This window comes from Lepus europaeus, chromosome 2 (assembly GCF_033115175.1).
Source record: "Lepus europaeus isolate LE1 chromosome 2, mLepTim1.pri, whole genome shotgun sequence".
NCBI lineage: Eukaryota > Metazoa > Chordata > Mammalia > Lagomorpha > Leporidae > Lepus > Lepus europaeus.
The window spans coordinates 27,200,546-27,272,634 of NC_084828.1; the positions used below are offsets into that span (position 1 = coordinate 27,200,546).

General features: G+C 37.7%; 1 pseudogene; it reads right to left on the bottom strand.

Annotated features, from left to right (window-relative positions):
- Nucleotides 1–22,348: 22,348 nt before the first annotated feature.
- On the bottom strand, nucleotides 22,349–57,819 carry LOC133750602 (protein MIX23-like; annotated as a pseudogene).
- Nucleotides 57,820–72,089: the final 14,270 nt, after the last annotated feature.

The window sequence follows — 72,089 nt, forward strand, 5'->3', positions numbered from 1 at the left end:
CTTAAATCTACGACCCAAAACCATCAAATTATTAGAGAACACTGGAGAAACCATGCAAGATATAGGTACTGGCAATGACTTCTTGGAAAAGACTCCAGCAGCACAGGCAGTCAAAACCAAAATTAACATTTGGGATTGCATCAAATTGAGAAGTTTCTGTACTTCAAAAGAAACAGTCAGGAAAGTGAAGAGGCAACTGACAGAATGGGAAAAAAATATTTGCAAACTATACTACAGATAAAGGGTTGATAACCAGAATCTACAAAGAAATCAAGAAACTCCACAACAACAAAACAAACAACCCACTTAAGAGATGGGCCAAGGACCTCAAGAGACATTTTTCAAAAGAGGAAATCCACATGGCCAACAGACACATGAAAAAATGTTCAAGATCACTAGCAATCAGAGAAATGCAAATCAAAACCACAATGAGGTTTCACCTCACCCCGGTGAGAATGGCTCACATTCAGAAATCTACCAACAGCAGATGCTGGAGAGGATGTGGGGAAAAAGGGACACTATCCCACTGTTGGTGGGAATGCAAACTGGTTAAGCCACTATGGAAGTCTGTCTGGAGATTCCTCAGAAACCTGAACATAACCCTACCATACATCCCAGCCATCCCACTCCTTGGAATTTACCCAAAGGAAATTAATTTGGCAAATAAAAAAGCCATCTGCACCTCAATGTTTATTGCAGCTCAATTCACAATAGCTAAGACCTGGAACCAACCCAAATGCCCATCAACAGTAAACTGGATAAAGAAATTATGGGACATGTACTCCATAGAATACTACACAGCAGTAAGAAACAACGAAACCCGGTCATTTGCAACAAGATGGAGGAATCTGGAAAACATCATGCTGAGTGAATTAAGCCAGTCCCAAAGAGACAAATATCATTTGTTTTCCCTGATCGGTGACAACTGAGCACCAAAGGGGAAACCTGTTAAGTGAAATGGACACTATAAGAAACAATGACCTGATCAGCTGTTGTCCTGACTCTAGATGTACAGTGTAATACTTTATCCTTTTTAGTATTTGTTGTTGTTGTTGTTGTTGTTTTTGTTCTAGTACTAGTGGTTGAACTCTGTAATTAACACGCAATTATTCTTAGGTGTTTAAATTTTAACTGAAAAGTGATCCCTGTTAAATTTAAGAGTGGAAAAAGAGAGGGAGGAGATGTACAATTTGGGACATGCTCAATCGGACTTGCTCCAAATGGTGGAGTTAGAAATGTGCCAGGGGATTCCAATACAATCCCATCAAGGTGGCATGTACCAATGCCATCTCACTAGTCCAAGTGATCAATTTCAGTTCACAATTGATGGCTCTGATAGGTTGCATTCATTTGAGAGGTATAAATACATATTCCATGCTGAGACTATTTGTAGCACTTGTAATATAAACAAAGCAGCATTAGACTACTGTAGGTCACATTTAAGAAATACAGATTTAAGCCTTATGCTACAAATTGCCAATCTAACATTATAGCAAACACAATGACAATTAGTCATTTTATATTTTTTATTCTGAAACTCAATAAGCAAATTATCGTTTAAACACATGGAATAACGCTGTCTTATTCCTTATAATTGTAAACTTTAAAATCCAAATATTTTGTATCATGGAAACTACTTAACCATACAAAGGCTCCCAAGTACAGTATAGTCATAGAGTTTCTTCTTTGTAGACTCTATTAATTTGCTTATTTTAGTACAGAAAAATGCAGGACACTACTCCAGATTATTGGGCAACAAAAATGTCAGTGTGTCTCTAACTGTATTTAAGTATGAGCATACCGCAACCACAACCATAGCAAGTAAATGCTCTCACATGTCTTCCCGTGCTTCTGGGGTTCCTGTCCACATCACAGGGGGTAGTTTAATGGATACCATAGGGTCTCAACCTATCTCTGAGAGTTCCTTTATTAAAAAATTAAAATTTAACTAACAGAATATGTACAGTCTCAAAAAGCTAGGTTTTTTTCTTACTCTTCACTAACTAGATGAAATACAATATGTAATGTTTTAAAGTTTTGTAGACACCATGTTAAAATGATTAAAGGTACCTAACATGCCATTAATGGGTAAAATATTAAACAACAACAACAAAAAGGCAATAAGAGCATTTTTGAGACTATTTTTTTTCTGAACTAGAAATGCTATGGGATTCATAATGAGCACAGATAAAATGAACTTTAACCCTGCTGTTTTACAACACCAATAATAAGAGCAAATCTATGAAGCACAGAAAAGAAGAGCAGAATTTCAGGAGAAAAATCTGGTAAACACTTGAATTTTGGATGCCTCCAACACAAAAGGTCCACAGTCTTATAAACACTATCATTATTTTCATCTTTTAAGTAGTTCAAATCTTCGTTTATTTTCTAATTTTATCCAGAAATTAAAAAATTAATTAATTACATTATATGTCTTAGCAATTTCAGTTTTCAAGTATTCAAGTAATGCAAACCCAAATATTTTCTTTTATGGCAACAACACATTTACTGACTCAGCTTCAAAGACAGGGAAAAATTCATTTAAAATAACTGATACATTCTTCTGCCCAAAGAAATAAGGACTAAGATTTAACACTGTAATCACACCAATGATACCTAATGAGAGAAGAGAGAAAAAAAGGTGGTCCAATAAAATCAATGTCTTCTTTTTAAAAAGATTAAAAAAACAGATTGCCTTAATATGTGGCTAGATTCCCTGTAACAGGATATTCTGAAGTCTAATGAATTACAGAAAAAAAAAATCATAGTAAGTTCAATTTCTCTGCTGTTTTTCCATAAACATTTCCTATTGTTTACACTGGATTTCCATCATACTTTCACTGGGAGATTTTCTGCTTTCATCGTCTTTCATACTGGTGACCATGTTTCTGTGTGTAGCACATCCTTAAGCATCTTTTGTAACACTGGACAAGTGGTGACAAATTCTTTCAATTTCTGTGTGTTATGGAAGGTCTTTATTTCACCTTCATTCATAAATGAGAGCTTTGCAGGACACAGTATTCTGAATTGACAGTTTTTTCTCTTAAGACTTGGACTATATCTTGCCATTCTCTCCTAGCCTGTAGGGTTTCTGAGTAGGCAGCTGTGAATCCAACTGAAGATCCTCTGAAAGTAATCTGGCATTTCTCATGCACAGTTTAGAATCTTTTCTGCATGTTTTACTGTATGTTTTATAGTTTATACTAGAGAGTTTGACTACAGTGTGTCACGGTGAGGGTCTTTTCTGGTCATGTCTGTTAGGAGTTCTATGTGCTTCCTTTACCTGGACATCCCTTTCTCCAAATTAGGGAAGTTTTCTGTAATTATTTCACTAAAAAGACCTTCTAATCCATGCTCTCTTTTCACACCTTCAGGAACTTCTAAGACCCGTTTGTTCTGTCATTTGACGGTATCCTATAAATTTCCAACACTGTTTTTCAGTTTTCTAATTTCTTTTTTTTTTTTTTTTTTGGTCTGATGCTGAAATATCCAGAGATTTTTCTTCTAACTCAGATATTCTATCTTCTGCTTCACTGAGTCTGTTAAGGCTTTTGACCATTTTTTATTTGATCAATTGAATTCTTCATTTCCAATATTTCATTGTTATTTCTCTTTAAAATCTCAATTTCATGGGAAAAATTTCCATTCATGTCATGTACGGATTTCTTTAATTCATGGATTTGTTTCTGCTTACTTTTTTTTTTTTTTTTTTGACAGAATAGACAGTGAGAGAGACAGAGAAAAAGGTCGTCCCTCCATTGGTTCACTCCCCAAATGGCTGCCATGGCCAGCACTGTGCTGATCCAAAGCCAGGAGCCAGGAGCCAGGTGCTTTCTCCTGGTCTCCCGTGCAGGTGCAGGGACCCAAGCACTTAAGCCATCCTCCACTGCCCTCCTGAGCCACAGCAGAGAGCTGGACTGGAAGAGAAACAGCCGGGACTAGAACGCGGTGCCCATATGGCATGCCGGCACCACAGGTGGAGGATTAACCAAGTGAGCCACGGTGCTAGCCCCTCTGCTTACTTCTAAGTAATCCTATGATTGGGTCCAGCGCTGTGGTGCAACACGTTAATGCCCTGGCCTGAAGTGCCAGCATCCCATATGGGCGCTGGTTCCAGACCTGACTGCTCCATTTCAGATCCAGCTCTCCACTATGGCCTGGGAAAGCAGTGGAGGATGGCCCAAGTCCTTGGGCCCCTACATGGGAGACCTGGAAGAAGCTCCTGGCTTCTGGCTCCTGGCTCCTGGCTTTGGATCAGCATAGCTCCAGCTTTGTGGCCAAATGGGGAGTGAACCATATGGAAGACCTCTCTCTCTTTTCATCTCCTCTCTCTGTTACTTTGACTTTCAAATAAATAAATAAATCTTTAAAAAAAACCTGTGATCAATTTTTTGAATTCCGCTTCTGACATTTCTTCATTATCTTTATTTTCACATTCTAATATTGAAGTATTGTTGTGTTCCTTTGGATGCATCATGTCATCTTCCTTATTCTTGTTTCTTGAGTTGCTGCATTTATTTTTGGGCAGATGTGGAGATACTTGTTGGCTTTTTTTTCCCCACGTGATGGTTTTTATCTTTGGACTATGCCTCTGTGGATTAGTGGAGTGTCTTCTCTTTCAATAAATACCCTGAGGGATGTACTGAATGTGGCCAAGGAGCTCTGTTCAGTGCTCCAGGGTTAGGGCAGTGTCCAAGGTGACTCCCAGATTGGGCGTGGTAAACCTCTTTTTTTATTTATTAGAAGGGAGGTTTGTTCAAATTTGTTGACACAGTATCATGCTCACCACTTCTCCAAAAAGACAATGCCTGGAAGACTAGCCCCAGTGGGTACTATATTTATCAATATTCATCCAGAGTGCTACAAGAAACACAGAAAGGATCTGTGAACATAGATTCCACAGCAATGACCCTCACCAGGGAATCAGGGAACCCCGAGTATGTGGAGCCACCCACATGACTGCCCAAAGATCCAGCCACTCCCTGTGCCTTCCCACACAGCCACAGTGTTTTCACAGTCCCAGCACACAGAGCTCCCACAGTCACAAGTACCCAGCCCCTTCAATTCTCCCAGCCAGACTCTGGCATTTCTACTCAGCTGGTTGCTGGACATGCAGACGTGAGCAGGCACAACTGTTTCTTATCCCCAAAATGGTACCTGCCCTCTCCTGTCTAGTTACAGGACACTCGTGCCAGGTAAGAGAGAGGAAGATGCTCCCTTTTTTTTTTCCTCTAGGTTGGCAGGTATATTGTCCCACAAAGGGCTCCAAGTTGTACTCATGACAGGCTCCCCCAGCTTTGGGCTACTGCAGTCTGGTCTCACCTCACTCTCCAAAGCTGGTGCTGAGGCTCTCTGCTGCTGGGGTCCTGAGTTGTGCACGTCAACACCCTCCACATTGTCCCTCTAATTTGTGTGGAGTTTTCTCTGCCATTTTCTTCCTAACTCTTCCCTGAGATTGGACCCCTTTCACATTTTTAAAAAATATTTTCCCCTAGCGTAGAGAAGTAAGCTCCCTCCCTCCCTATTTGGTCATCTTGGTGCCTCTTCGATTTTGTTTGAATTCTTAATCCAAACAGGTTGGAACACTGTCGAACATATTTATTATTTTTTTTTAAGATTTACTTATTTGTTTGATAGGTCGAGTTAAAGAGAGCGAGAGGCAGAGGCAGAGAGAGCTAAATCTTCCATTCAGGAGTTCACTCCCTAAATGGCAGCAATGACGGGGGGGGGGGGGGGGGGCCAGGAGCCAGGAGCTTCTTTCAGTTATTTAATGTGGGTGCAGGGGCCCAAGTACTTGGATTATCTTCTGCTGCTTTCCCAGATGCATTATCAAGGAGTTGGATTGCAAGTGGAGAACCCAGAACTCGAACCAGTGCCTACATGTTATGCCACCTCAGCTGATGGCTGCTTAACCTGCTGTGTCACAGCACTGGCCTTTGGCTATAATTTTATATTCCACTATCTTTCAAAGAAGAGCCAAGGATGCACAGCAGTGTAAGAGGATTCTGCAAATAGAGCAGTGTTCCACATAGAGAACTCCTCTAGAGAAAGCAGTTGCTCAGATTCAGTGCAAGGACAACCATTCCTTGCAGACTACACTTTGTAATACTACTCATTTATTAAAGCATTATTGCTATAGCTGGATGGCTCCATTTTTGGAGCTGGATAGATTGAATTCTAGTTTAATCTTTTTAGTCATTGACAGTGGCTGAACTACTAGCAAACTTAGAAGCTGTCTTCATCAGAACCAAGGTATATTTGGGATCATTGAAGGATATTTCTATCTAAAATAAAATAAATTGACCGATGCCACGGCTCAATAGGCTAATCCTCCGCCTGCGGCACTGGCACCCCAGGTTCTAGTCCTGGTTGGGAAGCCGGATTCTGTCCTAGTTGCTCCTCTTCCAGTCCAGTTCTCTGCTGTGGTCCGGGAGTGCAGTGGAGGATGGCCCAGGTCCTTGGGCACTGCACCCACATGGAAGACCAGGAGGAAGCACCTGGCTCCTGGGTTCGGATCAGTGCAGCGCACTGGCCATAGCGGCCATTTGGGAGGTGAATCAATGGAAAAAGGAAGACCTTTCTCTCTGTCTCTCTCTCACTGTCTAACTCTGCCTATCAATCAATCAATAAATAAATAAAATGTTTTCAAAGCGTGTGTTGGCCGGCGCCGTGGCTCAACAGGCTAATCCTCCGCCTTGAGGCGCCGGCACACCGGGTTCTAGTCCTGGTCGGGGCACCGATTCTGTCCCGGTTGCCCCTCTTCCAGGCCAGCTCTCTGCTGTGGCCAGGGAATGCAGTGGAGGATGGTCCAAGTGCTTGGGCCCTGCACCCCATGGGAGACCAGGAGAAGCACCTGGCTCCTGCCATCGGATCAGCGTGGTGCGCCGGCCACAGCGCGCCTTCCGCCGCAGCCATTGGAGGGTGAACCAACAGCAAAGGAAGACCTTTCTCTCTGTCTCTCTCTCTCACTGTCCACTCTGCCTGTCTAAAAAAAAAAAAAAAAAAAAAAAAAGCAAAGCGTGTGTCTTGTTCTTTAATTTTAAATATGCATTATATAGTATAATAGTATTTGAATATTTTATAATAGCCTAGTAGAGTTTTTAATATTTTCATAGAAAAAGTTATTAATTGATTAATCCTATCTGAAATGCATGAACACACATTGTGAGGACTTTGGTTTCATGCTTTTTAAAGAATATTCCTAGAAAGCTTTTAGGTCAATCTAGGGATCACATAGAATTCAGTTAAAACTGTAAAAAACTCTACGGTGTGCTAACAAATATATATCTGTACCCACAGAGATACTGGTAATGGTTTTAAGACTGTGGAAAAAGGAACTGAGGTTTATGGGATAGGTATAGATAGGACAAAAAGTATAATTATGCTTTGTTCCTACTTAATTTTTTTTCTAAGATTTATTTACTTGAAAATCAGAGTTACACAGAGAGAGGAGAGACAGAGAGAGAGAGAGAGTTATCTTCCATCTGATGTTGCACTCTCCAAATGGCCGCAACAACCAGAGCTGTGCGGATTTGAAGCCAAGAGGCAGGAGACTCCTCCGGTGTAGGGGACCAAGGACTTGGACCATCTTCCACTGCCCTCCCAGGCCATAGCAGAGAGTTGGATCAGAAGTGGAGCATCCAGATCTCAAACTGGTGCCCATATGGGATGCCGGAGCTTCATGCCAGGTCATTAACTCGCTACGCCACAGCACCAGCCGCTGTTCCTATTTAATTCTGACTTAGAGGGCTGTGCTGGAAACATATATCTGAAATTGTTTGAATGAAAATATAACATATAAAGAGTATGAAGAATGCAGTAGGAGGAAGTGCTGAGGGATCTTTGGAAAACACTGCTTTACTGGTCAAGGCTACGTGATCACTGGAAAACGAAGCCCTTGATGACAGTCTGTAGTTATCAACAGGGATACCACCAGTGTCCAGGCTATTCTGAAGAATATAATTATGTTACATTGGTGATAAAGAATGAAATCATCAACATTTTTTAAGGATAGGGAGCCTTTTTTCTGCCAAGGGTTATTAGGATATTTATAACAAAATTCACAGGCCATACAAAATTATCACCTTAAAATTATCCTGCTATAGATTTACTGAATTTCAAGTCCTGCCTGTGATTGCCTTGGCAAGGCCAGACCAAATGATGTCATAGGCCTAAGAAGTTTTGAGTGCTTGGTTTCTTTGAAGATTTTGATTATTGATGTAAAAGTTGATATATCAATTCTTCATAAAAGAAAGCAAAAAAGTTATTGACTAACATCTTCAGTATCAGGAAACAAAGACCTGGAACAGTGGAGAAGCTCAGCATACCAGAGTGTCTGCAGAAACTAGGTCATGTCTTCTGTGTTTGACTGTAAATGAACATTTTGGGGTACTTCTACATAGATTTGGAGGAGATGCAGATATGCAGGGGGAGAGTTTGTCACTGTTGGTATTTTAAAAACACATTTGTTTATTTGAGGGACAGAGAGAGAAAGATAGCCAGAGAGCTTTAATCCAAGCTTCAAACACCCACAACAGCCCAAACTAGGTCAGGCCAATGTTAGGAGGTGGGATCTTAATTCAGGTCTCCCACATGGTTAGCAGAGACCCAATTATTTGTGTAATCTCTTGGTGCCTCCCAGGGTACACATTAGCAGGAAGCTAGAATTGGGACACAGCCAGTATTCAAAGGTAGGCACTCTGATAAAGGATGTTGGATTCCGCGGCATTACCTTAACCACTAGGTCAACTATTTACCCTGTACTGTTTACATTTTTTTAAAAAAAATCATGTACAGTCATTTAAATAGCAAAAGTCTAAGAAAGAAGGGTAAAATATAACAGATAATTATTTTAAATATAAAATAAAATAGATTCATGAGGTAAATCTTTGACTACCACCTGTCTCTTAGCAATTGAAATGATCATTTATTCTCTTATGAGAAGAACGGATTAATTTTCATTCGGGCATAACAAAGAGAAGGGTGTTTCCTATGATGAACACAATGATAACAACCAGGTGACAAAGAGAAGTTTTGTGTGATGTGTGGTATGCGGGATTGTGAGTTCTCTAGGAAACTCTGCTAAAGTCCACATGGTGTCAACAAAATAAGTTTGACACTTTTGTGTTTTAATTTCAGGCAGTCTCTGTATTCCATTTCTTTCACTCTTTCTCCCTGTTTCCTTGTCCTTTTCTCTCTCCCTCTCCTTCTCTCAGAAAGATTCTGGAGATAAATGATAGATAAATATAGATAGATAGATTGATCGATCGATCGATCTGCATTTTGTGCTTGTTGTAAATACAACGCATGGAAGAGAAGGAGGTATGGACCATGAAAACATAATGAAAAATGTATATAAAGAGAATTGAAAATGAATCTTGATGCGAATGGAAGGGGAGAGGGAACAGGAAAGGGGAGGGTTTCGGGTAGGAGGGAAGTTATGGGGGGGGAGCCATTGTAATCCTTAAGCTGTACTTTGGAAATCTATATTCATTAGATAAAAGTTAAAAAAAAAAGAAAAATGTATAAAAACTTTGTAAGGAAAGTAAGGGGAAAATGGAAACCGACATCCTTTACATGATTCTAAAATTTCACTTAACTCATCTCCAACCAAACAACCCCAGAGAGATTCTCTCTACCTAGCAACATTTGAACATCATTAAATACAAGTACTATATTACTTGTAGAAAGCCATGCTGTACACTCCATGTGGTACAGGAAATTCAGTAGGATGAAGTGTGCTAAGATTTGTGTGGTTTTCAGGGAAAATTACCCTTCCCAGAAACACAGGTGTAGTATACAAATGTAAAGTACATGTGAAGACGTAATGCACTACCCCCCACCAAGCAATAGAATTTCTCTTTGGTAGATGGCCTATTCCATTACATAGAGATACAGGCTGTAATGAAGCAGTTTATTGTAGACTTCTACAATCTCTTCATATAGACAACTTATGGGTACATAACACTAGATTGCCAATAAAAATCAAATAGATTTTTTTTAAATACAGGTATTACTAATGAAGAAAGTAGTAGCACATACCCCACCCACCAAATCGCCCACATTTTATCCACAGGGAGCATTAGTCACCATTTGTTCTTACTTCTTGTGGTGCTAATGTGAAGCATAATGGATAATGTGAAGCATCTGCAGTTGGCAAGTCTTAAACGTTTCTCTTAGAACATGATTTGGATGTTCACCAGTTTCCATTTTCAGGTAGACATTCCTTAATAGATGGTTAAACATCTCTCAAATGTACAGCAGCAATTCAAATCCATGAACAAGTTAACACCTTTTTGTAGTGTTTCTACATTGTCCATCAACCTCAGGGTTATGCAATTAGATGTAATAAGCCACATTTGACCTAACATATTTCTTAATTAAAATGTGAGATTAATTATTTTATTTGAATTGCTTTAGCTTTCAGAATGACAAAGAACATAATAGCATCAGCAATGAAGCAAACTTATTTGCTAGTCAATTGAAACATTGTACATTCCCTTCCATAAAAAATTAAATTCACAAACCGGTTGTCTATTTTCCATTCCTAATAACCCAAGGTAGAGTTTTTACAGTCCTACAATCTTAGAAATTACCACTTAGTAGAAAACATGGAAACTCACTAGACTCTAATATTAGATCCATACAGGATTGCAAAGCAGGCAAGAAAGTATCATTAAAAATGGGAGAAATTATTTGTAAACTATGCAACTGATAAACAATTAATATGCAGGGCCTATAAGGAGCTCAAGAAACTCAACAACCACAAAAAATCAGGTTAAAATATTGGCAAAAATATGAACAGGCATTTTTCAAAGGATGAAATCCAAACGCTCAACACACAAGAAAAAGGGCTCAGGATCACTGGCCATTGGGAAAATATAAGCAAAAATCACAATGAGGTTTTACCTCACTCGGATTAGAATAGCAGTCATCCAAAATCAAAAACAATAATTGCTGGTGAGGATGTGGGAACAAATGCACATTAACAAACTTTGCAACCATTATGAAAGATAATATGGAGATTCCTTAGAAATCTGAAACTAGATAAACCATATGACCCAGCCATCCCACTCCTGGAAATTTGCTCAAATGAAATGAAATCAGCATATGAAAGAGTTATATGTATTCCCATGTTTATTGCAGCTCAATTCACAATAGCTAAGATATGGAATCAACCCAGATATCCATCAACTGATGAATGGATAAAGAAAATGTGGTATATGTACTCTATGGAATACTACTCAGCCACAAAAAAGAATGAATTCCTGTCTTTGGCAACAAAATGGATGCAACTAGAAACCATTCTGCTTAGTGAAGTTAGCCAGTCTCAAACAGAGCTATACAATATGTTTTCTCTGATAGGTACCTCTTAACATAGAATATAAAAAACTGTATAGGAATGAAACGGACATTTTGGAATATGATTGTTATTTTTAGCCCTTGTTTATACTCCTGTGGAACTGTGGTATACCCTTTTTACTTATTGAATATTATAGTTAGTAGTGAATTAAGCATAAGTGATTATAGAGTGGATTAAAATGATGTCTTTGCAAAAATTAATTGGAAAGAAGAAAAGGGAGGGAAGAAGAAGAGTTAGAGGAGGGAGGGAGAAGGAAGGGAGGTATGGTTATATTCTTAAAAAAAAAAACTGTATCTATGAAATACATGAAATCTGTTCTCCTTATATTAATAAAAATAAAAAAAAACTTCATGTGTAATTTAGTTAATTCAGTCAATCTACTCAGTTACCATTATTATTTAATAATTTAGGAGTTTCCTTAACAGCTTTAAATTTCTTTTTAATGAAAAATATTGCATAGTAAAAACTTGCATGACTTTGAGCTTGGCAACTTCATTTTAGATGTGAGACCAAAGGCATAATCCATGAGGGAAGGAACTGATAAACTGGATTGCATTAAAATGAAACAATTCCTGCTCTGAAAAATACCATGATGAGAGATAGAATAGGAAACCCAAAGACAGGGAGAAAATATTCACAAAAGACAAATCTGATAAAACACTGCTATTCAAAGTTTTTTTTTTTTTAAATCCTTACTACTCAATAGTAAGAAAACAACTCAACTAAAGATTTACCAGAAAATTTAATAAACACCTTATCAAAGAAGATATAAAAATGTCACATAAGCATATGAAAAACACAAAATACTATATATCCTTTAAGAATTACAAATTGAAACAGAAATCAGAATATATCTATTAAATGTCCAAAATCCGAAATACTAACACAAAATGTTGTCAAGGATGTAGACAAAGAGGTGTCATTTGAGCCTAGTGGAAGTAAAATGATACGGTCAATTTGTAGGACAATTTGACAGATTCTTACAACATTAAATGTACACTTACCATACAATCCTGCAATCACACTTCATGGGATTTACCCAAATGTGTTGAAAGCACATGTACTCTCCCAACACACACAAATATGCAAATGGGTGTGTTTTAGCAGCTTTATTTATAACTGCCCAAACTTGGAAGCAAGCAAGATGTCCTGCAGTAGGTGAACAGAAAAACAAACTGTAGCACATCCAGATAATGGAATGTCATTCAATACTAAAAGGAACTGAACTGTCAAGGTATGAAAAGAGATACATAAGACTAAACGAAAGAAGTCAATATGAAATAGCTATCTACTCTATGTTTCTAACTAACTGACGTTCTAGAAATGACAAAACAAAACTATGGGCACAATAAAAGTATTACTGGTTTCTAGGAGTTAGTAAAGAGGGAGATATGAATTAGCAGAACACGGGGGTTTTTAGGGCAATAGAACCTCTGTGCCTGGTACTACAATGATGGGTCCATGTCATCATACATTTTTTTTCAGAAAAATAGAATATTCAACTGGACAAGTGAATTCTAACATAAACTATGCACTTTAGGGGATAAAACTATGTCAATGTAGGTTGGTTGATTGTAACAAATGTACCATTCTGGGAGGCGATATTGATATGGGGGAGGTTGTAAAGGTGCAGGGTCAGGGATGACTTGGGAAATCACAGTATTTTTTCTCCTTTTCTGTGACCCCAACTCTGCTGTAAAAAAAAAATCTACTTTAAAAACAATGTACACAATACCAACTACAAGTGACTTGTTTCACTTTTTTCAGGAACTCTGAAAATATTGAGAGAAGGGTATTGGAAAACATTTTAATAAATAAACCAACAAAATAAAAAAGCATACTTTTCAAGATGAATTTTGTTGTTAATTACTTTTTTTTCATTTGCTTGTATTGCTGGAGAATACCAGTTGCTAAGTCTTTTACACTCTATTTGTGATGATGACAGAGAAAACCCAGGACAACAAATACCAGAGGGCAACTGAAGGGCTTTTAGTAACTTTTAATTTTTTCATATTTTTCCTTAGTCAAACCTCAGTTACATAGAGTATAACTAATCATAATTCTTGTTATGGCACACTCTCATCATTGGTCCAAGCATAGCATCTTCTATTTATTTTTTGGTTAGTTTACTTTTAATTCTGGGATGACTCTCACATAAGCCTAGTACTCAACAAGCAAACTGGAACATTCATAAAAAATTTGCTTAGGACAGAAGGTGTGTGTCTTCACTAGGTTTTTCATTTACAGCTACTCATGTGCAGCAAGGCAGTGCTGGGTTTATGTTTGTTAGTATGGAAACATGAAGAGCAAGCAAGATTATTTAGATGCAGAGAGATGTCTGGTAGATAATTTGCAGGCAGCCCAGGCACTCTTCTTGTTGTAATAGATAATTCACATTCTGGGTAGGAGCACAAAGCTTCCTGAGGAATCTTGCTGCAGAACAATGGACCATGCTCACAGCCTGTGACCGCCATCTGTGGTTTGTCTCACACAACAACCATAACAAAAGCAAAACCAATTATTTGAGAAGTGTTCAGGAGTCTTTAAGATCATAGGAAAAATGTAGCAAGTTCCCCTGGATATCTTCCCTTTTCCGGAAGCAGATTGGAATTGCATCTCTTCCTTTAACTTCTCCGCACCTGGCTCTAAGTTATCATCACCAACAGTCACCAGTAGGTGATGTTTACACTGGCATTTTCTAAGCTTAGGTAACATTTGCTTGACCCCCACCAAATACTTTATTTTTATGTTTTAGTCATGTAGCATGCTATCTTTGAATGCCAATGTTTGACCGTGGCCAGGCTTTTTTTGTCAGAATCCCAGGAGATTCTCTTTTTTTCTAGTTCCTAGTGTTTGCATTAAGAAAGAGAGGAAAGAAAGTTTTATTATGAATATAACAAAAATATATAAACATTGCAGAAAACTGTGAAAAATATTCACCTGCTACAGCAGCTGAAAACATATTGTTGAAAGAGAAGTCATAGCATCTCACTCTTCTGGCGACACTTTGTATTTTCCCATTTCTCAAACAATAAAGTTTCAGTCCTGTGTTCTCAAATGACCTTTATGTTCTTGTGTGTCTAACCATGTTGCCCACTCTGTAATGCTCTGTCCACTCCAGCCCCCACTGATCTTTTAGCTATTCCAGAATGTACCAAGTGGAATGTCAGGGCATGGCCTCTGCACCTGCTCTTCCTACTCCTTCCCCAGTCTTACCTCAGGACCTGAGCAAGTGCTGCTTTCATTCCCCTTTACCGCTCTGCTTGCAGATAGCTAGCTGCGTTATTGAACCCATTTTCTTCTGTATCACTGCACTTAAATGTGGACTTCTCAAGGAAGCCACTCCAGCTGCCATGTTTAAAATTATAACCCCAACCCCCTGCCCTACAAATGCAAATTCCCTGGCTATTATTCTTATCTACTATACTTTTCTTCCTTTTCTAACATACAGCATAATTTTATTATTTGTTTGCTTATGACATCTCCTGTGAGTATGTGAAGTCAGAACTTCATGCGTCCTCAGTGAGTAGAAGACCCCGTCACATAATTTCTAATCAGTAAACATACAACAAGCAATGATTTCAAATTATTTCTTAGTATTATCTTCTATTCCACTTTTTTTTCTTTTCTGTGTGCATCTGTTCTTTGTCAATAAGTTGTATGATATTCTGTTCTCTGGAAGCTAGCCCCAGCCATTTGATAGAAGCAGAAGTCAGGATTGCCAAGTCAGTATCCTTTATCCATTTAGTAGGAAGCATTTGGAAATAGTCTGATGTTTCTCTGTACCTGACAGCTCTTTATCCGACCCAACTTTTCACAGCATTTGGCAGGATGACAAAACAATTCTTTCACTATCCTTCATGGAGCTCCCCTACTCACCACATCCTAATGTAGCAAGATCATACCACCAGCCTAATCCTTGGGCCTTAGCATTTACATTGCACAAGATTCTCTCTCCTCTCAGGTTTTTGGCCTAAAAGGGACACTTCAGCAGTGTTTTTCTGTTTGAAGAGGCACACATCCTATGAAGTTTCTTTCACTCTTTGATTAGTGCTTGATAGAGTATAAGCAGATCAGTCTGATTCCTGCCCAGCTACCCTGTCCCAAAATCTCACAGCTTCTACTATTCTTTCCAAAGCGTCTACCTGCTTCACTTTTGTTTTCCTCTGTCATGGGTGCTTTGGGTATTTTGGAATATGCCATGTTGTTAAGACGATAAAAAATATAAAAGCCAAAAAAAATGGGATTTTGATAGAATTTAATTTGGCATCTATTATAGATAAAATCCTGTGACAAATCTTGACTGTGATTTGGAAAGACAGAACTGCCTGAGACCAAGAACAGGGCTGTAATATAGATTGTGGATATCTCCAAAAAACCAGAGTGTGGAGGTGCCATCAAAGGAACAACAGTGTGTTCTCCAGGGGGAGGCAGGCACCTGCCAGAAAGAAGGATCACCACAGCTGTCCTAATCAGCCGCCTTCTCTCTTATCCCTTGTGGAACATGGGATTGTGCTGTGGCAGCATGTGCTGGCAGCGCATCTAACGAGCCGGGAGAGAAACCTCCTTTGGTTATGCTCTTGGATATAATGAAGAAATTTTAGGGATAGGATTCTATAATTCTCTAGCTTATCTGTAAATGTAGAGTAAATTCTCCTTTAGACAGAAAAGCTTTGAATCATTTAGGATAAATGCTCCTTCCAGAACTATGAATTTAACAAAAAAATGGGATGATTTTTAAAAAATTCCATATCATGTACAAACATCTCATTTTAAGTCTTTATTTAAAGATGATGTGGGTTGAGAGATTTCTGTCTTTCTCTCTTCCTTTCAAGCAAAAAAAATGATTTTAAACTATGTAAATAAGATAAATGGAAATATTCAGGTTTTTAAACCCAGTCTTTTGGGGGTAGATTCTTAGAATGAAGAGCACTGGATAGTAAATTCAAAAGTAGTCTCAAATTCATTCTGACATTAAAATATGGAAGAGTCACCTGGGCATATAATGTTAAGTGAACCAAATTACTTAATGATCCCCTTGGCGCATGCTTATGTAATTCAGATTTGTTTCTGTGACTCCTCATGTTTTTGATGGCATACAGATTCTTAATCTCCTCATTACATCATCAGCATTCAAGCTAATGAGGTTTTGACATATCTAAAAGGAAATAAACCTAATGAAGAAACCATATACACAAGTCAAATTACATTTAGATGTTTTTCCTACTTATCACCAGAATTAAAGGTGTAATTTAATATGGATTTTTGATTAAAAACAGATGGCTCACATCTGTTCTCAAAATGGTGGAGAAAAGAAGTTCAATTTAAAAGTGCAAGCCACTGAAATAATATCTGAGAAGGGAGAAAGCAGCAGGGCTGAATATTTTTTTATTATGCCTCTATAGATATTTTCTGATGTCTATATATTAAGAGTAACAAGAATAATAAGACAAAATGTTTTTAGAGGGATATCCTTATAGGGATCATATCACATTGCAAGGGAATTCAAAAGTCATTTGTAGGTACTCTCAGGAAATGTAGTCTGGTCCAGGCACATAGACGTTCCTTGAATGAAGCTAGCTGGGGCTCAAAGAACAAGTGATTGGGGAACTTGAGAAGAGGGTGACATGACTAAATCACAGAATATTTCAGGCAATTTGGGGAAAACAAGGTCCTTTGATGGACACAGATTCTAAAGTAGATTATATGATTCCTGCCTGCTGGTGTTCACATCTTTGTGTTATCACCTCTCCTTGAGTGTGGCAGGACCTGTGACATTGCTTCTAACCAACAAAACATGAAAAAGGTGACAGGCTTAATATTTTTGGCATGTGGTGTATGATTACATGATTATGCTGCATGAAACTACAATAGCATGTTCACTCACAGAGATAGATACTGGCATAGAAGCAACAAGTTGCTGTGCTGTGTACATGCAGAGGCAAAGATTTCAGGACATTCTCTGGCCAAAAATTAGCAAGAAGCTCAGACTCTTAGTCCATAGCCTGCAAACAGTTAAATTCTTCTAATCATCAGTTGAGACAAAGTGTATTTCTTTTTTTTTATTTATTAAACTTTTATTTAATGAATATAAATTCAAAAAGTACAGTTTATGGGTTACAATGGCTTCCCCCCTCCCATAACTTCCCTCCCACCCGCAACCCTCCCCTTTCCCGCTCCTTCTTCCCTTCCATTCACATCAAGATTCATTTTCAATTCTCTTTGTATACAGAAGATCAGTTTAGTATATATTAGGTAAAGATTTCAACAGTTTGCCCCATATAGCTACACAAAGTGAAAAAACTACCGTTGGAGTACTAGTTATAGCATTAAATAACAGTGTACAGCACATTAAAGACAGAGATCCTACATAATATTTTTCAAAAATAATTAATTTTCTATGCCATTTCCAATTTAACACCAGGTTGTTTTTTTTCATTTCCAATTATCTTTATATACAGAAGATCGATTCAGTATATAATTAGTAAAGACCTCATCAGTTTGTACCCACGCAGAAACACAAAGTGTAAAAATACTGTTTCAGTACTAGTTATAGCATCACTTCACATTAGACAACACATTAAGGACAGATCCCACATGGAGTGTAAGTACACAGTGACTCCTGTTGCTGACTTAACAATTTGACACTCCTGTTCATGGTGTCAGTAATCTCCCTAGGCTCTAGTCATGAGTTGCCAGGGCTATGGAAGCCTTTAGGGTTCGCTGACTTTGATCTTATTCTGATAGGGTCATAGTCTAAGTGGAAGTTCTCTCCTCCCTTCAGAGAAAGGTACCTCCTTCTTTGATGGCCCCGTTCTTTCCACTGGGATCTCACTCACAGAGATCTTTCATTTAGGTCTTTTTTTTTTTTTTTTTTTTCCCATGGTGTCTTGGCTTTCCATGCCTACAATACTCTCATGGGCTCTTCAGCCAGATCCAAATTCCCTAAGGGCTGATTCTGAGGCCAGAGTGTTGTTTAGGACATCTGCCATTCTATGAGTCTGCTGTGTATCCCGCTTCCCATGTTGGATCCTTCTCTCCCTTTTTGATTCTATAAGTTAGCATTAGCAGACACTTGTCTTGTTTGTGTGATCCCTTTGACTCTTAGACCTATCAGAGCCATCAATTGTGAGCTGAAATTGATCACTTGGACTAGTGAGATGGCATTGGTACATGCCACCTTGATGGGATTGTGTTGGAATCCCCTGGCACATTTCTAACTCCACCATTTGCGGCAAGTCCGATTGAGCGTGTCCCAAATTGTACATCTCCTCCCTCTCTTTTTCCACTCTTAAATTTAACAGGGATCACTTTTCAGTCTTCAGTATATTCAATAAATGGTGCTGGGAAAATTGGATTTCCACGTGCAGAAGCTTGAAGCAAGACCCCTACCTTTCACCTTACACAAAAATTCACTCAACATGGATTAAAGACTTAAATCTACGACCCGAAACCATCAAATTATTAGAGAGCATTGGAGAAACCCTGCAAGATATAGGCACAGGCAAAGACTTCTTGGAAAATACTCCAGCAGCACAGGCAGTCAAAACCAAAATTAACATTTGGGATTGCATCAAATTGAGAAGTTTCTGTACTTCAAAAGAACAGTCAGGAAAGTGAAGAGGCAACCAACAGAATGGGAAAAAATATTTGCAAACTATACTACAGATAAAGGGTTGATAACCAGAATCTACAAAGAAATCAAGAAACTCCACAACAACAAAACAAACAACCCACTTAAGAGATGGGCCAAGGATCTCAATAGACATTTTTCGAAAGAGGAAATCCAAATGGCCAACAGGCACATGATAAAATGTTCAAGATCACTAGCAATCAGAGAAATGCAAATCAAAACCACAATGAGGTTTCACCTCACCCCGGTGAGAATGGCTCACATTCAGAGATCTACCAACAACAGATGCTGGAGAGGATGTGGGGAAAAAAGGACACTATCCCACTGTTGGTGGGAATGCAAACTGGTTAAGCCACTATGCAAGTCTGTCTGGAGATTCCTCAGAAACCTGAACATAACCCTACCATACAACCCAGCCATCCCACTCCTTGGAATTTACCCAAAGGAACTTAATTTGGCAAATAAAAAAGCCATCTGCACATTAATGTTTATTGCAGCTCAATTCACAATAGCTAAGACCTGGAACCAACCCAAATGCCCATCAACAGTAAACTGGATAAAGAAATTATGGGACATGTACTCCATAGAATACTATATAGCAGTAAGAAACAACGAAACCCGGTCATTTGCAACAAGATGGAGGAATCTGGAAAACATCATGCTGAGTGAATTAAGCCAGTCCCAAAGAGACAAATATCATTTGTTTTCCCTGATTGGTGACAACTGAGCACCAAAGGGGAAACCTGTTAAGTGAAATGGACACTGTAAGAAACAATGACCTGATCAGCTCTTGTCCTGACTCTAGATGTACAATGTAATACTTTATCCTTTTTAGTATTTTTGTTGTTGTTGTTCTAGTACTAGTGGTTGAACTCTGTAATTAACACACAATTATTCTTAGGTGTTTAAATTTTAACTGAAAAGTGATCCCTGTTAAATTTAAGAGTGGAAAAAGAGAGACAAAGTGTATTTCTATTCAGTTAGACCAAAGGTGAGATCTTGACAACAGTAAGGTTGAAGTCCTAAATCGGATCTAGCTAAACAAAGTCCGAACTCACAACTTGCAACAGTGTGAAGTAATAAATAAATAAATTGGGCCGGCGACGTGGCTTACTTGGCTAATCCTCTGCCTACGGCGCTGGCACCCCAGATTCTAGTCCTGGTCGGGGCGCCGGTTCTGTCCTGGTTGCCCCTCTTCCAGTCCAGCTCTCTGCTGTGGCCCAGGAATGCAGTGGGGGATGGCCCAAGTGCTAGGGCCCTGCACCCGCATGAGAAACCAGGAGGAAGCACCTGGCTCCTGGCTTCAGATTGGTGCAGCGTGCCGGCTGTAGCGGCCATTTGAGGGGGTGAACCAATGGAAAAGGAAGACCTTTCTCTCTCTCTCTCTCTCTCTCTCTAACTCTGCCTGTCAAAATAAATAAATAAATAAATAAATAGATTATATTTTAGATTTCTAAATGTGTAGCAATATTCTGCAGTGAGGGATAACATATGCAACCATTTGTTCACTCTGCACTTCATGTGATGCTCCTTGTCATTAAAGGAAAGTCAAAGCTTGGCCATTATGTCCCATGAGATAGATGTAGTACACTGAAATAGTTCAGAGACATAGAGATGCCCAGACATGCCCTTTCAGGAATAGTGATAGATAATTTCCAAAAAAAGGTAACACTGGTAAAGCTTTTTGTAGGAAAAAAAGTAACAATATAATTCATCATGCTTAACAGAGTGGTACCTGGAGGAAGTAATCTCCTTTCTTCACTGGTTCTACTGGAGACATCAAGGACAGTGAAGGTGCATTGGGAGCATTTCTGTGCTCCGTAGGGACTCCATGAACACTACCTCCTTGTAGGGTGTCAAAATATTTGAGGAATATGAAGAGCACTATCCTTGAAATCAAGAGTCCATATTAGTTTTGGAAGACATCACCTTAAAGTATGGACAGTTTGTGTTTAAGAATATGCTTTGAATTTGCGGCAAAATGTAGAATTACTAAATTAAAGGTAAGAACCAGATAGGACAGATTTAACACTTTAAATTCAAATTTGGAAATTAACATAAAGTAGATTATAAAATTGAAGCTACAGTAATATAGAGCTGCTTCATATTAATTCATCATATATTTATACGTGGAAAATATAGTAAGTACTTTTTTAAGTCATTCCCATGATTCATCAGTTTAAAATTTTAAAGAAATTCTGACTGCTACAAACTACTTTTCAGATTATAGAATCAGTTATGTGAGTTTCCCCCCCGCCAGGAATGTGCTTACATTTGTGTTTAGTCAGGTTCAAAATTCAGAAAGCAATTGCATTAAAATAGTAATTTCCCATACTGCCTTTTACTTTCTTCTACAGTTCATATGATTCACTTCTTTATAAAAATATCATGTCTGTAACTCATTATCTTTTGTTGTCATTTTGCTTTCTTCTTTACAGAGATACCTACAAGCTGATTGATAGATATACACATTTGTATCAGTGTAATTTTGCAGTTCTCGGAAGATAAGAATTTAAGTCGTTTCCTCAGCATTGATAGATGGCAAAAAGTTAAATAATTGTGAATTATTATATGGAAGTACACTTTTGTGGAATCTGAAAATAAAGAGAAGATTATCAGTACTTTATTGAGAAGGCAAGAAAAATAAGAATTGAAATTTAAAAATTTAAACTTCTGTGTCACTATGATATTGTTTAAATTATAGTTTTTAAAAATATCATTCTACAGCTGGTCAAATACACAATGGGAAAGATCAAAGGTCCTGCAGAGTTTGCAGATGGCAGCTCAGTGAACAAACACTAATGAAATCGTCACAACCTGCATAAATTTTGATAAAATCGGTTTTGATATATCATTTGCTATCTGTTTAAAGACCTGGGTCCTAATTCACAGATACCTTAAATAAAGAAGATTATGAAGGTGGAGAAGAATGTCTGAGCCACGGAGACTAAGAGTCAAGTGTTATGTTTACTGTTATTATAAACTCTTCTTTGGTGTATTTGTGGCAGTCTTCCAAGAATTTGTTAACTTCACACAGGGCAGGAATGATACTCTGCACTGCCTCCTCATAATTGATAAGAATGATTAACTGGGTCACTTGCTAAATATTTACCAAAAAGCACAAAAAGGACCCTTAACATTAGAAAATTGGGAGAATATTATATTTCGGAATTATGTACAGTTACTCATTTCCTCCATTGCTACTTATTTCCAAGCCACAGCTATAATACCTAGACTTTTTTTTTAATCAGAAAATTATTTTAATAGTTACAAAACATCTCTTTTTACAGAATTGGTATAAAATAGCAGTTGATTTCTCCATAATTTTCAGAATTATTTATACTTGAGTCTTGGCTAAGTGGGGCTGAAATCAACACAAGGTCTTGGACTGCTGGCTCAGAAATCATCCTAGGAAGCCTGCCCGTTGATGCCTGTCATGTTTAGCTCTCGTAAGGTGACCCGGTCCTTAAAAAAAATTCATCTTTCCTTCTTCATTCATTCTTTGGAGGCTTGAAGTGAATTCGGCAGCATTCATTAAACACCTTCCAGCTCCTGTCATTTACAACTTCTTCAACATTTAGTTCTGACTACATCCATTTCAACTTTGTTTGTTCTTTTCTAAGTTGCTTTAATAATGTTAAATCATCCAAATTCTTTTCTCTTTCTTCTCGGAGGTTTCTTACTACTTCTGAGGTCTGGGCTATACAATTTTTTATGACTCTGTCCCTACTGGCATGAGCTGCCACCAAAGACTCATAAAGTTGTTTACAGGTTTGGCTGGCATCAATTTTCCCTGCAAAGGAAGCTGTTGGAACCGTAGTGTTTAATTCATGTACTATTCTGTCATCAATTGTCCTCATCACCTTGAGTAATTCCTGGAACTCGGCGAACTCCTCACCAATACCTAGACTTTTTTGTGCTTTATCCTCCAAAGACCTTGTATGTTTGAGGCTTGGTCCACAGTGTATTGATGTAAGAAATGATGAAACCCTTACGGCAGTGTGAGAAGTACTGTGGTCATCTGGAGCATACTCTTGGAAGGGACCATGGTGCTCCAGCCTTTCTGTTTGTGATGTGATCTCTGACTCTTGCACATATTCTTGCCAGGATTCCAATATGTCAATGGGCCCATTCAGTCTTGGAGTTTCAGCCTCCAAAACTGCATTTTATAAACGTTTTATTCTTTATGAAGTTAGCCTACTTCAGGAACTTCGCCATAGTAAGAAAAGGTGACTAACACATTATGTTTCATTTTTTTCTTTCTTTTTTCTTAAAAATTCTTATACCTGGATGAGGTGTACTAACTCTTATACCTGGATGATGTGTATTAGCTCTCTCTCTCTCTCTCTCTCTCTCTATATATATATATATATATATATATATATATATATATAATGTATTGTAGGAAGCCATGAGTGTGTAGCTCATTTTGACACAAACAGAGCCAATGACACAGATGCCCTTAAGACCCCTATATTGTTTAATACTTTAGCTATATTTAACAAAACCAAATTAAAAATACCTCAGAAACCAAAAGCAGGAGTGCAAGGGAGCTGAAGAAGAAACTGGGGCCAAGAATTGTAAATTTCTTGGACTTTCCATTTCCTTCCTCCCTGTTTCTCTGCTTATATAGTTTTCCTTTTCTAAAAGGATTTCTTTTCCTTTTTTAGATAATAAGTGCCTGTTTATATAGATAACTATGATTACACATTACCATTCCAGCCACATGCATTGAACAATAGATTCTAATTTCAGATCTGAGATATTTGAAATGATGAAGAGTATGAAGAACCAGCTTGGGAAGGTGCCCATTACTGGCTTAATTAGAGATGGTCAAGAGGTCGATCAAATTTCCAGATAACGAATGGCCTTACTTTAGTGTATTCTTCATTTGCATGAATCAAGAAATATTTCAGTGTAATGGTTTTAAAAGAATGAGCATTTTTATATCTTTTTTCCTTATTGTTTCTCTCTCTCTTTCTCTCTCTCTCATCTACTAATAGGATATTTACATTTGGTATCATGTAATAATCCAACCCTGTATACATTATGAACCAAGGTAATAAGCATGTAGTATATTATTGTGAAGTATAATCAGGCCACTGTTAAGGAGAACACCAGAACTTATTCTTTATATCTCACTCTGTGGGTATCTTGAACATAGCATTATGCACATGTCTCCAAGAATGGCATTTGATTCTCAACTTATTTATTTCCATATACACAAATGAGATCACTGAGAGTCAAGTGCAAACTTCAGCTTTATCCAAGATGAAAATACTGAGCAAATTTAGTGGTGCAACACTTTGCTTTCATTATCTTCTCATTTCTTTCAATTACCCATATGTTGGAAAATGAATTAATAAATAACATACAGAAAAAGGCAGAGGAACGATCATGTTGCTTTCAATAGATGAAGTTTGATTATGTTTATACAAGGATTTCTTTTGGATCAACAAAGATATATTGTACTTTTAAATTTAATTTTCATTTGATTTCAAAATTATTAATTACCAAAACAAAGTAATAACCTCCATTCGTTCAGGTACTTAATGTCAACTAGTAAAAGGTATGAAAGATATCTACTACTAGAGATAGGGCAGATCTATTATGTGTCAGGGAGTGGGAGTCAGTTTTGCATGGTTATTGTTAAATATAGCCATCATTAAAAGACAGATCATATAAATTATGTTATGAAAATAAATGCTCAAAAGAAATCACATCTTAATTAATTTCTTAATATTTTCCTTTCATCTACAGTTACATTGTAAATAGAGGAGTAAGACACCCTTTGGGGTCTTTGAAGATCAGTCCAACATGACTGTAGAAATTATATTCAGAGAAGCACAGGGAACAAAAGGATCTTTATACTAACTGCTCCTACTGATAAGAAGCATTTCCCATCACAAAGGGGAACATATAGGAGGGGTTCCCAGGGAATAGAATTAAAGAGAAGATGGGAAGGAGAGAGGAGAGACAGACAGACAGAAAGACATGGATAATTGCCTTTCTTGAGGGTCAGGATGGAATATACAAGCAAAGGCAGTAGAGGAATTTGCTGGTGCATAAGCATATTACTAGACAACAGACAGGAGAGGGCAAGAAGGGAAATGTGGTGGAGACCTATCGTCTCATCCTGATGCACTTGATTGTTCAGGCAGAGGGCTCATAACTTCTTTGTGGGACTATTGAGGCATTGAAAAATATGAAGCTTTAATGATTTGCTGTAAAACACTCTTGTCAACTCTATAAGGGAGGAATAACAAAGAATGTTGTTCTAGAACACATCTCTTAGCAACTTTGCCTTCACTGTCATCACATTGGTAGTGCAAAAGTAGCTGTACAGGAAATATTTACACCTCAGAAATGGGCTAATATCACATACACAAACCAGAGTATTTTTAAAATTTTTTATCAAAATGATTATTTTAATAATTTAATAATTTACTTTAAAAACACAGAGAGAGAGAGAAAGAGAGAGAGAGAGAGGGATCGTCCATCACTGGTTCGTTCCCCAACAGCCAGTGCTGGACGAGGCAGAAACCAGAATCTTGGAGCTCAGTCTGGGTCTCTCGTGTGGGTGGCAGCGACTCGAGTACTGGAACTCTCACCAGTCGCTTCTCAAGGTGCACGCTGGCAAGAGGCTGGATTACAAGCAGAGAAAAGATCCAAACTCTGTCACTCCTGTACAGGATGAAAATACATCAAGGAGCTGCTTAACCACTGTGCCACAACTACCACTCATTTCTGTTGTTTTGAAGGCTTGTTGCTAGACAATTTCCAACAGAAAACACATTCCTAATTATTTCCAAGCCATGGCTACAATACTTGGACATTTTTTTGTGCTTTATTCCCCAAAGGACTTTTATGTTTGAGGCTTGGTACACATCATGTTGATGTAAGAAGTGATGAAACCCTGGGCCGGTGCCGTGGCTCACTTTGTTAATCCTCCGCCTTGCGGCGCCGACATCCCATATGGGCACCAGGTTCTAGTCCCGGTTGCTCCTCTTCCAGTCCAGCTCTCTGCTGTGGCCCCCGGGAAGCCAGTGGAGGATGGCCCAGGTACTTGGGCCCCTGCACCGCATGGGAGACCAGGAGGAGGCTCCTGGCTCCTGACTTCGGATCGGCATAGCTCGGGCCGTAGAGGCCATATGGGGGGTGAGCCAACGGAAGGAAGGTCTGTGTCTCTCTCTCACTAACTCTGTCAAATAAATTAAAAAAAAAAAAAAAAGGTGATGAAACCCTTGTGACAGTGAGACAGTTCTATATTACATGTATATGTTTATATTACTCACTAGAATTATGATTCAGGTATTTTGAAGCCACACAACACTCTTCTCCAGACATAAAAAGAGAAGTGTAAAACTAAGAAGAGAATACATGAAAGAAGACATCGGCTGACTTTCCTGGTTTGCCTTGTTTTGTTTGGCAATGTTAATTACATTTTGGCTTGTTGACTGCTCAATGCAAAGTAATAGGAAATGTGGAGCAGTTGCTTGAGCCAGGTTAATTTTGCAAACTGATAAGATGGTTGTTGAATAGTAAATAAAAGACTAGCATAGGGAACAGAGAAAAAAAAAAGCCATGAGAAGATGTTACAGGTACTTTTATTTTAAAAAATAGGTGCACTAGGTAGGGAGCAAGGTATCATTTTCCTTCCTTATTAAGATGAATGTTATCCAAATTGCATTTAGATTTGGACATGTTGTGTTCTGAGACAAAGGAGGAGACAGCCCAACATATGGAAACCATATGTAACCAAAATGCTTAAGTTATTGTAATGAATTTCATTTACAATATTTTATTAGAACACATTAAAAATCTTTAATAAAAGTGACAGCACTTTAGAAATTATTTATGCTTTAACTAATTATCAATAATTTATTTAGTGTTATAATGATGTAAAATTAAAAAGCTATTAATTTCAAAGTAAATGTTATTTTTCTGAGATGCTTAAAGCCACAATATGTATGCTTGAGTTATCTAAATTACCTTGTTTGGGGCTAGACTTTTGGCTTATTGGTTAGATAGTGATTGGGACACCCATACCAGAATCCCTGGATTTGAGTCTCTGTTCTGTTTTCAATTCTAGCTTCCTGCTAACAGGCACCTGGGAGGCAGCAGATGATGGCCCCACTACTTGATTCCCTGCTACCCATGCAGGAAACCCAGGTTGATTTCCAGGCTTCCTGCTACCACCTGCTCCAGTCCTGGCTGCTTCAAGCATTTGAGCATGAATCAGTGGATGGAAGATCTCTCAGTCTCTCTCTCTCCCTCTCTATCTGCCTTTCAAACAAAATGAAAATAAAAATTGTGTTGTATGAGTATATCAATAAAGTTAAATATTAATTCATTATATATAAGAAATCATTAGGATATTAGACACAAATTTATGTGCCTTATTTGTTGTAAATATCAATGTACATAACATATTACATTTACTATAAAAATACATTGAAAAAGTCTTCTTTTTAAATCCCTTTATATTCAGATATTGTGCTATTTGAAATAATTCACTGAATGGCTTTAATTTTGAACCAAAGCATATTCAAAAAGTCTGAAAAGAAAATGGACTCATTTCCATTTTAAATGTCACTGAAATGAAAATACTGGAGTCCCAGATAAGTGATTTCCTTTCATAAGGTTAAATATCTGCCAAGAATATTAGCTGAGTTTTCACAAAATTGCCCTTTAAGTGCTACTGCTGCCAAAAAACAACAAAAAGAAATGAAGTTGGTATTGTCTGCAAACCACAGTGTCATGACTTTGAATTGCTATGATCTTATTGCAGTTGAATTGTCACCATGAAATAAAATGTTTATTGTAAGCAATTTTATAAGGCAATATTTATTGCTACTGTTTAGTAGTATTCTACCTCTCTGTAAACTGATAATCCAGTGGATGAAACATATTATAGATATTACCCCGGGAGACTGAGAAGATTTCATAGAATGACCATAATTGGCTTGTGTTTTTAAGGATGAGGGGGGTTATTAAAAGTGTAGAAATTTCCATGAAGAGGGAGAAAAGGGCAAAGTCAGAAATGTTCTAATCACAGATGGTTAGTTAATAAAAAGATGTTTAGTGTCGCTGATAGAGAACATTCACGTAAAGACCCCTTTACAGCCATTAGAAGAGCTGTTCTTCACAATTGCTGGAGTAGCTCATAATTCACACGGGAGCTACTCAACCAAGCATTTTGGAAAGTAGGTCACAGGTATATTTATTCTGAAATAATTATCCAGGAGGTTCTGATGCTTACTGTGACACACAAAATTATTAGGTCCCAGCAACATTTTCTAGTATAATAATATGATTTTTCATGTAAAATTTGAAGTTCTTTGTATCATGCATGAACGTGTCTTCCACTCTGGATGTGAATGAATGAGGATATTTAAACTCAAGTTACAATGTTTCTAAATGTTTGTGTGAGACCCTATTCAGTGTTTTATTTCTTCATTTCTAGGGCTCTAATTTCTTTTTTTTAAATAGCTATGATGAGATACAACTGACATACAAAGAACTGTACATACTTTAAGTGCATGACTGGATGAATTTGGACATATGTGAACACCCATGACACCATCACCAAACTCAAGGTCATAACATATCCAACATCTCTCTGAGACTCCAACGTCTTAATCAATGCTTTTACAAAAATGAGTTCAATTTTGATAAATTGGATTCATTTTATATTGAACTGTAAATCAATATCTTTAGAGGAAAACAAAAAATGTATTAAAATATATTAATTGTGATGGTCCACTGCATTTTTCTATTTGTCTTGACTAGAATCCTGAATAAATACTCAGAAGCAAAATACCAGCACCCTTTTCTTGTGTTCAAAGCTAGGTACCAGCTTAAATGGCTTCAAGGATGTTTTTAGTTCCTATTCATGGGAAGGGATATTAAAAGCCACTGATTTTAACAGATGAAGAGCAGGTTCAGGAAAAAGTTGACCTGCTTAGTCAACTTAGTCAACTCAATCAAAAGGAAAAGTGTGACTATTCATAAGCTTAGTCTTTAATCATAGAGTCTTCTGAATTTGAAATATGCAGCCCTGTGTCAAAGAAATTTCTCTTTGCTTATATGTTTGCAAATAACAAAATAATTATGAAATTCTCATAATAGAAATTCTGCCCATATTACAGATTAATTGGCAAGAAACAAATAAGCATAATCTTATAAGACTTCATAAACTAAAGCTGTTGTTATAATAATAAGTGTGTTATGATATATAAATTCTGAGGCTTATTCTTAATGTACAATTGTATTTCAAAAAGTTAATAGAAGGGGATGACGTTTGCAGCCTTGCATACCACATAGGTGCAGGTGTTAGTGTAAGGTGTCCGGTGCGTAACAAATCTTCCCAGGCAGACGAATCAATTAATTCACAGGGTTTTATTGGGGTTCCACTCCTGGGTGAGGTTCCATGGCCCCAACAGAGCAACAGAGCGGGGGCCGGGGAAGTCGTGCGTCAGAGATTGGGAGAGCTCCTCTTATAGATTCAGGGCATGGGAGTTAAAGGTTGAGGCGGGTCTCATTCTCATTGGTTTACCTTTAGGCACCTGCGGGGACCTTGACAAGGACTTTTCTTTTTTTTTTTTTTTTTTCCATGGTTTATCTTTCCAGACTTCCTGCGTTGCTGGATCTTTTCTTTTTCTTTTTTTTTTTTATTAAACTTTTATTTAATGAATATAAATTTCCAAAGTATAGCTTATGGGTTACAATGGCTTCCCCCCTCCCATAACTTCCCTCCCGCCCGCAACCCTCCCCTTTCCCGCTCCCTTTCCCCTTCCATTCATGTAAAGATTCATTTTCAATTCTCTTTATATACAGAAGATCAGTTTAGTATATATTAGGTAAAGATTTCAACATTTTGCCCATATAGCAACATAAAGTGAAAAAACTACCATTGGATTACTAATTGTAGCATTAAATAGCAATGTACAGCACATTAAAGACAGAGATCCTACATAATTTTTTTTTCAAATTAATTAATTTTCTATGCCATTTCCATTTTAACACCAGGTTGTTTTTTTTTTTTTCATTTCCAATTCTCTTTATATACAGAAGATCACTTCAGTATATAATTAGTAAAGACCTCATCAGTTTGTGCCCACACAGAAACGCAAAGTATAAAAATACTGTTTCAGTACTAGTTATAGCATCACTTGGCTTTAGACGACACATTAGGGACAGATCCCACATGGGGTGTAAGTACACAGTGACTCCTGTTGCTGATTTAACAATTTGACACTCCTGTTCATGGCGTCAGTAATCTCCCTAGGCTCTAGTCATGAGTTGCCAGGGCTATGGAAGCCTTTAGAGTTCGCTGACTTTTATCTTATTCCGATAGGGTCATAGTCAAAGTGGAAGTTCTCTGACAAGGACTTTTCTTCCCAAGAAGTACAGGTAGGGACTTCTCCATTCCCGGAATTATAGGCCTTCCCTCCTTGTGGCTCCCAAAGATACCAGTTAGGTTCGGAATAGCTCGGGGTTTTGGCCTTTCATACCCCCAGAAAGGAGAGATGGAAAAGGAGACAGAGACTGACCTTAACAGAGACAGGTTGCTCTATTGAAGCAAAGAGGTTGGTGACAGTCCCTGAGGAGACTGTGCCAAAGCACAATTAGGGCTGGAGTTTGATCTGGCAAAGGAGGGAGTTTCCCGCTGTCAGGCAAGAGAGAGAAGACTTTGCAACTAGTGGCCAGTAGGGAGTAGGGGGGTCTTTGAAGCCTTTGGGAACTTTTCCACTTCTTCACAAGCTGGCCTGTGCAGCTCATCAAGTTCACTAGTTGTTTTGCTTGGAGTCTAGGGGAGGTTGCGCCTGGTTCCCCACCAAGGGTCCCATTAGAAAGGAAGAAATGGAGAGGAGGGAAAGGGTAGGGAAAGAAGAGAACGGGAAGGGGCAACATGCCCTTTAGCAGGTTTGTGTCCTGGCTGTTCCCTTCATATCCAGCTGCCTGCCAATGGCCTGCAAAAAATGGCCCATGTGTTTGGGCCCCTGATACCCATGTAGGAGACCTGGATGAGCTCCTGGCTCCTGCCCTTGGCCTGGTGAAGCCCTGGCCATCTAAGAAGTGAACCAGCAGATAGAAGCTCTCTCATCCCTCTGTTTGTCTCTGACTCTCTGTAACTCTGACTTTCAAATAAATAAATCTAAAAGCAAAAAAAAAAAAAAACAAAAAACAAAAAACAAAATTTCCATAGAAAATATAATTAAAAGTTTAGCTTACCTTGTTGCAAAAAAATTTAAAAATTGTTTTTAATTTTTTTGACAGGCAGAGTTAGACAGTGAGAGAGAGAGACAGAGAGAAAGGTCTTCCTTCTGTTGGTTCACCCGCCAGATGGCCACTATGGCCGGCGCACTGTGCTGATCTGAAGCCAGGATCCAGGTCCCAGGAGCCAGGAGCCAGGAGACCTCCTGGTCTCCCATGCGGGTGCAGGGCCCAAGGACTTGGCTGTCCTCCACTGCCTTCCCAGACCACAGTAGAGAGCTGGCCTGGAAGAGGAGCAACTGGGGCAGAATCCGGCACCCCAACTGGGACTAGAACCTGGGGTGCTGGTGCTGCGGGCAGATGATTAGCCAAGTGAGCCGTGGCATCGGCCTTTATTTTTTTCATAACACATTTTCAATAGCTTTTTGAGGACTTACCCTTCTGTTAGACATTCAAAAATTTTGCACCATAATGAGCTTATTTTTACATTCCATTTGATGGGACTTTAAAAAAATACATAAATATTTTTAAATCAGTAACTTTTATGTTGAGAGCATTTTTAGGGTCACAGCAAAATAGTGTGGAAAGTACAGAAAGCTTCTATTTATCTTTTGCCCTGCCCCTATACACCCTCTCCCAATGCTGACATCCGGCATCATAATGAGACATTTTATAGAATCAATGAACCTCCACTGACACATCATTACCACCTCAAGACCATAGTTCACATTAGTGTTCACACTTGATGTTTTCCATTCTCTAGGCTTTGATAGATACATAATAGCATCAATCCACCATAATAATATCATAGCAATTTCTGCTGCGCTATAATTCTTCTCTATCTATTCATCCTTTCCTCCCTTCTGCCTTTTGAAAACCACTGATCATTTTACTTCTTCCATATGTTTGTCTTTTCTAAAATGTTATTTAATATGAATACCAAATATACAGCCTTTTCAAAATGAACACTTTCATTTCTTATATGCATTTATATCTCCTTCATGTCTTTCTATGGATCAACAATTTTTAATTAATTAATTTAATTTGAAAGAATGATAGAAATAGACAAAAATTTCCCATCTGCTGGTTCATTCCCAAAAGCTCCTAACAGTTAGGAGCAGTTCAGGTTGAAGTCAAGAGCCAGGAACATGATCCAGTTCTCCACATTGGTGGCAGGGACCCAAGTACTTGAGCAGTTATCTGCTGGCTTCTGAAGTGTGAATTAGCAGGAAGCTGGAATCCAAAGCAAACTAGGACTGGAACTCAGGCACTCTGATAGGGGATGGAGGTTTCCTGAGCAGTGTCTTAACTGCTACAACCAACACCCACCCACTTTATTTCTTTTTAGTATACATAAATATCCATTGTCTGCACCTGTCAACTTTATTTATCTGTCCAGTTACTGTGAGAGGACCTTTTGGTTGCTTTCACATTTGGGCAACTACAAATAAAGCTGCTATAAATATCTACATGCAGGAAATGTGTTTTCAGTACATTTTCCTAAATGCCCAGGAGCAGGGGGTTACAGCATCATATGTCGACTGTCCATCTGTTTATATCTTTGATTTAATGCTATAACTAGTACTCAAACAGTATGTTTCACTTTGTGTTTCTATGTGGGTGCAAACTGTTGAAATCTTTATACTAAATTGATCTTCTGTATATAAAGAAAATTGAAAATGAATCTTGATGTGAATGGAAGGGGAGAGGGAGCGGGAGAGGGGAGGGTTGTGGGTGGGAGGGAAGTTATGGGAGGGGGAAGCCATTGTAATCCATAAGCTGTACACTGGAAATTTATATTCATTAAATAAAATTTAAAAATAAAATAAAATAAAATAAAGAAACTACCAAAATGCCTTCCAATGAATCTGTATCGTTTTGAATTCCTAGCAACAAGGGAGAGTTTCTGTTACTCCACATGCTTGGAAGCCATTAAATTCTTGTCAGTGTTTTGGATTTTGGCCATGCTAAGCTGAGTAATAATTGTTGTTTTTCTTTTCAACTCTTTAATGGCATATAATTTTAAGGTAGGTATTTTTAATTTCATTCTCTCTGATAGACATTTTAAGGGAACTAAAATTCAGAAATGTATCTGTTTATTGGCCAGGTATTGATACAGTAATTATAAAATTTGAAATTATATATTATATACATTTTATGTGAAGTGTATCCTGTGTTATTAAGCAGGGAAAGTAGAGTGTTTGAAAAGGGTAAGAAGTTGGAAAATACTTTCAAGAGTGCATTGACCAAGAAGATTGACCAAATATATCACAGATGTTGATGCATGTACATACTCATGATAGTGACACAGTATATTACCAGTGAATAAAAGAGGAATGAACTTAAAATAGTATATCTGATCTTGATAGAAAGTTCCTACATCAAGATATTTCCTAATGGCTTAAAGACTACTTTGCTCTCTGCATCTCCTAAATGTGGTTGTTCAAATGTGTGTGGAGCAAATGTAACTTTTAGATTCTATATTCATTGTAACTTGAAAATACCAAAGAATCTATGGGTTTTGAAGATAATCACTAATGGCGCTTGATAATTTCTGTAATGGCAGTTGAAACATTGTATCCCCAAATTTTGTAAGAATATCAGGTACCTATACCCTAATTAAATGTATTCCTACAAAGTCATCATTTGAGAAAAATGGGGAAAAAGTTTATTTTTAAGTGAACATTTTATAACAGAAAACTTGATTATCATTCCTGTGTTTATTAGCTTTGTAAGTGCATACATACATGTTATTTGAATAAAAGAAAATACAACATCACAGAAATAGACCTCTCTGATCTTAAAATCCAATCCAAAGGAAAAGAACAAAAGCTGGGCTATGGCAAACATGAATGAAAAATAATTTAATTCATGAAAACTTGGACAGAGGCTCTTAATTATAGTCATTTCAAAAATAAAATTTGAATAATGTAAATGCAATCAACTGTTGTCCCTGAGGAGAAATCATGAAAGGAAATCAAACCCAGGTCGGGAAAAAAGGGTAGCATAACTAATTAGGATGGTTTTAGGATTTATACTTAATGACTGAAATGTTAAAAAATACACTCTTGGCTTCATCCAAGTAGCTATTGATAACTCTTGAGTTTGTGAAAATAGGCTCAGAGCACAAAATACAAAACAGACTAGAGATTGAGATTACTCTATCATCATTATTATAGGAAGTTTTTGATCACTATGTTCCTAAAGTTCTATTTATGTAATGCATGAAGTTTGTATACTTTATTTCCTCTTTTTTTAAAAAGATTTATTTATTTATTTGAAAGTCAGAGTTACACAGAGAGAGGAGAGGCAGAGAGAGAAGTCTTCCATCCACTGGTTCACTCCCCAATTGGCCACAATGGCTGGAACTGGACCGATTTGAAGCCAGGAACCAGGAGTTTCTTCTGGGACTCCCACATGGTGCAGGGGCCCAAGGACTTGGTCCATCTTCTACTGCTTTCCCAGGCCATAGAAGAGAGCTGGATCAGAAGTGGAGTGGCTGGGTCTGGCACCGGCGCCCATATGGGATGCCAGCGCTTCAGGCCATGGCATTAACCCACTGCACCACAGCACCGGCCCCAAGTTTGTATACTTTAAATAAAAGATTTCTAGGGAAAAAAATCTACATTTGTGAAAAGGAAGGGAAGAAATAAGTTTGGGTGAAGGGACAATTTGAACTATGACGAACCCTCAAGAGGAACTAAGTTGAATGGGGATTTGTAAGACAGTGTGGTGTTTCAATATTGCCTAAAGTTTTAGCAAGGATTTGATATTCTACCCTACCACCACCATTACATATTTAATTGACAGCCTTCTGTCAATTAAAAAACTTTATTGATATATAACTCACACGTGACACAATTCACCCAAAAAATACACAAATGAGTGTTTTAAGGTGTAATTGAGCATGTGTTCAACCATCATTACAGTCATTGTTTTAAATATTCCATCATTGCAAAAAGAAATTTAAAGTTTCTATTTGAGTGCTTACACTAAAATGTTAAACAATTAAAAAAATCCTCCTTGGTTTCAGCAGTTAATGGATTCTGAGAATCAAAACTTTTTTTTTTTTTTTTGACAGAGTGGATAGTGAGAGAGAGAGAGACAGAGAGAAAGGTCTTCCTTTTTGCCATTGGTTCACCCTCCAATGGCCGCTGCGGCCAGCACATCTCGCCAATCCGAAGCCAGGAGCCAGGAGCTTCTCCTGGTCTTCCATGTGGGTACAGGGCCCAAGGACCTGGGCCATCCTCCACTGCCTTCCCAGGCCATAGCAGAGAGCTGGCCTGGAAGAGGGGCAACCGGGATAGAATCCGGTGCCCCAACCGGGACTAGAACCCGCTGTGCCGGTGCCGCAAGGCGGAGGATTAGCCTGTTAAGCCACGGCGCCGGCCAACAATTTTTAAAAACAAATTACGAGTAAACAACATATTTTAATTACCTAAAAGTATATATTTTAATTTAATGGATTCCATATTAAGATTTATTAAAATTTTTTCACCTCATATTTGGACTAGATTTATTAAGATTTTTAGTGGCATTTAACCAAAGAAAAAAAAATTCTTGAGAACACAGAAAGTTAATTTGATGGGATCAATTACACTTATCCATTTAGTAAATGTTAGCTTCTCTTAAGCATAATTATATAGTAATTTCGCAAACTGTCATGTTTTTCAACTTAAACATACAAATCTAAAAATAAGTTAAAATACAATCATGTGTAATCTTTGCAATATAAACACTGTAGTAAATGGTAGAAGCACACACAAAAATAACACACAGAAAATTTCCAAATCTGCTCAAATATGTGGCAAGTAGAACTTGTAAGTTTCTTACATCTAAATTTAATTTGAAACTTTCTTCAGATGGTAGATTCACACCAAGAGAATAATGTCACTTTATAGAGGTGTCAGAAAATCATCCAAAGAACATGGGTTTCAAGCTCTCCCACAGATGCTTATGGGCCAGAGTGTCCAGATTTAGATGCAGTAGTTAAGAAATTCAAGGCAGTATATTGTGCAAATGTGAGAATTTTTAAAAATTGTATGTTATGCTGTATCCTTGGGACTCATGATCATAGGACATTTTTGTTGGTGACATGATCTCCTTTTACTCATTACTCATCTCTCACATTCCCTAAAAAGAATGTGAACAGATGATTCCATTTGGATAAGTTTCTATTTTGATGACAGTGTTTTCCATAAAATTACATTGAGGTCCCATGGTTTTATACCTGTTGAGCTCAGAACATGATGTACTGCACCGTGGCACCTTGACCTGTGAAGGACTTTGAACTAGAGATTGGAAGGGTCTCAGAAGCAAGTTCTTTCTGAATCATGGACATCTTCTCTCCCACCCTTCCTTGTCTGCCAGAGTAAGTCAGACATCTAGAAACAGCCCTCTCTCCCATCTCCTTTGAAGATCTTCGTCCAAGAGATAAGTAGGAGAAATGAATGCTACTTAGGGAGGCCAAGAAGAATCCATATAGACAGGTATTGTTGGCTCAACCCCTGACACCTTCAGTGTTTTACTGTAATGTCATATTCTTCGGGCTGGTAGTTACGGCTCAGCAGGTTAAGCCATTGTCTGCAAGGCCAGTATCCCACAGGAGTGATGGCTCAAAGTACCACTACTCCACTTCCAGACCAGATCCTACTAATGCACCTGGGAGGGCCATGGAAGATAGCCCATGTGCTTGGGCCCCTGCTACCCATGTGCGAGACCTGGTTGGAGTCTCAGGCTCCTGGCTTTGGCCTGGCTGTTGTGGCTATATGGTGACTAAATCAGTTGGTAGACTGTCCCTTCCTCTCTCTAACTCTGCCTTTCAAATAAATAAGCAAATAATCTTTAAAAAAGTTATATTCTTTTTTCCAAATCATATTTCTGCATGATTGTCCATTTTAAAATGTACAGTACTCCTAGTGCCTTTAGATTTTACTTTCTGAATGATACTGAGTCATCTAAAACCTTGATTAAATGAATTTGGTACATTTTTCTCTTATTAACCTGTCCATTGTTACAGGAGTGATGGCCTGGACATTCTTGTTGGCTAAGGAAAGGTATCACACTTTTTCATCTTTTTAGAACCTTGGGCTTTATACCTCACCATTCTTGATGCCTGGTTATTGCATCATCATAAATCCCTACATTTCCCTAAACTAGGATCTGGAAATTGCTCACAGCGTGCCTGAGCAAAAACCATGTTTTCAATGTTTGACTAAAAACTGAAAGAGATAAGTAATATGTTACTATAAAAGTCAGTGACTTAAAATATGAAGCACTGTTGCCCATGATCTCCTTTGTGTGTGTACCCATATTTCCCTAAAGCTTAATTTTAATTTTATAAAAATAAACATATATTCCAGAACTTTCATTTTATTGATTGTATTTGTGATGTTAAAAATGCCTTCCATGGGTCTGACATTGTGGAATAGTAGGTAAAGCTGCTGCCTGCAGTGCTAGCATCCCATATGGGCATTGGTTGAACGCTAGCTACTCCACTTCCAATCCAGCTTCCTGCTAATGTGCTTGGGAAATCAGTGGAGACTGGCCTATGTGCTTGGGCTCTTGCCACCCATGTGGAGACCCAGAAGAAGCTCTTGGCTCTTGGCTCTTGGCTCTTGGCTTCTAACCAGCCCAGCCAGGCTGTTGCATCCATTGAGAGAGTGAACCAATGGCTGAGAAATCTCTCTCTCTCTCTCAGTCTCTCTCTCTCTCTGTTTTGCCCTCTCCCTCTCTGAAGCTCTGTCTTCCAAATAAACAAATAAATCTTTTAAAAAATGCCTTCTGAGCCGGCGCCGTGGCTCACTAGGCTAACCCTCCGCCTTGCGGCACCGGCACACCGGGTTCTAGTCCCGGTCGGGGCACCGATCCTGTCCCGGTTGCCCCTCTTCCAGGCCAGCTCTCTGCTGTGGCCAGGGAGTGCAGTGGAGGATGGCCCAAGTCCTTGGGCCCTGCACCCCATGGGAGACCAGGAGAAGCACCTGGCTCCTGCCATCGGATCAGCGCAGTGCGCCGGCCGCAGCGCCCCTACCGCGGCGGCCATTGGAGGGTGAATCAATGGAAAAAGGAAGACCTTTCTCTCTGTCTCTCTCTCACTGTCCACTCTGCCTGTCAAAAGTAAAAAAAAAAAAAAAAATGCCTTCTGAAAATTAAACAAGTAGTAATAGATCTAAAAACCATAGGTTCCATTGGAATTTATTATGCTAAACAAATAGATTAAGACATCTTAAAATTGAATATTGAAAATCTTCTCAAATGAAATGACAAAAAAATATAACAAAAGCAGAGAATACGTGTTTTCCCTGCATATATTAGCCCGTTTTCCACTTAGCATTTATAAGTGAGCTTATAAATGGAACTCTTTGATGAGAAAATTAAAATAGTTCTTGGAAAATAAAACTTCAATGTCAAACTGAGACAGAACTTCATGAAATCTTATGGATGGCTAAACAAAAATCACATAACTTTTTCTTAGCTTTATGATTTTTTAAGCACTGTTAGAATTATGCCCTAGGATCTCTGTTCCATGCATGATCTCAATTCCAATCTGTTTTCCCAACAGGACATCGCTCAATGTAAGAAGAACAGCATTCATGTCAAGTGTTTGTGTCACTGAAGAGCTTTCTTCCAAATATGCAGTTGAGGTAAAAAGGAAAGTGGATAAGAAAACATCGATTATAGTTATTAGAGAATTGGTGTTTTCAAACATGGGAGTAAATAGAAACATATTAAATAAAAAGCAACATACTCTCACCCTACATTTTATATTTTAAATGTACTTTCTATTGGTTCCAGAGCCACACAAAATCATAGTGAATATTAACATATGTTTCCTTAAGAAGCTTTGGTAGACCAGAGGAGATTTCCTAAATATTAAGTATTAAGTTTCCTGTGCTTTGAGATGTATATTTCTCTAATTCTTTGAGAAAAGCTAACATATGCATGCTTTTTGGAGCTGTCTTCTAGTCTTTCTAATCTGTGATTCTCTAGACTGTCCTATGCTCCAAGTCTGATAGCAGTCCTACTTTCCTACCATTAACATTGATGTTTTTGAATCTCTAAATAATAAACATGGTTTTGGACCATAGTTGAAATGGATAAATATACAGTAAAGATTCTAATTATATTTTCAAAATTCATTTTCTGTGTGATCTCAGAAAATTTAGTTCAGTTTTTTATACCTAAGATTTATTTATCTATTTATTGTATAAAATCCTGAAAAAGAAAACAATAATTTTATGCATTTTTTACAAAATTGTGCATCATAGATTAATGTAAATATTTCATGGCACAGATTGGCAAACATAGGAGATTCCCTATCCTTGTGGTTGCAATCCTTTGTTCCTTTCCTCTCACTATCCAGTAAACAGGGAACCCTTTGTCTACACATAGAGGGTATACAGAAATGCTTTGGCCACTTATATTGTCATTCCTCTAAATGCAATGTGCTTTAGGGCAAAGTTACAAGAACTAAAATGAAAAAAAAAATCTGGAAATTGACCACTTTGCAGACTAATTCTTTAAATCTTAAGTCCCCTTCATAACCTGTTCATGTGAGATTGGCTCCTCAGAGTCTGTAGTTGCTGCCAGAGTTTTGTTTTTAAGCAGCAGGGGATATAAGCTGCAGTGTAAAAGCTACAACTGCAGCAGAATGAGGCCACTTTTCTTTACACCAAATTAGTTCACAAAATATGCTACCAAAAGCTCTCCTGTCCGAGATTCCCTTGCCTGCTTTCTTTCATGAACTTTTATGGGAAGGCCTATAGTATAGAAGTTTGCAATTATTTTCTTCTCTGATATGTTTAGTGAATTACCATGTTCCCACTAATGAGTCTGAACTTCCATTGTTATCCACTGATTATAAAAGAAACTTCTCTATGCTGAAATGGCACTGTGTCTACATCTCCAATTGTTGCCTTTCCAAGGCAAGCAAGTTACTTGGCAGTCTGCTCATTTTGTCCAATCAAATTCAGGAGATTATTCACTATGAAATAAAAGGCAAATTCCTCCATTTCACATTGCCCAAAGAAAGGAAAGATGTGATAGGAAGAATAATGGACCCCAGGGATGCCCATGTTGTAATTCCCAGAACTTTGGCAAAATAGATGTGTTTACACTTAAGAATTTTGAGAAGGGGAGATTACTTGGATTATCCTCAGGAGTCATGCTAATCACATGAGGGGTCTTCAAAATGTTCAGCGGAGAGGCAAGCATCATACTGCAGTGGGTTAAGTGGGATGCTTTCGCCCCAAAGTGGAGTGCTGGTTCAAGTCCCAGTAACTGATGGCCCAAGTACTTGAGTTCCTGCCATACACATGGGAGACCCAGATAGTGTTCTGGACTCCTGCCTTCAACTTGGCCCAGCCCCAGCCATTGCAGGAATTTGCAGAGTGAATGAACAGATTGACAATTTCTCTCTCTCTCTCTCTCTCTCTCTCTCTCTTTTGTTCACTCTCTCTCCGCCACTCTTCCTTTCAAATAAATCTTTTTTTAAAGTTCATGAAAGGTATATTATGAAGAAATGATGCATGGATTTCAGTTTTTTTCATCAAATAAACTTATCTTTTAATTCCTTTTCCATGAACTTTTTCATTTGTCCCCACATGAGTACAGAAAAAAATTTTACATCTGTGGAGATTCAGATGAAGTAACAACATTGGAGAGATTCAACATTGCTGGACTTGAAGAGAAAGGATAGAGACCATGAACGGAGGGACAAAAGCATCAGCTCTAAGCTTGAAAACTTCTAGGTGGGTGGGAACGTGCATTCTACCCTAGCATGTCCTCAAAATGTTGCAGCTCTGCTACCTCCCTGATTCCTGAACAGTAGGACTGTTTCAGACTATGACCTATTAGAGAACTGTAAGATAGGGGCAAGTGTTTGGCACAACACTTAAGATGCCTCATGGGACGCTTGCATTTCATATCAGTATGCCTGTATTTACGTCTCAGTTCTACTCCTTACTCCATTTTCCTGCTAACGCCCATCCTGACAGGCAGCTGGTGATGGCCCAAATACTTGCATTCTGACTATGCACAGTGAATTCCACTCTCCTGGCTTTGGCCTGGTCCAGTCCCACCCAGGTCATCCCAGGTCATTGTAGGCATTTAGGGAATGAACCATTAATAGCTCTCTCTCTCTCTCTCTCTCTTTCTCTGTGTCTTTTCTCCCTTTCAAATAAACAAATAAATGAAAATTTTAAAAAAGCATTACAATAAGCCTATGAAAAAATAATTTTAAAAGCAAAGAACTATATGATGATAAATTTGTGTTTTTTGAACTCTTAAGTTTGTAATAATTTGTAAAGCTGTGATAGAAATTATTAACTAAGCACAAGGCAGAGAGCCATCTTTAGTTTTTGGAAGCCTCCTTTGATTTAGCATCTTGGGACTCCTGACATCTGAGCACTTTCTCAGCTCCTGCAAATTTATGTTGGCTTGGTTCTGCGGCAACTTCAGTGTAGAAATATAGTCATTCTCTTTGAGCATGTCCAACATTGGGTCATGCTCTCACTTAACTAGACTTACTGGCATAATAGAGGTATCAGCAAGTTTTTCCTATAAAGGGCTAGACAGCAAATATTTGGGGTTTAAGAGATAATTCATGTTTAAAGAGCAGGTATTTATACAACCAGTTAAAGTTCACTTACTCTAAAATGTAACCATTTAGAAATGTAAAATTCATCCTTAGATTGTATATCATACAAAAAGAGGCTGCAGCCAGATTCACCTTATGGGCTCTCGTTTGCCAAGCCCTGGTACAATGGGGGTGGGGAGCATGTACTGCTGCACAGGAGAGAACTCTATGTGTTATCAAAGAGTGCTGGGATGCTATCTTAAAGGAGAGAAAAAGGTCATTGCTGCTGATCCATGGCATTCAGGGAAAATGGGGGTCAATTTTTGAATGGAGAAACAAAATGATACCATCTCATGTCTCAAGTTTCCATTCTTCCCCAACAAGGACCCAGATCTTGGCCTAAAATACCTGGCCAGTCCAAGTTCCTTGGAGTTCTGCTAACTTGGTGATTGCTAATTTAATGACTAAGTTTTTAGGCTTTTTCTCAGCTCTACATTTTATCCAGTGAAAAGTGATTAGGATTTCTTTATAGGATGACAGGGAAGCCCTTTATATTTCTTACTTAGCTTTTAATTGAAAAAGTAAGGAAAGCATCTAGAATATTTTTGTCAATCAATATATCTTAAAATCTTATAATATTCTGAAGTGAGAATAATTTCCTATCATTCATTGTGTAAATAAGCCCCACAATTCACCTGTGGAATCTTATTTTATGAAATTTATAATACTAATTAGATAACCTATTGCATTTCCTGATAATTGAGGAGGCAGGTGTTTTTATTTTAGCCACTCCCTGAATGGTGCCAGGCCCAAGATGTGGATTCACGACTGGGGCGATTTATCTCACCAAAGGTGTAGACTTAGCTAACTCCCATCACTTTCCATGCTCTCTATGGTGAAGAATTTTTTTTAAAGATTTATTTATTTATTTGAAAGTCAGAGTTACACAGAGAAAGAAGGAGAGGGAGAGAGAGAGAGAGAGAGATATCTTCCATCCACTGGTTCACTCCCCAGATGGCTGCAACAGCCAGAGCTGCACCCATCTGAAGCCAGGAGCCAGGACCTTCCAGGTCTTGCATGCAGGTGCGGGGGCCTGAGGACTTGGGCCATCTTCTACTGCTTTCCCAGGACATAGCAGAGAGCTGGATCAGAAGTGCAGCAGCCCGGTCTTGAATCGGCGCCCATACGGGATGCCGGTGCTGCAGCCCAGGGCATTAACCCACTGTGCCACAGTGCCGGCCCACTCTATGGTGAAGAATTTTAAAACCAATTATAGCCGGCGCCGTGGCTCACTAGGCTAATCCTCCGCCTTGTGGCGCCAGCACACGGGGTTCTAGTCCCGGTCGGGGCACCAATCCTGTCCCGGTTGCCCTTCTTCCAGGCCAGTTCTCTGCAGTGGCCCGGGAGTGCAGTGGAGGATGGCCCAAGTCCTTGGGCCCTGCACCCCATGGGAGACCAGGAGAAGCACCTGGCTCCTGCCATCGGATCTGCGCGGTGCACCGGCCGCAGCGCGCCTACTGCAGCAGCCATTGGAGGGTGAACCAACGGCAAAAAGGAAGACCTTTCTCTCTGTCTCTCTCTCTCTCACTGTCCACTCTGCCTGTCCAAAAAAAAAAAAAAAATTATAAACAGATATTTTTCAATAAATATTTTAACACTGTTTTCATTAAAAATAAGATTGTCCATATGAAAACATCTTCAAGACCAATGAAATTAATAACTCCTTAGTAAGATATAATATTTATACCATACTTATTTTTATCCTTTTTCACTCACTCCCCCAGTAGCTTTTGTTTCAGGTCAATCTGAACCAGTAAAATTCCATATTATATTTTGAATACAGTTATTATGTCATTTACATTTTTCACTTTCTTTTTTTTAAAAACATTTATTTATTTATTTGAAGGGCACAGTTGCAGAGAGGGAGAAGCAGAGGCAAAGAGAAAGAGGTCTTCTATCTGCAAGTTCACTCCAGAGTGGTTGCAATGGCAGGGGCTGGGCTGATCTGAAGCCAGGAGCCTGGAGCTTCCTACAGATCTCCAACATAGGTGCAGCAGCCCAAGCACTTGAGCCATCCTCGGCTGCTTTCCCTGGCACACTAGCAGGGAACTGGATCAGAAGTGGAACAGCCAGGACTGGAACAAACGCCTTTACGAGATGCTGGCAACTACAGGCAGCGGCTTTGCCCACTAAGCCACAGCACTGTCTCCTACATTATTTTTTCATTGTTTAACAGGCACTTACCTCAAGTTGTTTTGACTTCCTGTATAATACAGTGCTGTTTCTCTGGGGTGGGAGGAGTCTGCATCACCAACCAGATTCAACTACATAGATCAAATTTCTCTTGTATTTTTTTTTTTTGAACGAAAGTTGGTTGATGGGAGGTGAACCACTCTAGTTGAATGATCTTCTAACTCATGCTCACTATGAGAAAAGGAGTTGCTTCATAAAATTCGGCAGCACTTCAGAATCCCTGCTCACTCCCTCTTCCTCTATAAAACAGAAGTGAACATATTCTATATGAGGTGAATACATTCTATATTCTCCTCTTCTGGCATGAGTTCTCCAGCTGCGGTTGCAGTTCAAATGATGCCCATGGCTGCAGTGAGCATCTGGGCTAGTAATTTAGAGGACCCCCTTCCTTTTGAAGGACATGGGTTTGATTCCCACCTCTGGCTCTGGCATCTGATTTCAGCTCCTCCCTAATGCACAGATTTCCAGATACAATGGTGATGGCTCAAGTAACTGCATTCCTGACACCCACATGGAAGACTTGGATTGAGTTCTTGGACTGAGTTCTTGGCTCAAGGCTAAGGCCACTGCCCAGCCCTGGACAGCCCTTGCTCTCTTTTCCTCCTCTCAAGCAAATAATGTTAAGAAATAAAACAAAAGTCCATGGTTGATATGCATTCCTTGTTCCTTGATCAGACGAGATTGAGTGCATTTAGGGTGGAGTGACTGAAGACAGATATTTATTTTTTATTTTCGTGACCACCTAAAAGGCTGAAATTGTAGAGTGAGGAAGAATTTGGAGTGGTTGAGAACAGTGCTTGTTAGCACAGAAAAGAACTTCATGGGATTCTCAGGAGTGATTGGCAGAATGCAATCTGATACTGCAACTTTAACAACTGTGGGAAGAGATAGAATGTGCAAATGTTAAAATTTCTATACTAATATTATCATCACCTTATTTTTGTTACAGACAGCTAAGGCCTGAGGACATTTGGGTAACATTTGAATATGTATAAAGTACGTTTGTTCTAATATTAAAAAGATACAAAGATAGAATCCTAAAATAAGCACCATAGCAAAATTCTTTTGATGGAAAACATATGTAATCTTAATGGCATTATTAATATGCTAATGTAATGAACATATGAATGTAACAAGTATTGATATTGTAAGGGATTAAATATTCCACCCCCAAGTTATGACATTTGGGCATAAAGGTTATTTGGAGCCGAAGACAATTGAGAAATAGCAGATTCTAAAATTGCTGTTTGTGTGCCACCCCACTGTTTTCATCAAAGGAGAATCCAAATTCCATCAGTAAATTTGTCTCCTTCTATACCAGGAAAGGAAAGATACCTCTTAGACTTTTAATCACTGGAGACAACATTAGACTCTTATCAGCCCATGGACAGCAGGGAGAGAAATCTACATAACAAACCTTATTAAAATAACCCTTTTCCTCTTTGAGTTTCTCCCCATGTATTTACCTTTTCATGGTTTGCAGCTCCTAGAAGCCTAAACTCCTTTTCCTTTGTTATTTCTCTAAAATTGTACTGTTCTTTGTTGGGATGCCTTATAAGCCTCCAATTCTAAACACCCTTGAGTTACTCATCAATGAATTTCTCAGTTATGTATGCTTAAGACATGTTTTAACATATTCAGTTTCTTTTTCCCTTTTAACCTGTCTTTTGTTATCCTAATATCCACAGCCTGTACTGTAGAACCTATGGGAGTCAAGGAAAAAGTTGAGCATCTTTTTCCCCCTTCCCTACAGTATAGATGAACCACAGCACTGCTTCTGTTATCTCTGTTTTGTTTGCTGCCTGTTTCTAATAATGGGGAATGGGCAGTGTGCTAGCCCTGCTGCTCCAAATCTGTTATGTCTGTTATTGTCTGTTATGCTGGCAAGTAGATTCCACAAAGTACATTTCTCTAATTCCTTTACCAGCTCGGTTTGTATGAGAGTCCATCAGCCAGAAAATAAGGATAAACTGAAAACAGAATAAAGGATGTGGAGTTCTGTGTTTTATTTTATTTTATTTTTTCTTGCTATTTGTGTACTCTCATCTACAGCACTTTTTCCTCCCAGCAATACTTTACCCCTTCTACCTGATCATTGCTGTGGGGACCACTGGATCCAGCCTCCAGCACTGTCTGGTGCTCTGAAAACCAGTCTGCTTTGTACTTATTTAGTAGCAAAGGCAGCAGACAGATTATGTTTCCTACTCAGAAGACTGGTCTGCAGCTGCTTGGGGCAGCTCCTACAAACTGTTACAATTTGGGAGTGACACCAAGCCTCCAAACAGTGCCCTGAAGGCAGATGCTAGATACCATTAGGTCCCAGTCTCTTAGCCTCCATCCCCTAGTTTAACTCATTAAATTAAGGGAGCAGAGAAGGCCCTACAAGAATTTAATCACATCAGAGGTTGGCCCAAGTGCTTGGGCTCCTGCACCCCCATGGGAGATCTGGATGAAGCTCCTGGCTCCTAATTTCAGCCTTGCCCAGCCCTGGCTTTGAGGTCCTTTAGGGAGTGTACCAAACAATCGAAGATTTATCTGTCTGCCTCTGCCTCTGCCTCTCCCTTTCTGTAATTCTGCCTTTCAAATAAATAAATTAATTAAAAAAAAAAAAAAGAAAAGGATTACTATACCTCTACCAGCAAAAATATAGCTGAGTATATTGATAATCATGATTTCAAATAAGTAAAATAAGACATTACTGTTTAATTGAAAGTAATCTTCTGGCCGGCGCCGTGGCTCACTAGGCTAATTCTCCACCTGTGGTGCCAGCACTCCAGGTTCTAGTCCCGGTTGGGGTGCTGGTTCTTTCCTGGTTGCTCCTCTTCCAGGCCAGTTCTCTGCTGTGGCCTGGGAAGGCAGTGGAGGGTGGCCCAAGTGCTTGGGCCCTGCACCCGCATGGGAGACCAGGAAGAAGCACCTGGCTCCTGGCTTCGAATTGGCGCAGCACGCCAACCGTAGCGACCATTTGCGGGGTGAACCAACGGAAGGAAGACCTTTCTCTCTCTCTCTCACTGTCTGACTCTGCCTGTCAAAAAAAAAAAAAAAAGTAATCTTCCAAATATATTTTTACATATTATTTGTATATAACTTGAGGATTTCATAATTTGGCCTGTATGTGAGGAATTGAGGAAATTAGAAGATATACTCTAAAGCTACTTCAGATTAAAAGAAAATTCTAATTCCTAGTAGTTGAGTTTGGATGACATATGGTGAATTCTCATCTTTACTACCATTGCATATAGAAATGACTGCATTAGATTTAAGTTAAATGTTAAAAGTGATTTGGTTCATGGTAATCATGAAGTCTAATTATTTAGAGATCTTGTTATGCTGGAGGAACAAACACCATTTAGGAAATTGTGCATTTTTACAATAATTCTTATCAACTCAATCAAGCCAACCCATTTATTGAAGCTAGAGTATATATAAACACAACATCTGAGTTGGTAGGAAGATAAAGAACTGTTAACCCAGAATGATGTAAACAATCATGTTGGGGACACACATGCACACAAAACAGATTCGCAAAGAAATGTTAAACTTTCCCTTACAAATTTTGAATCATCATTTGTATAAGTAAGGGGTTAAATATCTCTGAATGTGTCATAATGCAAAATGTCTATTTTCAGTTCAAAGTTAAAAATCGTAAATGTTTGCAAACAACCTATATGCAATACGAAGACTTTTTTGATAGTGGTACTGTTGACTTAAATGCTAACAAATCTTTTAAAATGTGGAAAATCCATTGACATCACAGTTTTAATCAAATGTTAATTGGCAGTCATAAAGATATTAAAGAAGCATATAGAAAGACAAAACAGCAGAAAAGAGATGCTCTAGAAGTGAAAAAAGAGGGAGAAAACTCCAAAATAAAACGTATTTGGAGTGAGTAAAATCAAGTAGTATCATAACACTGGGGACCTTATTATGGAGAAAATAACAAAAATAAATGATTTCTTCAAGATAGCCTCTACGTGAAATAGAGTGTATGACTACTCCTATAAACATTAGATATTATGGGAACAGAGCCAGCTGCACATGGGATCTCACTGGAAATTGAAAATGTTTCACATAATCCATAAAATGACCAGTTTTCTATAAAGCACCTATCACATACTTAGTACTCAATTAATGAATGCCTCAAAAGATTTTCCTTGTTTATCCTAAATCTTACCATCCACTTAAAGAAACAAAAAACACTTCCCATCTGCCAGCAAGTGGGATGTTTGTGCTAGGGGATGAAGGATTGGTATTTGAAAGAATGATGATGTTTTCAATATGTGTGGTTAACATTCTACTTCAGATCAAATGCCCATGACAGCTGAGGCTGGACCAGGAAAAACCAGGAAACTGAAACTCTCCAGGTCTCCCATTTGGGTGGTAGGTTCTAAGCATTTGAATCATCATCAGCTGCCACCCAGGATATGCATTAGCAGGAAACTGGATTGGAAGCAGGATAACCGGAACAAACTGGAACACAAACTGGCACTCTGCTACAGAATGTGGTTGTTGTAAGCAGTGGCTTAAAGCCACTGTGCCACAATGAATGTCCCCTTTACGTTCTTTTGTAACACTTAAAAACACTTTTAGAAAGGAAGAAATTTCACCTATACCTTTTGCTGTTTATTACATACAAGTTGTGCACAATTGCATTACTGATACTGTAATACATAGTTTTTAAGAACATTGAGATTTACAGTGTGAATTAAAATCCTAATGGGTCTGGGCATTGGTGTCTTGTTATATGCCCTGTATATTTGCAGGACTGCAAAAATCGTTAACACTGAACTGTCTAAGTTAGAAAAGCCACCCTAATAAAAACCAAGTGTCTAAAGCACAATACATTTAACTGCATATGAAATGTGACATGTCATTAAATATCCCTCAGACAATAAATCGCTTTTAGCAGATGGTATACCATCTGGCTACCATAAATAACAAACACCTTTGGTGGCACCTAAGGTGGCGGACCCTTTTAATTACAATACTCTATCTGGACATTTGTCACAGGTAGAAAAAGCTTCAGATCTACAAGCTATATACATAAACATGGTCTTCCAAATTTCCTATTTTACAGTTAGGCAGTTGAGAAATTTACAAGAATTTTTGGATTTTGAATTACTTATTATACAAACAAACCTACAAATGTAATTTCCTGCTTAAGATTTATTCACGTTTTAATTGAATAGAAATACTTTGTTTAATTACAAAAGTATGCATAATTAAAAATGTAAATGTTTAACGGGAAACCATAAGTATAATTTGCAATTAAATGAATTCATAGTTTCAATTGTAATTACTCTACTTTTCTAACTATGAATTTTGTTTTTTCATAATTGTATACCTAAAGACCATTGAGGGAGCAGATGCTTACCATAAAAGTTAAGATGCCACTTGGGGTACTCACATTTTGTATTAGAATGGGTTGAGGTCTCAGTTTGTCTCTTGATTCCTGATGATAAATCAAGTGCATCGATTCCTGCCATCCATGTGGGAGACCTGGGTTGTGTTCCTTATTGTGAGCTTTGGTTTGTCTCAGTCTAGGCTATTTGTGAACACTGGGGGAGTGAAGCAGCAAATGGGAAATATCTCTCCCTCCCCTCCCTTCAATCTCTCTTTCCTTCCCTGCTCCCTCTCTGTGTGTGTGTGTGTATGTATATATCCCTGTCTCTCTGTCTTTCAAATAAATAAAAACAAAATGAAAATGATTGAGAATTAGAATTGTTCATGAAACATCCTTATATTGCTTCTAAAATGTAGATTTATTTTTCTTATAAAAGATTACCCTTGCCAGCTTCTAATCATATAAGAGAAAAATAAAACAGAATTTTGTTATTAGTCATTAAAACGCTGTGATTACATAGAAATAAGCAACAGAGGAATTCAGGTAGGAGTATAACCAAGAATAAAACACAGCATGTGATTTTTCCTTTTTATTTTTAATAGCTTATAATTTGCTGGCCTACAAGAACTTTTCTCTGACTTATAATTGAAGCCATGGCTATGCAAAGTTGGTAGCATGCTGAATTCTTTTTAGTGTTAATTAACCAATAATCTAAAGGGATTTGAAAGCTGTTCTTAAGTAGATTATCTAATCCTGATCTTGTTCCCAGGCAAAGCAAAGCTCCTTGCTAAATTTTCCTCCATTCAAAACCTGAAGTTATTATAAGAGATGTAATAATATTTCTAGATATCCCTTGGATGATGCAATTTAATCTTGTTCACAGTAAGAAGTGAGAAGTATTTAATTTTTCAGTAATAAAGCATGGAGTGAGAATGTTTGCATGACTTTAGGAATAGTAGGTAGACTTTATGCTAAGAAATCAAGCAGTAGGTAGAAATGTTGTCAATCCAGGTAGTAAAGGATTATATGAGTCCTCAAAACAAGCACAACTGGGGGCCAGTGCTCTGCCATAGTGGGTAAAGCCATCATCTACAGCACCAGCTTCCCAGATGGGTGCTTATTCAAATCCTAGCAGTTCCACTTCCAATCCATCTCCCTGCTAATGCACCTGGGAAAGCAGCAGAGGATGGTCAAAGTACTTGGCACTTTGCACCCCAGTTGGAAACCCTGAAGACCTCCTGAGTTTAGATCAGCCCAGCTATGGCCATTGCAACCATTTGGAGAATAAACCAGCAAATGGAAGAGTCAGCTTTTCAAATAAATAAATGTTTAAAAAAGAAAACAAGCAGTATGTTGATATCTTAGGCTGATGGTTTAACAAAGCTCATTTGAATGTTAAGAACAGTGGAAATTCAAATGCACCGGGCCATGTGGTTACAAGTAAAACAGTGGTGAAGAAAGGCTCAGTTCTTGTCTCTCCTGAAAAAAAGAATTGCCACTGGGACAAGGCAGTGAGCAAAGTAAGATTTATTTAAGTCAGAACCCTTTTGCCATAGCCACAGCCTCTAGGACGGGGACTCCCAGAGAGGCAGACCTGAGACACCAGTGGAACTAGAGTCTTCCAAGCATATTTTTGGTGGTAGGGGGCAGAAAGCAGCAGCTAACAATCAATAAGAGGGTAGGGACAAAACTCATCAAAAGTATAATTTGTAATCCTGTGTATCCTGTCTAGCTTATTCAAGATAAAACAAAAAGACATCAGAAAAGCGTGATTGGTAACTTCATTCTATTTTCAAGATAAACAGAAACTCAGAAGGGTAGAATCACTATTTCCTTGCTATTCTTATGATAAAACTGGAAACTCAAATGGGATTCAGCACTTTTATATTGCTAAAGGTGGATTTTGGGGAGAAGCAAGCATTTTGAACCTTCTTCAAGAGACTTCCCTTTCAGGATCTGACCTAGCTACCTACACATTAGTCCATTTACCTCATCACAATATGTCAATGTCAATGTTTGTACAATAAGAATAGCTTAATGAAAGAAGAATTTTCTATGTGTATAACAGAGCTTACATATTTCAAAAGGTATTAATGGGCTCTTATCTTTCATTCTTCTGTATATTCCTGTTTCCATGCTGCCTGTGTCATTCATCTGCTTTAAGGGGAATTAAAAGTCAGACAACAAAAACCAGAAGAGAAAGAGTCACTACTCATCTTGGGAGAGAGTCTTTGAGGAAGAATAAGAAGATGATCTTGAAACTGAAGAAACTTTTGCATATGAACAACCAAACCTGACCTGCTTTATGGAGTTTTTAATAAAGTTTAAAATAAAAGATAAAAGAAGATATGACAAAAGGGAATTTCCTTCTTATTAGAAACAGGGAAAGCCTGTGTTCCCACAGTGGAACATATTAAAAGAATAATAGCTTAGAACAGTTAAACATCCTCACTTGCCTTTTTCCTACAGTGAATGATTCATGTTCTAAAGCCTGAAACTTGAAAGATGAGAAAGTTGAAGGATAAAAAGCCACTAAATAGATACAGGGATGACATAAGCATTTTATTTCTAAAAGAGAACTGAGAATGATTTCAGTAGACTATGTACGCAGTCTTTTCAAGGATAATGTCTACAACGGATGCTTCAAGTCATGTGTCTGTTTTCCATAACCCAATTGAGCAAGGCTGCATATAGAAAAATCTATTCATTTTATATGTCACAGGTGCAAGTTAACAGGAAAAAAAATAAGGCAAGATTAACTCCCTTGAGTACAGGGGTATTACTCTTACTTTACCTAATCATTGTTGAAATAATAAGAGAAATATAAAAACAGAAGGAAACATGAACTGTCACTGTAGAATAGAATGAAGTGATGACTTTGACATGGAAAACTTCTGTGAAGGTTAACTTATAACGCCTGAAAAAACAACCTAAAGTTGTTAGAAAAAAATGAAGCAACACTTTTAAATGCCATTTAATAGGTGAGTGTTTGTAAAAGTGAGGGTTGTAGTAGAATGTAGTCCTTTATATGAGCATACCTATCAAGCATCCTGTGAACTCGCTCAAAGATCAAGCAGTTCAATTCATGCAAAGTAGAAGACATTGTAAGTATTTTCTTATCAACTCCACTTAGATTTCTCAGTAGGTACAGTCCAGGAGAGTTAAATCATTTAAATCAATGAAGAGAGGCCGGCGCTGTGGATCATTAGGCTAATCCTCCGCCTGCGGCGCCAGCACCCTGGATTCTAGTCCCGGTTGGGGCACTGGTTCTGTCCCAGATGCTCCTCTTCCAGTCCAGCTCTCTGCTGTGGCCCTGGGAAGACAGTGGAGGATGGCCCAAGTCTTTGAGCCCTGCACCCGCATGGAAGACCAGGAGGAAGCTCCTGGCTCCTGGCTTCAGATCGGCGCAGCGCGCCAGCCGGACGTCGCAGCCACTTGGAGGGGGTGAACCAATGGAAGGAAGACCTTTCTCTCCGTCTCTCTCTCTCTCTCACTGTCCACTCTGCCTGTCAAAAAAAAAAAAAAGAAAATCAGTGAAGAGAACATCAAAATTTGTAAAACATGAAAATTATTTCCTTTTGTAACTAACTGATTTTAATAATATGCTTTGCTTTAAAAAAGTGGCATATCAAAAAGATAAAACATATGAATTTTGATAAAATGTCATGATTATTAGCCTAAATTGTATACAAGTCTATCATTTTTAGAGTTTGAGAAAGCTTTTTTTACCTTGGTTCTCCTCTTTTTCTTTTTATTCTCTTTTCTGCTATTGCTTTGCCTCTACTTAATAGAGTGTGTAGAAAAATATAACACATTTAAAAACCTAGTCCTCTACAGTAATTTTTAAATATTTATAAAATATTTATGTAATTATCCATATAAAATTATATAACACAAATGTTTAGTAAATCAGAGAAAATACATTATTTTTCTCAAATAAGGTTTATTTCTAGCATTGCTTTATCTGCTCAAATTAAAAGTTCTTTATAATTTTAAACTAGTGAATAACAAAAGTAATTCAAATCTATTTCCCTGACAGTGGATAAGAATATGCTAAAAATTGCTAAAATGCAATATCATGTCTCTTTCAACTTTAGAGGCTAGAATAATAGCACTGTCTCCCCAAAATGGGATTTTATTGCTATAGAATTTCATTACAGTGAATGGAGAGTTCATATTAAGTGGGAATTGACTCAGTTATGTGAGAGGTAAATAAGTGTGCCAGGCTAATACAATTTCTGTTTCATTTATTTTTTTTATTTATGTTTTAGACTTTCTTCTACAAAATTTTTACTTCTATTTTTATTCCTCAAAAATATGGTTATGGTAGTAAGAAGCTTATTTTCAAACCTAAGTGTATCTGTAAAACTTATGTACACAAATCCTGTATTTGTCCATAGACACATCATAGTCACATCATAATGTGACTTTATGTCTAATATCTAATATTCTAATTTATTGTATTATAAATGCCTTTTATGCAAAAATTGTGCCACACAGTAATGAGATGTCCTTATTTCATGGTATGCATTCTTTATAGTCATGTCATTTGTGTACAATGTTGGGTTTTGTTTTTTAAAATATTTTTTTTTTGTTTACCAAGAAACCTTTTATTTAAGGTACACAAACTTCATGCATTTCATATATACATACTTAGGAACATAGTGATTCTTCCCACCCTACCTTCCCTCCCACCCTTCTTCCTACACCTTCTCCTGGTCCCATTTTCATTTTTTACAAAGATCTATTTTCAGTTAATGTTATACACATGAGATTAACCCTATGCTAAGTAAAGAGTTCAACTAATAGTATGGAAAAAATAAAGAAAATAGAAGCACGGTTCCTCAACAGTTGAGACAAGGGCTATTCAAAATCACAGCATGTCTAAGTCTCATTTTCACTTCTAAATATTACTTTTAAGATACTCTATTAGTTGTCACATTTATTTATTTTTACAATGAGATTCCCACTGAAATATTATCAAGTATTTGTGGGCTTCTCTAGGTACCACAGAAAAGTTAAAGTTGACTTTTTATCTTCTATTCATTCCATCATTAATTCATGAAGATGGTGTCAAGTCATTTTTGTAACAAAATATCTCTTTTGTTTATTCTTAAATGTATAGTTGTGGTCCTGTATTATTCAAAGTAGATAGTTAAGTCAGTCAAGTTAAGAAACTTAAATTTTTAATTTTAATACAATTAGAAGCTTGGTAAAGCTAGAAGAGAATGTACTGATCTATTCCTGTTGTTTTGCACACATCACATTACCCCAAGTGCACCATCACTCCAGGTTCTTTCCCAGGAAAAGGGGTGTATGGACAGGTTAGTGAACACAAATATGGAGTCCACCCCAGACCTGTCATGGTAATATCTTCATTGGTTTCTGTGAGGCTTAGCCTCAGGTGGCTCATAGATCCTCTGCTCTGAAGCATTAACATAAATTATTGGGTTTTAACTTGCAAGAGAGGAAGTTGACTTTCCTGGCTTCAAAATTACTTGGAAAAGAAAAAGCAGGGTCAGTATCTACAAGATTGGTATCTACAAGAACAGTGAGAAATAGGCACTCCTTCTCACCAAATTTTGACTCAAGCAAGTGGAATGGTATGTACACAGAGACGAAATAAGCCAAGGTACTTCATGAAGTTCATGGAAAAATGAAATTAAAGACTTGCAAGGAAATCTTTAACATCTATATGTAGCTTTTTTTCATAATAAGTATTTTCCATCTATTTTGGGAAGACGTTTTTATTCCAAAAAAGTGGTGTTTGCACCAAAATAACCTCATATGTAAGAAAAAAAAAATGAGTGGTGTGGTTGGTGTTCTGGTGTAGCAAGGTTAAACCACCGCTTTAGATGCCGGCATCACATTGGAAATGCCTGTCTGTGTCCCAGCTACTTCATTTCTGATCCAGATCCCTGCTAATGTGCCTAAGAAAGCAGTAGAAGACCCAAGTACTTGAGCTCCTGTCACCCATAAGGGAGATCTGAATGGACTTGTGTGTTCCTGGCTTCTACCTTACCTAGCCCCAGTCATTGTTACAATTTAGGAGTGAACCAGTGGATGGAAGCTCTGTTCTGTTCTACGTCTCTTCCTTTCTCTCAGACTATGCCATTTACATAAATCAAATCAATCTTAAAAAAATTAAGACAGAAAGAAGAGCTACAGAAAAGCAGGAAATATTTTAAAAGGCATAAAATTGAAGAGAGAGATAGACATAAAAAAGAGATACGGAGAGAGGCACTGATTCACTCCTCAAATGCCCTCTTTGGGCAGGAACGGGCCACATCAAAGGCAGCAGCCAGGAATGCCAAGTCTCCCATGTAAATGGCAAGAACCCAATTACATGAATCATCTCTGTTGCCTCTCCCAGTATGCGTTGGCAGGAAGCTGGAGTTCAAGATTCATTGACAGTAATTACTCAGGTACCCCAAAAAGGGATGTTGTGTATTAACTACTAGACTAAATCCTGTCCTAAGTTTGTAGCTTTAATTCCATTTCTCCACAGTTTTTCAATTACCCTCTTATACACATATGATAGAGGTACACGTTATACCCATATATATGTATAGATAGATGATAGACAAATAGAAAACTGACACATACATGTATACATCGATACTTCTAAGGAAGAGGTGGAACTTCAGATAATTAACAGATGGAAACTAGATCCTGAACTAATTAGATTTGCTTCAAAATAAACAATGTGAAATATTGTAGAATAGTGCATGCCCATGTATATTTCTGGACAAATAAACTATATTAGTTTGCTGGAGCTACCATAACAAATACCACAGACAGAGGATTAAGTGATTTTTCTCTGTGTATGTCTCTTTTCCAATTTCCTCTTAAAAGGGCATAAGTCTTATTAGATTTGAGTGGATACTAGAGTAGTATAATTTCAGTTTTACCTTAATAACCTCTTTCAAGACCTTATCTTCAGATATATTCACATTCTGAGATACTAGGTATTTGAGATTTCAGTCACATTAGCATATGGGAATGGCACAATTCAACCCAAGGCAGAAATGTTCTAGTGATGGTCAAGCAATGCATAAAATAACACTTGTAGCCCTTAAAATCATTGTTACTTAGGTAATTTTATTTCTGGTGTGAGAAGATCTGAGAAGTTCTATTAGTTAGGATTCAGCATAAGAAAAAGGAATTATACTAGGATCTTAAGAGATTTAATGAAGGGAACTTACTGTTCAAATTAGAAGTAAGATTTGGATCCAGGCACTGTGGCATTGGTGGTTAAGCCATTGTCCATGACCCTAGCAGTCTGTATGGGCACCACTTTGTGTCCTGGCTGCTCCACTACCTGTCCAGTTTCCTGCTAAGATAGCCCAAGTGCTTGGGCCCCTGCACTCATGCAGGAGACTCAAATGAAGCTCCCGGATCCTAGTTTCAGCCCTGACTGTTGTGGCCATTTGCAGAATGAGCCAGAGGATAGAAGATATCTCTTTATGTCTCTCCTTATCTTTCTCTGTAACTTTACTTATCAAACACATGAAATAAATCTTTTAAAAAAGCACAATTAGGACTCAAGTTTATGTATTGATTTGTAGAAAACTGTCATTATATTTATTAGCTAAGGCAATTTAGTATTTTATCTCAATACCCTGAATCAAGAATTCAGAATATGCATAGTGGCTAAGGCTTTTTCCTCTTCATAATGCCTGAGACTTAGTTATAATGAGTCAAACAATTAAAGCCTAAAACTCTAGAGGCGTCTCTCTCTCTGTGTGTCTCTCTGTCTCTATCTCTTTCAGGTTGTATGGGGCTAACATAACTATGGAGGCTTCAGGTTAGCCAGAGGTCTTTCATGAAACTTGAAACTACTAGAAGAGGAAATAGAAAACTGTCAGTTCTCTTAAAAGCTATGACCTGGAAGGGACATAGGATCACTTCATCATATGCTATTAGTCAAAGCTGACATTTGACAGCCTAGATTCAAAGGAATGGATCATAACCCCAGCTACCAAGGAGGAGTGTCAAGTAAATTTCAGCAATTACCGTCTGCCAGAATCTGCCCTCCAGACACAAATTATTTAGATTTTTCTCATATACAAATGTGTCATCTCATTACAGCACTTGGCTCAAGCTCAAAGGATGTCATTATCTAAACCATGTCCAAGGGCAGAAAAATTTCCTTGGGTGAAACTTCTCTGTTACAGAATCTCTCAATCTGAAGACCATTGGACTAAATCAATTTTGTTCCCCTATCTCACACACAATTCAAACATACAATAGTGAGAAAGTACAGAGTTGTTTATAGACACCTTTATTCAACAAGGTGGGAAGCAGTAAACATGTGACAGTCACTGGTCCATATAAGTTCTGAAATCCACTCACACACTTGTCATCAATTTGTTTATTAGTGCCACTCCTAACCCCTTGGAATGGTTACCTGTTCTTTTCAGGTCCACCATGTGAGCTCATCCTTTTGTTTTCTGGGTCATGCTTCTTTTTCCATAAGAAATGGATCTGCTGAATGTTATTTACATCTGAGTAGCCTTCTCTGCTTAGTTCTTGTCTATTGATTTTTGATGATCCAAAGTCCTCATTTCATTATACTACCTCTATTCCTTATTTAAAACTGTAGAAAATTACCCCTGAATAATTAACTTATCTAATGAAATCTATTCTATATATTCCATAAAAAGTGTCATACACAAATCTCTTTTAAACAAGTACTACTCTATTTTGGGTCCTTTGTGAGGTTGCTCTGAGACAAACACTTTACACACTTTACATATACTTCATAGACCTTAAGATACATTCTAAAGTTATTTTAAGAACTTTATTTATAGAAGTTATTTATGAAGTATTAATTAAGAATTTACACCATACTCTTTGATTTCATCATCATCCTGAAAATTGTTATATGATTTTGTGCATTTGATCAATGTTCTACTAAGAAATACTGAAGAGATCAGGGCTGGCTTTGAGGCATAGCAGGTTAAGCCTATGCCGTGACTCCAGGCACCCCATATAGGTCCCAGTTTAAGACTTGGCTGCTCCACTTCCTATCCCTGCTACTGTGCCTGGGAAAGCAACTGAAGATGGCCTAAGTGCTTGGGCCCTGCCATCTACATGGGAGACCCAGAAGAAGCTCCTGACTCCTAGCTTCCACCTGGCCCAGCCCTGGACATTGCAGCGATTATTTGGGGAGTCAAACAGTGAATGAAATAGCTCTCTCTCTCTCTCTCTCTCTTTCTTTCTCTCTCTAACTTTGCCTTTCAATAAAAAATTTGGAAAAAATATCTTTAAAAATAATTAAGAGATAAGGACTAATTTTATTTTGTACCCTGAAAGTCCTCATCCATGAAGGGTGCCACTTCCTAGAGAATCTTTCATCTTGATGAAAGCTTCAAGAGGGCACTGTCTCAAATCCAAGTTCGCAATAGATTATCTCACTGTTAGATCTCAGAGACTTGCAATGAGGTCTTAAGATGCTATAAAATTATTTTTTTTTGCCTTAAAGATTCCCTTCCTTTGTTTACATTGATTATCTTTTTTGATGTCAAATGAACAGGGAATAAGAGACAGTTTTACTTTTGAACCTAAAATGTCTTGATTTGGAATTTTTTCCTTCCAATTTTCCTTGAAGAGTGAACATACTGAGGAAGCCAAGTGACAAGTTCAGCATTCAGCTTAGAGACGGACCCATGCAGAACTGTAGATTCCTCAGGTTCATGGTTTTCCATATGACAGCAACACTGGTTGTGCTAAGTGTTCTGCTACAAAGGATAACCAAGGTTCCCTTTTCACTAGTCTGCAATTTTATGCTCTTCACCATCCTTCCAGTTCTCACTAAGTCCCCTCAAGACATTTTCAAACTTTGGATGGCAATTTCCTCAAAAATTTTCTGCTTTTGCATTACCCCATTCCAAAGTCAGTTATTACATGACTTGGGTTTTCATCAATGTGGCACAGACTCCAGAAATAAACTGTTCCGAAAAACTATAGTGTAGCAAATTCTCTCAAATCTTTGTGGCTTAGAACAAAATATCATCATTATGATTCATACTTCTATGAGAAGTATTTAGAAAGGGAGACAACAAATACAACAAATACGATTAATCTCTGCTCTAGGGTGTGTGTGGTCTTTGTTGACCCAGCTCTCAAAACTGACTTCAGAACAACTGAGCACTGTCTAGACACATTTTGCTGTCTCTCCACATTGCCTCTCACAGGGCTAGTAGTACTGCCTCAAAGTATGGCCAGAGAGTCAGGTTATTACTTAGAATGAAAAAATAAAAGTAACAGAAACTAAGTCTCCTTAAAGGTAGGCTCTGCATAGGTTTGAAATTGCTTTTGCTGCATTGGTTGAAGAAACCACAGGCCATTCCAGATTTGAGTGCAGGAAATGCAGACTCCATCTATTCTATGAAAACTTGTCAAATAATTTAATCTGTTAATTCCTGGTGGTTCAAATGGCCAAATGAGAAACCTGCTATTTCAGGACCACTACTGCCACTACTATCATTTGACATGATTGAGTGTTTTAAAAATGACTACCTCAGTGCCATTAAAATACTCATATTTCACATTTTACTTTGTAAAAACAAAACATAGCAAGGAGGTGACTTTGATTTCACTTGTACGTTACAAACCTCTGAAAGTCACTTAATAATGATTTAGAATTTTAGCAAGAGAGGAACCTGGGAAAGGAAGAATTTCGTTCTAAATTCCTATAGTAGAGAAGAAATGGAATGGAGAATTAATTAAGAGAATCAATTCTTTATTGTAAATTTTACTTATTTATTTTGTAAATAATTTTTTTAAAAGAAATACAAATCAAAGAAATTTATTGGTATTGACAAAAATACACAATACAAAAAACGAAACAAGCAAAACACAATGGAAACAGAGCCAGAAACCCCACCCAGCGGGCCCATGTGCCTGATGTACTGACAGTGCCGTCCCCGACGCCCCAACGCAGGGCACTAATTCATAAGGACCTCCATCTGCACCAGCCTCTCGTTGGTGTCCCCAGACGTCCGGTAGGGAATCATCTTGGCAAAGGTAATCAGGGCCCGGGCTTGACTCCGGAGTTGAGAGTCACAGTCCTCGATGACTCGCTGGGGCCTGGATGCTGAGGATGGACTGGTCCCCTTGAGCCTCTTAAACTGCGTGAACAAGATGGTCATGGTGGCGAGAAGCACTTCTGAAAGGTTATGCCTGATTTCATTACTGAAGTTTCTGAAGGCCGCCACTCTCTCTTCCACACTTTCCTGATTCAAGGGCACCAACTTCAAGCAATCAATTATATCAAAGGCTCTGTGAAAATGGCCACTGTGATACTCGTCAAAAAAGGTGATCAAATCCAACAGAAGGTAGAATGTGGAGTCCACAAATTTATTTGCACTTATTCCCTGAGCCCTGTATCGCTCGGCAATGGAGAGGGCCGTGTTCTTGAGCCTCTTCTTGTTGGACTGAGGTGCGCTGATCTGGGGGAGGACAGGGCTCAGCAGTTTGTTTATCAGCTCCAGGACCTTATCAGCATTCTTGGCAAGGTCATAAAGCTTTGCTGCTTCTTCAAACAGTCCTTTACTTTCTGCCATGGAAGCAACTTTGTTGATAATAGGCTTTGTGGGAGAGATAGAGACATAGAGATAGAGATAAATGGGGCCGAAGCTGTCATGCAGTGGGTTAAAGCCCTGGCCTGAAGTGCCAGCAGCCCATGTGGGCGCTAATTCTAGTCCTGGCTGCTCCTCTTCTGATCCACCTCTCTGCTATGGCCTGGGAAAGCAGTAGAAGATGTGCCAAGTGCTTGGGCCCCTGTACCCACATTGGAGAACAGGAAGAAGCTCCTGGCTCTTGGCTTCAGATCGGCACAGTTCCGGGCATTGCGGCCTTCTGGGAACTGAACCAGCAGATGGAAGACCCGCCCCCCCCCCCCCCCCACTCTATCTCTACCTCTCTCTGTAACTCTTTCAAATAAATAAAATAAATCTTTAAAATATATATATATATATATGTATATATATATATGTAGAGAGAGAGAGAGAGAGAGAGAGAGAGAGAGATCTTACATCTCCTGGTTTGCTCCACAAATGGCCACAATAGCCAGAGCTTGGCCAGGTCAAAGCCAGGAGTTACATCTAGGTTTCCCATATGAGTGGCAGGGGCCCAGACACTCAAGCAGTCTTGTGCTGCTTGCCGCAGGCCATTAGCAGCAACCTGGATTGGAAGTAGATTAGTAGGGATGTGAACTGGCGCCCATATGGGATGATGGCATTTCAGGTGGCAGCTTTTCTCACTGTGTCACAACACTGGCAATTCTTAATACTTTCTCTTAATTTTCTTGGAAAAATCTCCTTAAGACCTTTGGTGGTGAGAGTGGTTGCTAAGTGGAATTATAACTGAAAGTCATTGTATAGTGAGGCAGTAAAATGAGGAACAAGAAATGTAGAGTGAAAAATGAATGTCTTATATGCCTTTATTATCAACATATATAAGAAGAAAAGTCAGTAGACAGTACATTAGAATACTAAGATGAGAAATCAGTTTGAAGTTTTATTTTCGTGAGGAAATATTATTGTAATCTCCTTTTGAAAGAGATTTTGTATAATATTCATCTTCATAGTTCATCAAACTTCCCGGATAAAAATTACCTAAAAGATATAAAAATATCAGTATCTTATAATCTCCTTCAGAGCAACTGGAAAAAGATTTGTATAGGGAAGTGCTGAGAAAAATCATGTTATCCAATTCCTTGAATGAGTTTTATCATATTTTACAGTTTGAGAACATTGTAGAGTAAAATTTCTATCTTTTGCCTCTTATTTATGGCTAAATTTTACTGTCTTTAGTTATTACTAGTCAGGACCAAATGCTTGGTACTCAATATATTTTTTTTAGCAGATGAAGGATTGATAGTAAGGTGTCCCCTTAGATGTTGTTTGATTATTTAAAACTTTGTGTTATGTAATAGCAAAGACACCCTTTGCTAAGATGTTCTAAATTAGTTTAGCACACCTCCATTTAGTCAGTGTAATATATTTGTGAATTTGTTTTGTTTTAGTCTGTGCATCTTAAATTTCCCTAATCAGCAATGTTTAATTCAGAATTATATGAGACATTCTGCCTGTACTGCACAGATAGCTTCCACCTGTATTTTAGTTTCCTCTATGTTTAGGAAGAGAAACTGTCCTAAATATTACAGTGACATTTATTATTCAGTAGCTTACTAGTATAGTGAATATAAGTAATGAAGACATTTGCTGCTATCAGTGTTAATCAAGATACATTGTAGATAAATTATTTTACAAGTAGTCTCTTGCTGTCACCAGGAAGAGAAGCATCTAGTAATTCTAGTGCTGTAGCTCAGTAAGGCGTTAGTAGCTCTGAGGATTCCTATATGTAGGTCTGGATTCAGATGAGTTGTTACTTTGTGTACTTTGTTGATGACATTGAGTAGCTGAATTCTACCTTAAGAATCCCTCCTCCCTCCTCCTCCTCCTCCTCCACATCCTTGTTTTTCTTCTTCTTTGCTTTAAATGATGTTATTATGCAAAGTGTAGCAGGAAGGCCTAAAAGGACAAAATGTTAGAACTAACCTAAACTTAGAGAACAGGGTATGCAGGTTTTTTTTTTTTTTTTTCACTTCCTTGGTAATAAATGTTTCATGGGACAGAATTTGTTCCGTAACATATTGTCCTTTGGACTGGTGTAAAATTTGAGGAATCAACAAAATTCCACTTACTGCCTGCTCTCAGACTTGCATTTACAATGTTTTCTCCCAACCCTTAACCAGATTCTCAGGCATTCAGAGTGAGACTAAAAATTACACCGCTGTCTTTTCTGAGTCTCTGGCTTGCAGGCAGCGTGTCACAGAACTTCTCAAACACTGTAATCTCATGAGCCAATATCATCATGCATAGCTTTTGATATACTTAGTTCTGCTAGTCCTGGGAGTCCAGACTAATACAATGAAGAAAACAATGATTTTTTTTGCCCTATCTTAGGGTCAAATTACCTTGCACTTTAATCTTTTAGGCTAGTTTGTTCCATGACCTAAGGAAATTTCCTTCTATCAAAGCTAATTGGTACTTTGTTCAGTTGTTAAGTTCTGAATGTCAAACATATGCTATTTCCAATTTGTCTTTCCATGGAACTCTCTCTTTTCCAATATGTGGTCACCTCTTCAACTCTTTGGTTTCTTTTTTCTTTTATTAGGAGAAAAGTTTTTATACATTCCATAGTCCATAGGTACAGTTCCAAGAAGACAACCACACTTCCCACCATCTCCCTCCCCCATAACCCCCTCCCTCCTTGTTTTCCTTTCATCAGTTTTTGGAAAAACATAATTTTATTTATTTATATATTTGTTTATTTTTGTATTTCTTGAATATTTTGTGCTTTTATGATAAATATTACATTTTTAAAATTTTATTTAATGTCTACAAATTCCATGTATTTTATATATACAGATGTAGTAACATAGTGATACTTTGTACCCTAACTTCCCTTCTCTTGATGTTTGCACACTTCCTCCTCCTTCCTCTCCTATTCCCTGTCTTAATTTTTACAGTGGTCTACTTTCAGTTTACTTTGTATTCATAAGATTAACTCTACACTAAATGAAGTGTTCAACAAATAGTAAGAAGAAAAAAAACACTGTTCCTCAATAGTAGAGACAAGGCCGGTAAATGATCATCAAATCTCAAAATGTCAATTTCTCTAATATATACTACATTTTTAGTGCTCTATTAGTTAACACAGATCGGGGAATACATATGCCTTTTTGGGACTCTCTTATTTCACTAAGTTTAATCATTTTCAATTGCATCCATTTTATTGCAATAGATAGAATTTCATTCCTTTTTATGGTTGAGTAGTATTCCATAGTGTAAGTATACTACAGTTTCTTTATACAGCCATCAGAGAATTGACATCTAGGTTGATTACATATCTTAGGTATTGTGAATTGAGCTGCAATGAACATAGGGGTACAGATAACACTTTCATATGCTGATTTAAATTCTCAGGAGTGGGATTGCTGTGTCATATGATATACCTATTTTCAGCATTCTGAGATATATCCAGATATTCTGAGATATCTTTTTCTCAATGGCTGTACTCATTTATATTCCCACCAATGGTGGATTAGGGTACCTTTTCCCCTATATCCTCGCCAGTATTTATTGTTTGTTGATTTCTGTATGACAGCTATATTCTAACTGGGGTGAGGTGAAAATTCATTGTGGATTTCATTGACATTTCCCTGATGGCTATAGATCCTGAGCATTTTTCCTGTGTCTGTTGGGCATTTTAAGTTCCTCTTTTGAAAAATGCTTCTTCAAGTCTTCAAGTCATTTGTTGTTGTTGAGTTTCATGAGCTCTTTATAGATTCTGGCTATTAATCCTTTATCAGTTTCATAGTTTGCAAATATTTTCACCCATTCTGTCAGTTGCCTCTTCACTTTCCTGAATGTTTTTTTTTTTTTCAGTGCAAAAGGTTCTCAGCTTCGTGTAATCCCATCTGTCAATTTTGATTTTGATTGCCTGTGCTTCTGGGGACTTTTCCAAAAAGTCTTAGCCAATGCCAATGTGTTTCAGAATTTCTCCAAGGTTCTCATCTAGTAATTTGATGATATCAGGACATAAATTTAGATCCTTCATTCATTTTGAGTTGATTTTTGTATAAGGTATAAGTTAGGCTCTTGGTTCATACTTCTGTATGTGGAGACCCAATTTTACCACCACTATTTGTTGAAGTGAATGTTCTTTATCCAGGATTGATTTTATTTCCTTCGTCAAGGGTTAGTTGATTTTAGATGTGTCAATTGATTTTTAAAGTTTCTATTCTGTTTCATTGGTCTACATGTCTTTTTTTGTGACAGTAACAAGTTGTTTTGATTATAACTGCATTCTAGCATTTTTTAAAATATGCTATTGTGATGCCTCCAGCATTGTTTTCTTTTTGTATAAGATTTCTTTAGCTATTCATGGTTTCTTGTGTTTCCATATGAATTTTAATATTTTTTTCTAGATCTGAGAAGAATATCCTTGATATTTTGATGAAGATGGCATTGAGTCTGTAATTTGGAAAGATATAATTTTAATGTATGCTATATTCACAGATTTCATTCACCTCTAACAATAATATGCAACAAGTAGAAAGTAAGAAGACTGTAGTTCCACAGGAGTATAAACAAGTGATAAAAGTGACAATCATATCACAAAGTGTCCATTTCATTCCTATACATTTTTTTGGATTCTAAATTACTGCTACACATCAGAGAAAATATACGGTATTTGTCTATTGAGTCTCACTAATCTCACTAAGCATAATGTTTTCCAGTTACACCCATTTTGTTTTAAAACAGGATTTCATCCTTTTTTATGGCTGAATAGTATTCCATAGTGTATATATATATATATATATATATATATATATCGCATTTTCTTTATCCAGTCATCAGCTGATGGACATCTGGGTTGATTCCATATGCTAGCTATTGTGAATTGAACTGTAATAAGCATGGTTGTACAAATAAGTTTTTCATATACTTATTTCATTTGTGTAAATTCTCAGGAGTGGAAATGCTGCCTCATATGATAGATTATTTTCAGATTTCTGAGGAATCTCCATACTTTCTCTCATAAATGTTATATTAGTTTATTTTGCAGTAAACAGTGTATTATAGTACCTGTCTCCCCACATGGTTGTCAGCATTTGCTGTTTGATTTTTGGATGATAGACATTCTAACTGGGGTGAGCTAAAACCTCATTTTTGTTTTGATGTTCATTTCCCTTTTTGATAGTAATTCTGAGTATTTTTTCATATATCTATTGGTCATTTTTATTTCCTCTTTTGAAAAAGGCCTATTCATGTCTTTTGCAATTTTTCTTACCTTGTTTGTTTTGTTGATTAGTTGCATAGCTTGCAAATATATTCTCCCATTCCGTTGATTATCTCTTCACTTTGTTAAGTGTCTCCTTTACAGTGTGGAAGGCTCTTAGCTTGATGCAATCCCATTTATCTATTTTTGTTTTTATTGCTGTTTCTGTGGTCTTTCCCAAGAAGTCTTTGCCTATGCCAAAATCTTAGAGTTTCTCCAGTGTTTTTGAGTAGTAATTTGATGGTATCAGGTCAAAGATTTAGATCCTTGATCTGTCTTGATTTTTATATGAGGTATAAAGTAGGGGTTTTCTTTCATACTTTTTCATATGTAAATCAATTTTCTCATTATTTGTTGATGATACTGTCCTTCCTCCAGGGATTGATTTTAGCTCATTTGTCAAAGATTAGTTGTTTGTACATGCATTAATTAATTTCTAGAGTTTCTATTTTGTTCCATCAATCCACATGTCTATTTTTCTGCCAGTACCAGGCTGTTTTGATTATAACTACCATTTAGTATGTCCTGACATCTGTTATGACATCTCCAGGTTTGTTTTGGTTTAAGGTTGCTTTAGCTACTTAAGGTCTTTCATGTTTCCATGTGTATTTTAGCATTATTATTTCTAGATCTGAGAAGAAGGTCATTCATAGTTTGATTGGGTTCACATTGAATTTGTAAATTGCTTTCAGTACCATGGACATTTTGATAATATTAATTCTTTTAATCTACACATGTGGAGGATATTTTAATCTTTTTGTGTCATCTTTTATTTAATTATTTAATGTTCTCTAATTTTCATTGCAGAGATATTTCATATTCTTGGTCAAATTTACTCCAAAGTATTTAGATTATTTTGTAGCTATTCAGAATGTGACTGATCTTAAAAGCTCTTTCTCTGTCATGACATTGTTTGTGTATACAAAGGCTATTGATTTTTGTGTGTTGATTTTATATCCTGCAACTTTAGCAAAGTCTCTTAGGAGCTGCAATAGTCTCTTAGACCAGAGTCTTTTGGTTCCCCTATATTTAGGATCACGTCCTCTACAAACAGGGATAATTTGACTTCCTTCTTACCAATTTTGTAGCCCTTAAATTTCCTTTCCTTACCTAATGTCTCTGATTAGAACTTCCAGAATTATATTGTATAGCAATTATGAAAATGGGCATCTTTGGCCAGTTCCGGGTCTTAGTGAAAACATTTCTAACTTTCCTCCAATCAAGATGATGCTGGCTGTGGCTTTGTCATATAACACCTTGATTCAGTTGTGGAATGTTCCCTCAATAATCTATTTGCTTAAGGTTTTTATCATGAAAAGATGCTGTATTTTATCAAATATTTTCTCTGCTTCTATTGAGGTAATCATGTGCTTTTTATTCTTCAATTTGTTAATGTGATGCATCAAATTTATTGATTTATGTATGCTAAACTATCCCTCAATATCATTGGAGAAATCCTACTTGGTCCAGGTGAATGATCTTTTTGATGTATTGTTGGATTTGATTGCAACCCAAAATTCGTTGGAGGAAAGAAACAATTCAAACTATAGAATAAATAAAAAAATTAAAGCAAAAAATACAAAAGATCAATGAAATGAGGAGCTGTTTTTTAAATAAATAAAATTGACACAGCATTGATCCAACTAACCATAAAAATAAGGGAGGTGTGAGAAGCCTCAAGTTAATAAAATCAGAAGTGAAAAGGGAGATGTTACAATGGATACTATAGAAATAAAAGGGGCCATCAGGAATTTGTAATAATTCCAATTTGCTATGCCAACAAATTGTAAAATCTGGAAGAAATGGATAGATTTCTTGACACATACAATCTACCAAAATTGAGTTGTGAAGACACAGAAAATCTAAATAGACACATAACCAAGACAAATATTTAATTAGTAATAAAGAGCTTCCCAACAAAGAAAAACCCAGGACTGTATGGCTTCACTGCTGAATTCTACCAAATATTTAAAGAAAAGCTAATTCCAATTCTTCTCAATGTATTCAAAAGAATTTAATGCAGGGAATCTTCCCAAACTCCTTCTATAAGGCCAGGATCACCTTAATTCCAAAACCAGAAAAAAGATACAACAAAGAAAGAGAATTGTATCCCTGAGGCAAAAGTCTTAAAAAAATACTACCTAATTGAATCTCTTCAACTCTTCAAATCCTTTGGATACTACATGTATTTTCTTTGCCATGTCATGGCCTGGAACTCCCCTGTTGCTGTATCCTGGGCAATAATAAGACTAATATCTTTTATTTTCTATTTATGAGGCATCATTTTCTTTTATTCCTGCCATAAGCTTTTTTGATTTTTAAAAATTTAATTTATACAAGTTTGATTATTTCATATATACAGAATGTAGTGGCACTTCCTACCTACCCTCCTTCCCACCAATGCTCCAAACTTTCTTCCCTCTCACTTTCACATTCCCACTCTTGATTTTTTTCAAAGATCTGTTTTCAGTATACTTTTAATGATCTTACAGTTTACTCTAAGAAGAAGAGTTCAACAAATAGTATGAAGAGAAAAAGAAAAAAAAGAACGCACTGTTTTTCAATGGAAGACACAAGGGTTATAAACAATCACTGAAACTCAAAATGACTATCAGTAACTCTATTAGTTAGATCAGGGGAAAGCGTATATCTGTCATTTGTGGACTAGCTTATTTCACCAAGTATAATGTTTCCAATTGCATCCAACTTGTTGGAAAAGACAGGATTCTGTTCATTTTACAGTTGAATTGTACTCTATAGTGTATATATGCTATTATTTATTTGTTCAGTCAACAATTGATGGACATCTGGGTTAATTCCATGTCTTAGCTATTGTGAATTGTGCTGCAATGAACATGCAGGTACAGATAACTCTTTCATACACTGATTTCTTTTGGTTTGGGTAAATTCCCAGAACTGGGATGGCTGGATCATATGGTAGGTCTTTATTCAGATTTTTGGGGTATTTCCATACTGTCTTCCACAGTGGCTGCACCAGTTTACATTCCATCAACAGTGGACCAGGGTACCTTTTTCCCCACATCCTTGTGCAATGGCCAGGGTTGCAATGATCCAAAGCCAGGAGCAGGGAGCTACTCTGAGTCTCCTCGGCTGGTGCAAGGGCCCCAGGACTTTGGCCATTTCCCACTGCTTTGCCAGGCCATAGCAAAGAGCTGGATCAGAAGTGGAACAGCCTGGATTTGAACACGCACCCATATGGGATACCAGCACTGCAGGCAGTGGCTTTAACTGCTATGCCACAACACCAACCCCCATTTGTTGATTTCTGTTTGAGAGCCATTCTAACTGGAGTGAGGTGATTTTGATTAGCATTTCCCTGATGGTTAGTGATCCTGAGTGTTTTCTCAAATGTCTGTTTACCATTCAAATTTCCTGTTTTGAAAATGCCTGTTCAAGTCCTTTGCTCATTTCTTAACTGGATTGTTAGTTTTGATGTTGTTAAATTTTTTGAGCTCTTTTGGATTCTGGATGTTAATCACTTAACAGTTGTATAGTTTGCAAATATTGTCTTCCATTCTGTATTTTGCCTCTTCACTTTGCTGAGTGCTTCTTTTGTAGTGTAGAAGCTTCTCAGCTTGATGTAATCTCATTTGCCAATTTTGTCCTCAATTGCTTGCACATCTGGGGTCCTTTCTTTCTTTCTTTCTTTCTTCCTTTCTTTCTTTTTTTTCTTTTTTTTTTTTTTGACAGGCAGAATGGACAGTGAGAGAGAGAGACAGAGAGAAAGGTCTTCCTTTGCCATTGGTTCACCCTCCAATGGCCTCCGCTGCTGGTGCACTGCGGCCGGCGCACCACACTGATCCCAAGGCAGGAGCCAGGTGCTTATCCTGGTCTCCAATGGGGTGCAGGGCCCAAGCACTTGGGCCATCCTCCACTGCCTTCCTGGGCCATAGCAGAGAGCTGGCCTGGAGGAAGGGCAATTGGGACAGAATCCGGTGCCCCAACCGGGACTAGAACCTGGTGTGCCGGTGGTGCCACAAGGTGGAGGATTAGCCTGTTGAGCCATGGTGCCGGCCACTAGGGTCACTTCTAAGAAGTATTTGCCTGTGCCAATGTCTTACAGAATTTCTCCAATGATCTCAAATGATTTGATGTTGCCAGTTCATAGATTTAGCTCTTTGATCCATTCTGAGTGTATTTTTGCATAAGGTGTAAGGCAGGGGTCTAGTTTCATGCTTTGGCATTGGTTTCTCTGGCACCATTTGTTAAAGAGATTGTCTTTGCTGCAGGAACTGATTTTAGCTCCTTTGCCAGACATAAGTTGGTTGTAGATGCATAGATTAATTTCTGGAGTTTCTGTTCTGTTCCATTGGTCTACAAGTCTGTTTTTTTTGCCAGTACAAGGCTGTTATAACTGACCTATAATATGTCTTGAAATTAAGCATTGTGATGCCTCCGGCTTTTTGTTGTATAAGATGCTTTAACTATTCAAGGTCTTTTGTGTTTCCATATGAATTTCAGCATCATTTTTCTAGAGATGCAAAAGTGTCATTGATATTTTGATTGGGATGACATTGAATTTGTAAATTGCTTTTGATAGTATGCACATTTTGATGATGTTGATTCTTATAATCCTAGAACATGGAAGATTTTTTGCATTTTTATTGTTCTTTTTATTTTAATGTTTTGTAATTTTCCTTATATAGATCTTTGACATCCTTTGTTAAATTTACTCCAAGGTATTTGATTCCTTTTGGATCTATTATGAATGAGATTGATCTTAAAAGTTCTTTCTCAACCATGATATTGCCTGTGCACACAAGACTATTGATTTTCCCATGTTGATTTTATATCCTGCCACTTTAAGAGACTCTTGTATGGAGTCTCTTAGTGGAGTCTTTTGGATCGCCTATATATAGGATCATGTGATCTGCAAATAGAGATAGTTTGATTTCCTTCTTTCAATTTTGTATCCATTTAGTTTATTTTTGTTGCCTAATAGCTCTAGTGAGGAATATATTAGATAGCAATGGTGAGAGTGGGCATCCTAATCTAGTTTCAGATATTAGGGGTGGATGCTGCCAGCTTTTCCCCATTCAATAGGATGTTGGCTATGCATTTGTCATAAATTGCCTGGATTGTGTTGAGGAATGTTTCTTCTATATCTAGTTTGCTTAAGGTTTTTTTTTTTTTTTTTTTTTTTTTTTTTTACCAAGAAAGGATGCTGTATTTTACCAAATTCGTTCTCTGCATTTATTGAAATAGCTGTACAGGCTTGGCTCTTCAGTTTGTTAAAGTGATCTATCACATTTATTGATGTACAAATGTTGAACTATCCTTGCATACCAGGGATAAATCTCACTTGGTCTGGGTGAATGATCTTTCTGATGTGTTGTTTGATTCTATTAGTTAATATTTTGTGGAGGATTTTTGCATCTATGTTCATCAGAGATATTGGTCTATAGTTCTATTTCTCTGTTGTATCTTTTTCTGGCTTAGGAATTAAGGTGATGTAGGCTTCAAAGAAGTTTGGGAGGATTCCCTCCTTTTCAATTATTTTAAATAGCTTGAGAAGAATTAGAAGCAGTTCTTTAAATGTCTAGTACAATTCAGCAATGAAGCCATTGAGTCCTGGACTTTTCTGATTGAGAGGGTCTTTTTACTGATTCAATTTCTGTCTTTGTTATTGATATATTTAGGTGCTATGTATTCATGACTCAATTTTGCTAGATATGTTTCTAGAAACATATCATTTTCTTTTAGATTTCCCAACTTGTCTGTATACAGCTTTTTGTAGTAATTTCTGATGATTCTTTTTATTTCTGTGTTATCTTTTTTTGCTTTGTCTTTTCATCTCTGATTTTATTTATTTTGGTCTTTTGTC